The sequence below is a fragment of the Lipophrys pholis genome, assembly GCF_963383615.2.
Source record: "Lipophrys pholis genome assembly, chromosome: 17".
Classification (NCBI taxonomy): Eukaryota; Metazoa; Chordata; class Actinopteri; order Blenniiformes; family Blenniidae; genus Lipophrys; species Lipophrys pholis.
This window is the reverse complement of record NC_137643.1, coordinates 22,576,856-22,648,944: the sequence shown is the minus strand read 5'-3', so window position 1 is coordinate 22,648,944 and position 72,089 is coordinate 22,576,856. Positions and strand designations below refer to the sequence as shown.

Genomic DNA, 72,089 nt, shown 5'->3' with positions numbered 1-72,089 from the left:
ACATCATGGAGGAAAGTGACATCATGGAGGAGAGTGACATCATAGAGGAGAGTGACATCATAAAGGAGAGTGACATAATAGAGAAGAATGACATCATGGAGGAAAGTGACATCATGGAGGAGAGTGACATCATGGAGAAGAGTGACATCATGGGGAAAGTGACATCATGGTGGAGAGTGACATCATAGAGGAGAGTGACATCATGGAGAACAATGACATCATGGAGGAGAGTGACATCATGGAGGGGAGTGACATCATGGAGGAGAGTGACATCATGGAGGAGAGTGACATCATGGAGAAGAGTGACATCATAGAGGAGAGTGACATTGTGTGGAGAGTGACATCATGTGGAGAGTGACATCATAGGAGAGTGACATCATGGTAGAGAGTGACATCATGGAGGAAAGTGACATCATGGTGGAGAGCGACATCATAGAGGAGAGTGACATCATGGAGGAGAGTGACATCATGGAGGGGAGTGACATCATGGAGGAGAGTGACATCATGAAGAAGAGTGACATCATGGAGAAAAGTGACATCATAGAGAAAAGTGACATCATGGGGAAAGTGACATCATGGTGGAGAGTGACATCATAGAGGAGAGTGACATCATGAAGGAAAGTGACATCATGGAGGAGAGTGACATTGTGTGGAGAGTGACATCATGTGGAGAGTGACATCATGGAGGAGAGTGACATCATGGTGGAGAGTGACATCATTGTGGAGAGTGACATAATAGAGAAGAATGACATCATGGAGGAAAGTGACATCATGGAGAAGAGTGACATCATAGAGGAGAGTGACATCATGGTGGCGAGTGACATCATGGAGGAGAGTGACATCATGGAGGAAAGTGACATCATGGAGGAGAGTGACATCATGGTGGAGAGTGACATCATGGTGGAGAGTGACATCATGGAGGAGAGTGACATCATGGAGAAGAGTGACATCATGGAGAGTGACATCATGGTGGAGAGTGACATCATGGTTGAGAGTGACATCATGGTTGAGAGTGACATCACAAAGGAGAGTGACATCATAGAGGAGAGTGACATCACGGTGGAGAGTGAGATCATGGAGGAGAGTGACATCATGGTGTACAACCACTAACTTGCATACATCTTAGCTCCCTCGTCTCGCTACACCTGGTTTGGGTGGCAGGTGATTTAAAAATGGCAAATGACTTCAAGGACTTCTATCAATCTGCTGTTTGTTATGACTAGACCGCGGCAGCATTGATACCGCCAGTGTTTGATGCCGCCTCGCATGAATCTTATGAAACTGTTTGTTCTGTACACTCACATCGTCGCTCGTCTGTGAACAGACGCTGTGTCACTGCCGGCAGACGGAGTGATTGCCCTCCGCGGTCAATTTGTTTCGAGAAGAAGGCTCAGCGCATTTCCTCGACCCTTTTAACAAGTCGTGGAAATCCTTTGTTCAGTGAGCGGTTTCACGGTTGTTTTAACTGAACTGCAGGTGACATCGGACTAAACGATCCTGCCACTCGGTGGATTTAACAGAATTAACAGGCACCGATGCCGAGCCGTGAGCCTCAAACTGTTATCCTACAGAACAAAAGAGGAGGATTAACACTTCCTTGAGAATTTCATCATGAGTGATTTGTATCTGATAGATTATAACAGCCCTCAAGCTCATACACATAAGGTTTTCAGTTGTCCTGTCACATCTGAGATCTTCCTCATGCTGATCTCACTGCTGTTGAACTCCTTCTGTCGGTGAATCTATTGCACTCACATCTTTCATCCTGCAGACAGCATGTGCTCAGGTTGTCCTTCACGCTGTGATAAAGTCAAATTCATGTGCTTATTCCACCAAGGATGCAGCCTGAGCTGCAGACGACATGGCTTGTTTGTATTTGTCTGTTAAAACTGGAGTGAAAAGATGTTTTTAAGTATTCCTGGTATTTTAGTACATGAGTATTTACAGAAACAAAATACTTTGTTTAGATACAGCATTTTTCGTTTAACCTGAAGCATATAGAAAGAAAAGCTCCATTCCTGAAATGAGATATTGGGATTTTAAACAGAAAACAGAACGACAGAGAAACGAAACAACTACAAAGATACACAAACAGCAACGTCAAATAGTTGCAAAAAAAACAAACAAACTACAATTGACTTAAAATAACTACAAGGAGATGTAAACAGAACTACTGAGATATACGTACATTTTGTAAATAATTACTAATAGTGACAAAAAAAGCAAACCAAATGATACTTCAAGTAGAAGTAAATGCAACACTTTACAAAAAAGGGAAACTTTGTTCAGTTATGCGAAATGAGTTTGTCATAAAAAATAAAGTACATAAAAAAACTTCACCTTTTTTCATTCTTTTTTTTAAACAGCATAAAAATCCATATATTCTAAATGTAAATTACTAAGATACATTAAGCTTTTTTTGTTCTTGTTGCTTTTGTAGACATCTTAGGCTTATAAGTCAAGACATGTGAAGATAATGTAAAAAAAAAAAAAACCTCTACACTACAGTTTTTAAAATTAAGAAAATATTTTATATTTGATCAAATTTATTTGTATTGCATTCCATTATAAAATGTATCATATAACACCTTCCAAATTCTTAACTGGAGTCCATAATTATCTTACGTAATATGTAAGAGAAGAGAGGTTGAATAAAGGTGTGTGTGTGTGTGTGTGTGTATACAGTATATATCTATATACACACACTATATTTAAAATCAAAGACTATTTTATGTCCTTTTAGCTTTGCGTGAAACTGTTACTCTCCAAGATTAGCAAAATAATTAAAATAGAATTTACTTAATAAATGTGTAACATAAGTCTGGGTTTTGTTAGAGTGCAGGTCCACCACTTTGAGAATTTTAATATTTCTAGAAACAAAGTGGTAATAATATACTGTAATATCCAGACACAGAGAGAGAGAGAGAGAGAGAGAGAGAGAGAGACACGGCATGCACACACACACACACACACACACACACACACACACACACACACACACACACACACACACACACACACACAGTATACAGGAGAGCCAGGGAAAGAGAAAAAGAGGAGAAATTAATATTTTAGCAGTTTTTCCTCCAGCTTTAGCGGTTTGGTGGCTGCTGGTCAGCCAACATGGCAACCTGCTGTTTTACTGCAGAATTACTTCTGTGGTCTTTAAATTTGGCTTTTCAAAGTAAAGCTACTGACTTTCACTTTCCCAAACAGCCTTCAGGGAACTTTTTAAAGTGAAACTTTCTGCCTAATATTATTCCACTCGGTACTATGCTGCTCTGTTGTGACAGTGATGCGCTGCACATGCTGTTGCTCTGGTAAGGGAGTTAAAAAAAACAAAAAACGGAAGTAAACAAAACCGCCTTAATTCCATAAAAAAATTTGAACGAGTTAAACGTTTCAAATCAATTAACAAAATTAACGTGTTATTTTTGACAGCACTAATATATATATATATATATATATATATATATATATATATATATATATATATATATATCAGATTGTATGAATAACTGAAAACAATGGATAATTGAATGTGGGAAGCAATGATTGTGCAGGTTGAGCATAAGGAGACTGTTAGACTGTTGATGTACTGGTAATGTAACTTCGGCCTTGTTTACACGACAGCATCTTCAAGTGAAATCGGAAAACTTTCATTGGGTGTCCGTTTTACACGACAACTGTAAAATTGCAAGTTTTTTACTACACTCAGTCGCTAGAGAAAAAGGGGAAAACGTAACTTTTCTGAAACGCCGCTATCCTGCATGCTCACCCACAGAAGTAAAGTGGTGCTCTGCACATGCTCAGTAGACGGACAAGAAGAACAATGGCGCCCTCCGGAGTGTCGTGACTCCCAGTCCATATTCTCCTGGGACTTTGGTAGTTTTATCAGTGACAGTCACTGCAATAAAAATCCAACTTCATTGTATCTGCATGTGAATGTTTGTATACTCACCATTGTTAATGTTTATAGTGTATTGTTGTCTGCTCAGGTGTGTGTGCCTTCATCACAAAAACAACCAACTATTAATAACCCAGAGTAATAACGTGACAGCTAAAACATTGTGACGGGAACTTGAATGAATTTGACTATTTTTTTTATTTTTTTTTATATACATCTGTCCTTGAAATTGACTCGTCCCCTCATTGTTTTTTTAAGTATTTGACCTCCCATCCTGTTCAGGCCGCACTCTGAGCATCATATCGAGCCCCAATTTGCTCCGAAGTAATAAACTCATTCGTTTCTGCCTCTGTGGGATAACGGCACCGTTGGTTTCAAGTGCCTGAGTGCTGATTGAACCTAATGAACCTGCATGGTGATTGCAGTGTCACTTCATGGGGGGGCGCCATGTTTTCATGCATGTCTTTAAAGGTCAGTAATGAGGACGATAGTCGTGAGTCACCCTTTAATCTGTTTTGCAGGATTGCTGCAGCGTATCTGGTGATGGAGTGAGATGGTGATACGCTGTAATCAGCCTCCGCGTCCGTGCTGATGAGCTTATTGTTTTCCTGTCTGCTTCCTGCAGGGCGACACAGGGAAAGCGTGGGCCGCGCTATTATCTGGCCTGGTGTCTCCCCTCCCTGCACTCTAAAATAGCCCACGTTTCTGCGGTGCTTTTTCAAAACTTTTTTTTTCCATTCTTAAAGCACGTTGGGGAGTGGTGAGTTGTCATTCTGAAGAGAGGATTTAATCTGAATTATGAGGTTCTCAAGTCTCTGTTACACACTAATCAGAGGGAGGCGTTCACAATTTAGCTGCTACCTGAATGAAAATCCTGAATCCCTTCCTTCTAAAGTAATAACGATGCACGTGTGACCTTAACAAAGCACGGTGACATTTCAGGTGAAAACTTGTGAAGGCAGAGAAGGATGAGATGGACGAAGGAGTCGAGTCGGCTTTTCTTTATTGCTTCCAGCAGCATGACACTTCAGATGTCAAACATTTCCTCCACGCATCACCACACTTCCTCTTTTAACACCTCCCGTCACCAACACACCCCCACAAGTCACTGGCACGCCCACTCCGTTCTGGTTGCGAGAACCTCCCTCCAGGTGCACACCACGATCTATAAATCTATAAAGGGACGACACAAAAGCTGCAACACAATCCGGCGCATGAATAATAGAACAGAAGCAAATAATCAAACAGCTTGGTGTTGTGCAGGTTCTATACAGCATATAAAAAGGCCAGATTATCAGGGATATTTATTATAGTTTGACTTTTCCGAGTGCAGAGATTTTCCTTTGTTCGCTGCTTCAATTCATCCTCCGTAAGAACAAGAAGAAAGTTCGGCAGTGTGGGGGTCCTGCTGAACAAAAGGACTCCATTTCTTCAGCCAGCTCCCTCTGGCCAAAGAAATTAGTTTCGGCTGTGCCGACCGTCCTGGCCGAACTGTTTTCAAACTGTTCTTATGGGTTCAAACAGGGAGTATGCAGGGGCCTTTCGTTTAATATGAGGGAGGGCTTGTGCGAGATCACAGTGCTGATTTCAGGAGGAAATGCACCAAAGATGGGACATTCCGCATGGGTCAAGTAAATCTGCTAAAACAAAGTTTGACACTTTTTCTTAATATGAATCACCAGTACTCAGAGATGTAATACTATTGATGGTCCACGTTTGCCCAGAATGTGCTTCCAATCGAGGGGTTGTTCTAGTTGGAACACTCTACCAGTGACCGTTAGAGGAAGCGCCGCATGTCTCATTCAAGAGACAACATAAAAACATTTCTTCTCAGTCAGCAAAATTGTGAACACGAGGAGGTGTTTTTAGTACACAGGGACATGTATCTTTTTATTTTCATCTTTTTATCACGAGTGTGAGGGGAAGGGAGGAATGTATGGGTAACTCGCTAACTTGAGTACTTTAGGGATAGATGTAGTAAGGTTTTTTTTTAATCTGTACTGTCTGTTTGGTAATGTGGTATGTTTCCCCGTGCGTTATGTCATATATGTATTTTAATGTGATGTGTTTTTCAGTGTGTGCTATGTTTTACATGTATTTATTGTAACTATGTGTGTTTGTGTTTGGTGGGATGGTTTTACCCCCCATGGGGACTACAGATGGAAATTAGCGCTGAGGTAAATCTGGCATATCTACAGTCCACTGGATGTCTGTTCATTAATATCCCATTCAAATAAACTAATAAGTAAATAAAAAAATAAATATAAACATATGCAGAGAATTTAATGCAAAAGTCTGCATGAAAGCCGTGAAATCCTTTATCATAATGGCTCTGTTGGTACAGTGGGTTGTCTCTTCATGGGAATATTCTATAGCAGGTTTAATCCTCCGTAAATACCAGCGGCCTCATTTGTAAAAACATTGCGTAGGATTCCAACTAAAAATGTTCGTGCGACCCCAAAAATTTGGGATCGATAAAACCGTGCGTACGCACATCTGCACACATGTTCCATTTATAGATCACAGTCTCCCTGGAAGGTTGGGCAGTTCATATACCGCCCTACAGGTTTCCGAAAATGGACGACAAAAAGCGCATTTGTACCACTTTCCCCTGTGCCTCTAACCGCTGATATAAACTAAAATATCTGAAGGTTTGAATGTAACTCAAAGGAAAAGAGGCTGCCACAAAACAACGGCTGCCAGGTGAATAAATAACGAACACAAAATGAGAATAGGCACAAAAAGTTACTTTACAACATCCATAACATTCATATTTGGGATCTTGGTTTTAGATGATTTCAAGTTGTTTTGATCATGATCTGCTCCCTTTTTCCGACATCGAGTTTACCTGAACACTCGGATGAGCAGGTCCCTTTAAATGTTGTCGCCGCAAGGAATTGTGGGGCAGCATGAGCTCGCCTGCTTCAATAAAGGAAGCATCAGTGGTTCCTAGGCTAAAGGAGGTTCTAAAGGAAGCAATGAGCCTCCTTTCCTTTGCTTATTGAGAATTCAGACAGTCCTTATCATGGCCGCCACACAAAACACTTCCGGGGTTTAGGAAAAGTCGATAGTTAAGGAGTTCGGAGGGACAATTCGGACGTACCCCAGGAGTCAGCCGTCATGATCCTCCCCCATTAACCCTCCACTGCTTCAGACACATGTGGGTTTTTCAACATCACATGTTTCTTCATATAAGATCTCCGTGCAGGAACAGCTGATCTCCAGAGGAAACATCCCTGTGATCTACAGCAGTGATTCCCAACCAGGGACCCCTGATTTGTATTTAAGGTAGGGGTATTAAAGATAAGGCCCGTGGACCAGAATTGGGCTGCAAGAGGCTCCAATCCGGCCAAACCACCAATTAAAATGTAAAAATCTCAAAGAAAACACAGATTTTTTTTTTTGAAACACATAAATAGAAGCAATGAACAGAATTAGAGCTGAATCAATCTTCCCGGGTAAAAAAACTGATAAACCACAGATTGAATCTTCACACTGAACTAGTCCTCCAAACACCCTGAGACGGACTGTAAACCCAAAGAGTTCATCCTCAGCGAAAAAGAAGTCATTTCTACAGAAAATAATAAATAAACTATTTCACATATAGGCTATTATGAAGTGCCTTCAATCTTTTAGTAATTGTATTGCTGGTTGAGGTTGGCCAGGTTTAAAATGGTAAAAATGTGGGACCCACAATTAAAAGGTTGGAATCATTGCTTTAGAGGAAATTGGACAATCCAGAGGATTCATGAAGGAGAACAGTTCAGCCAGTTCACTTCTGAATCTTGTAAGAGGAAGGAGAAATCCGTCTGCTTCCACACATCGACACTGAGACTGTATTTGACGCTATCTTTTACCTCTGCCAGTGGGGGGGTGCTCATTCTCAAAACCTGGACTTTTGAAACTTAAACTGAGACCCACAATGGGCCAAAAGACACTGAATCACCTCTCTGGTGGGTCACCGAGAGTAAGACTCTCAGCCAAGAAAAGAAGGAAGAGCCCCGTGAAGGTAGAGTGTTTTTATTCAGCTGCTGTGCTGTTCATTGCTGCCGATATGATCCTGATATTTGCTGCTGCTGCTTCTGTGTTACTGTTTATTGTTGATTTTAGTTTTTTGCTCATCTGCTTGATTTGCTTTAGGAAAACCAGGCTGGTCTGAGCTGCTGCTGCAGACTATTGAAAACTGTTAGATTTGATGGGAAAATTTGGTCATCACAGCAACTCCACATTGCAAAATTATGGTGGCATACACAACATAGATTATGAATGTATAAGCAGATAATTAGATAAATATATATGTATGTTATAGTTTCTTTTTTACCTCCACCTTGTTGGTAAAAACAAAACTATAACATACATTTAAGGCGACAAAATGAACATAATTCAGCAACTATATATGTATAGATGTAGATGGCAGCGCAGGAGGCCCAGGAGCAATATTTATAATATTGTTGCTACTATGTATGTTTTTCCACAATCTGACATTCAGGCCACGTTTATACATACCTTGGTATTTGGTCCTTGTATTTACACATAAACGCAGGTACGAGTCACCACAAACGATGATTTTTGAAAACTCCGGCCACAGTGGAGATCTGGAAAAATTAGGTGTCTCTGTTTGCCTCTAAAGGCGGGTAGGTGGATATTTACGTCACAATTAGTGACGTGTTTTTTTCCAGGATTCTGATTGGCTATCATGGCTTCATGCCTCTCGTTACACTGCCCCCTACAGGTTTGGCTGCTCATAGGAACTCTGAACGAGCTGTATGAGCAGGCCCGTGTCAATGAAGATATTTTTTTGTAAAAGTAGAGGGGGAAATGTCAGTTTTAGTAAAAACCCAGCAATGAATACGAGTGTATCCGCAAAACTTTCTTCACTTTTTGGGGGGGGGGGTCCGTTTACATGACACCGGTCTGCGTATCCATGTGTCCGCGAAGTTTTTAAGCCTGCTCCCAAGGTGGAAAGATTCTTTCACAGTCGCGATTTCCTCCTGCAGCGACTGCTGGTGGCGACGGAGCGCTCTTACTGCGCATGCTCATCCCCCCTCCCCTCGAATTGAAAATAGTTCCTTCCTTCCGCTTATAGACAATTGTACTATAACTATGGCTTTGTCGCCAACTGACTCAGCTTTAACTGGAATCATACAAATCGGCTATAATTAAATACAATAAGTGGGTGGGAAACCTCGTCTGGGTGTCTGGGGCCCGACTGGGTTCATGTAAAAGGTTGCAGACGTTAATGCTTTTGTCTGATTTCTTCATAACCTCCTCAATCGAGTACAGCGACTCAGCAGAAAAAAAACAAGTTGAGACCCTCAGACTGGGAATGTGTCGGCCTGCTATTCTCACTGCAGGCAGCAGGGCCGGACCACGTGTTTACTTCCTAACAGCAGCAAAACAAAGGGCACATAAATTTTATCATGAACTGAACAGCTTCATTATCAGGTCTGGCATCTTGTGCCTTGTTCATGGAAAACTAAAAACAAAAAAGTCAAAGAATTTGTCTGTGTTCCCTTCCTGTTTTTCCTATTAGATCTGAATCTAAATGGTTGAAAACCTCTCGTGCATTGGAAAGTTTACAACTGTGTTGAGTGACTTTACGACAGATCCAGTATGTTGTAGCAGTGGATGCAGTGTGTTTACCAGTCCAGCAGGGGGCAGACTAACCCAATGCCTCCAGGTTCTGTAGTTCAACCAAGCAATTAAGAGAGACCGCAGTGTTCAAACTTCTGCTGATTCGTCTGTAAATGATAGATAAAATAAAAAAAATAAAGCAAATAATACAGCTGGAGTATATGTGAAAGAAATAACAAAGAGAGATGATATCATCATGGAGCTCCCACATGGTCTTGTGTAGGGGTCGGCAACCTTCAACACTCAAAGAGCCATTTGGACTTGTTTCCCACTGAACAGAACACACTGGGACCCCCCCCCCCCCCCCCCCCCCAATTCAGGTGTGTAGTTAAGGGTTAATTAGCATTAAGTGAATAATTGCCGCTCTCTGTGGCTGTGAGCATGAAGCATCGTTCCTCCACATTCTTGACTGGATTTATTGAAATGTCGGCGCTCCACAGCACCGCGGTCTACTGAAGAGGTTCAGACGCTCCTCTCAGTAACAGGAGAGGAGGAGATCCAGCTTGAGAAGGTTTCCCGCCGTGTGACAGAAAAAGGAAGCTCACAGCTTCTGATGGTGTTGAGCTGCGGGGAGCTGGTGGAGCTGGTGGAGCTGGCGGAAGCGCAGCTACAGCTGCCGTGAGCTGTGACCGCAACTACTGCGCTCTTCACGCCACTATTGTTGCGTAATGATGACGTTACATCCCCGTGACGTTCACAACCCCGCCTACATTTTACCGCACTCTCTATAGTGGGACCAGATGCGCATCGCCTCACCAGCCGGCCTGGGTTCTACTCCGTATGGGAACGTTTCTTTTCGACGTCACATTGTTGTAAATTATAAAATATTGGGCATCTCACACATTGCACATCCTGTGAGATACTTTCTCCTGCTGCAATTTGCACTGTGTAAATGTTTGCCTGTTTGTGTTTTTCTTTTGCAGTCTACATTTTTACCTGTTTTGAAATTTGTTCTTGTTCGTAGAGCCTGGTGGTCACTAGTCGCTGCATTTCACTGCGATACTTGTATGTGCCAAAAAAACAAAACAAAAACGTATCTAATAAAAAAAAAAAAAAAGGATTTCCATACAAGAATCTCCTGTTTCTTGATACAGTGGATCTGCACACCAGTGTCGTGTAAACGGACCCTTAATTAAAATATAACATGGCAACAATTATTTTCTACATGCAAGTAAAGACATAACTGAACTGTCTTGAATATGCAGACTGAGGCCCCGTTTACACGACAACAAATATGAGTGTATTCGCAAAAGTATCTTAATTTTTGGGGGGGACCTTTTACACACACCGATGTGCGGATTTACTGTATCCGTGAGGTTTTTATACCGGCTCCCAAGATGGAAAGATTCTTTCATTGTCACTATTCCCTCCTGCAGAGACTGCTGGAGGCTATAGAGCCTGTTACTGCACTTCCCTCCCCCTTCCTCTCCTTCCTCCTGCTCATCCACTTGTAAACAAACATGGCGGACCCGTAGTGGTATGACTCACGGTCCGTATTGTAGTTCTATCATATGAGTAGTTTGAGCAAAGGATTATGGGAAGTGCTCCTTACAGTTTGTGTATTTCTGTGTCTTTTTTTACATGGGAATTATGTGCATTGTGTCTAACACCCTGAGCTGAGGTGAGGTGGCGGATGAGCATACCCCTCTGAAACTTTGAGTGTTTGGCAAGGCCCAGACCACATCGCTTCACCCCCAGAGTGACGGGGTGGTGCGCCGCACCCTGGCCACCCAGCAGGCCATCCTGACCAGCCAACACCAGCGGGACTGGGACCGCCATCTTCCCCTGGTTCTGTGGTCGTACCGCACTGCTGTGCAGGAGTCCGGGTGTGTTCCAGGCCCCGCCAGAACTGGAGATCGCTTGGGGACTGGAAATGGACTATTGTCGCGGACTGAAGGACCGTCTGCACGCCGTCTACAACTTCACTCGCCAAGTGCAGGCTGGCGCTGGGGTGAGACAGAAACGGGCTTATGACACACGGTGTCGGGGACAGGTGTTTAAGCCTGGGGACAAGGAGTGGATTTACTGTCCAGTTCGGAGAAAGGGTATTTGCCCTCGCACCCAGCACTGGTGCTGGACAAAATCTCAGATGTGGTGTACCGGGTGCACACGCCTGGACGCCGTCGAGCAGTGGTGCTGCACCGGGACCGGCTGGCACCATGTCACCACCTCGTCTTGCAGGCTGCGGACAGTGAACCCACCGCCGAGCACGGGGGCCAGTCACAACTCGCTGCAGAGGGTCACGGGTCGCGCCGACGTCCGGCACACTTGGATGATTTTGTTATGACTGTGGGTGTCGCCAGGACGGCTGACTCCTCAGGAGGGGGCTGTGTAGCGGCCGCTGTGGAGTTAAGGGGGGGGTGGCGCAAAGGATTATGGGAAGTGCTACTAGTAACTTTATGCGTTGAGGAATACAATCTCTGTTGCTGATTAATTTTGCCTAACTGACCACTACAGGGCTCCGGTCAGAGAGCACACGAGACATCAGATGAATTTCAGTCCTTTAGTGAGGAAATCATATGAACGGTGGAGCATTCTGCACACAACGCAGAGAACGGAGCACACAGTTTGAGCATGAAGATTTAACTAACAAGAGTTTGCCATGGTGAGTTTACTACGGTTTAGCAGTTTCTGAAAAGACGCGAGAAATAAAGAACTAAATTACCATGATGCACACTGTAAATCAAATGCAGCAAACAAGCATTCACTATAACATCAGATCATGTCCATAAACACGTAATGTCTATAAACATTGTGTAACTTCACATTGCCATACATTGAAACGTAAACTGAGCGCAACCGGAGTCATCAAGTCAACCTGGTTAGCTCAATGCTAATCGCGACAATGCTAATCGCGACATGCTAACGCACAAAATGAACATTCTATAGAACACTAATCACTGCAGGAACTCAACAACACATATACACATTCTTTGTGTTTGCCAGTCAGAGCCAACCCACTTGTAAGCCCACAATGCCCAAGCCTCAACCTGGTAATTACAATTGAGTCCCTCCTTTTACAGATAAAATGATGTTTTCCTTTTTCCACTAATTTCTGAATGTCAAAATATGACCTCCACCCTTTTTTCTTTTTCACATGCGTTCTGCCACACTTCATTTAATAACTTATTAATTATTGTGGTGGTGTCTGGCAGTCCGAACTGCAGGGCAATTTCTACTTTCTCTTCCTGGGTAGCTTTCTTTGCCAGGTAATCTGCCTCCTCATTTCCTTCAACACCCATGTGCGCTGGAACCAAAATAAAACCCTACCTCACATCGTGCTCTGTGAATTCTGTACTGTGTTTGGAATATTTCGGTCAGTATATCAGGTCTGGACTTGGATTTGATTTCACTTATTATAATTAAAGCTGCTGCTGAATCACTGCATGTAACTGAGCTGTCCGGTTTATTTTTGATTTGATCCTTGACTTCTTTCAACATAACCCCGGAGCTCTTTTCCTCATTATTGAGAATGCATATCAACCCTGGATTCTGGGATAAGTCATGATGGTACAACTGACAAGCAGATTGAAAAGCACATTTAATTTCTACTAATGCCAATCTCCTCCGCCTTGCATTTGAGCTTATTTCCAAAGTTTGTTTTTAGTCTTCTTTCACTTCCCAGGTATTCCCATCGGTGATCTGGCAGGCATTTTGTTGGGAATGTTCCATCATATCCTTTTATTTTCATTATGTAATCCTTGCTTGTACCTTCTAAGTTCAAAGGGCATCTCTCCTATTTCTATCACGGGAGCAGGTATTGGAGTCGTGCAAAATGCCCCACTACATATCCACAAGACTTTAGCTTGTAGAACATCCAGTTTTTTTTAATTACTGCAGGAGCTGCTGATCCATAAGCCATGCTTCCATAATCAATAACAGACCTAATCTGTATATCGTCATCACTGACTCTCTATCAGCCCCCCAGTCAGATCCTGCCACACACCTAAGAACATTTATTATTTTTTTCACATTTTACTAAAATCTTTTCAATATGTAGCTACCTTCCATGTCATCCTTTCATCCAACCACATTCAGAGAAACTTCTTCTTTTTTTTTTTTTTTACCTTTTCTAAATTCTTACCATATATTTGTATATTCTCATTCGGAAGCTTCTTTTTTGTATCTAAATATCATATATTTTGTTTTGTCTATGGATAACTTGAAACTCCAAACATTGGCCCACTCAACCACCTTATCCAGAGCTCTCTGGAATGTCAGTTCTCTCCACTTTCTTCACGTTTATAGTTTATTGGTCTCTGCACGTCTGTGTGGTTTCATTACAAAATCAAGCAACAGCGCCCCCGCGTGGCCCGGGCATACTATCTACATCGTTGTCGGTGTGTCCGCTGCTGCAGTGTAAACACACTCTTTTTTTTTTTTTAACGGATTAAGTGTTGTCACGTGAAACTTTGTCTTGTACATGGGGCCTTAAAATGTAGACATCAGACACATTTGACTAATGTCCACAGTAGCCATGTGAAGTTCATCTTATTTATCTTTTTTGTTTAAGAATGTATTTATTTATTTAATTCAATTTTTTAAATTCATTCCTTTTTGAGATGTATAAACAATTGCAGGGGTGGATATGTGGGTCAGTATCACTCTGTGTTTGTTCTGTTTTTACCTTAATTAAATGTGCTATACAAACTATATATGTATGTATGTATGTATGTATGTATGTATGTATGTATGTATGTATGTATGTATGTATGTATGTATGTATGTATGTATGTATGTATGTATGTATCTATCTATCTATCTATCATCATAAGATTTTACCTTTTTCATTACCTCTATCGTAATAAAGTCTTTAATTATTCAGATTTTTTATTATTTTCTTATTTGCCTTGTATTAATGTATTCCCTTGTAAGGCACTGTGAATTGATTTGTGTCTCAATGCTGCTATAGGAATAAATTGCCTTGCCTTTTTAAATGTTTTTTTTTTTTAATTCAGTAAAGATAAATCTACATGTGAACCACTGGCCTGCTGCTGAAAAGCACAAACCGGAACATTTAAACCGTCTTCAGGCTGTTTCGAAACTCAGAATCAACTTCAATTTGGAGGTATGCATGCATTTCTCTGCACAGGTCCCATGTTGGGCCGCGGGTTTGAGCCCCCTGATTTAACCCCTTCACCCCCAAACCGCAGCAACCCCACAACACTGCGGTCACGTGGTTTCGGAGGTGTGCGCAATGCGCATGCGCAAGAACTCTAATCCTCCTTCCAGCCAAGTTACCGTGCGACACCTTTGGACCCGCAAAGACCGAGGAAAAACAAAAAAAGCTGCTTTTTACGTGTTTCCCGTCACTTGGGGCGGCGTTTGGTACGATGTGGTCGTGCCGTGGCCTTTCGTGGACGTTTTTAAAAGTTCTGTTCGAGGGTTAAGTTTCAGTGCGGGGTTAGTTCCGCCTTGTCTGATGATGGACAGCAGCTGCGGCAAGTGTCAAAACTAATCGGACGGAAACGAGAAGAAAACCTCCATCCGCCGCCTCCCCGCACAGGTGAACCTCATAACTGGAAAAGGAGGTGAGAAAACTTTTGTTTATCATCTGAGTTTGCGTTAGCAGGCAAGAGCTAAAGCTACAGTAGCCACCTGTTGCTCCCTGCTGCTTTAACTTCAGCTAGCGGATTAGCATCTCGCGCACACACACACACACACACACACGTCGCTGTGAGGAATCGATTTCACACACAAATCCAGCTTTGTTTTGGATAAAACGTGAAGGGAGGCGATAAAACTGTACGATCGAGTGTGTTGAAGCTGTTCGTCAGGTTCCAGAGTTAGCCGCTGTACTTAGCTACCTGTACCTGTCTGCTAGCTCCTGGTGAACATCCGGCACTGAAACCTTTTAAAAGAACTTTCACATCGTTCAGAAGCAGGTTTTCATACACGTGTTCAGCTACTGACACATTAAGAGGCTTTATTATCGGGTTTGTTCGTGTTTTGTTTCATAGTTGTGCTCTTAAAGTGTCGCAGGTGTCATATTATATGATGATACCAGCAGGACCCGGATGAAGCTTCAGGTGTTTCTCTCGCTCTCTCTCTCCCTCTCGCTCTCTCTCTCTCTCGCTCTCTCTCTCTCTGCATTCCTTTCACAGGCCTGTCTACTTGTTCTGACAGGCAGCTGGGCTGAAAGCAGCGATCTACACCCTGTAGGACTGAACAGGCTCTGAGAGCAGACAAAAGGAAGCTGAGCTTTATTGTATTTCTTCAAGATCGGCTGCATTGTGATCAGGTAAGTCATGATCTCTCTCTGTCTCTCTGTCTCTGTCTCTGTCTCTCTCTCTCTCTGTCTCTGTCTCTCTCTCTCTCTATGTCTCTCTCTCTCCAGGTGTGGAAAGGTGATCTAACCTTGTTTGCCACAGAGAGGGTTGATGTTTAACTTAAAACCAAGGAGGCTGTTGGAGAATTTTTTTAAATCTAGGCCTTTGGAGTGAAATCTCATTTTTTTGTTGAAAACACCTTAGATATGCCGTGCAGATGTTGGCTGCTGCCGTCTAGGGAAGGTGTCACAAGTTGCAATGGCTTTCTGTGGCGAACGCAGCGAAAGTGAGCAGCACAACTTTCTCTAAACACGACCACGTCTCATAATTGCTCTCTATCGGACCAAAGTCTGATTCCAGCTTCCGAAAAGCACAGTTTGTGGCTCTTGTTGTCCTGATCAGTGTTTGTCTTTGGTGTTGGACTGTTTTAACACACGAATTTCTCATGCTGTGTTTTAGGAATTGTGAGGTTTTTCTGCAGAAACTAGTCATGAAACGCAGCCAAAAGCTTGTAAGCACATATTTGCAATGATTGATCGTGCCCAAGTTAAGTTTAAAACTTAATTTTCCACTGATTTCATCCTTCGGTTTTAAACAAGACGCACTAAAAACCTAACATTTTTATCAACATTGCATATTTAAAAAATTTTTTTTTTTTACTTTTGTGGTCCATATTAGTCAAATGGACATAATTTGTGCTTTCTGTTGTCTTTTAGAGGAATAAATCATTATATCGTTTGGTGATTCTTTCATAACATTACTATCTTTTATTATTTTTTAGACTTTTTAAGGACCGAGCAACTTATTGGTTCATCCAGGAAATAATTGAGACCTTGATAAGGTCAATGGACAGATGGCAGTGTATTTCAAAAACATAAAAATAAAGTTTGACAAGGAACTTGTTTCTCATGCAAATATGAGAAAGAGATTTCAATATTTCTTTACTTATTATTTTTTAAGCTGCACAGAAATAAGATTTTATTAGTAAAAGAATGCAAAGTGAATTTTTGTTGTTTGTTCCAGATTGGGCAATTTTGACCCAATCTGCATTAAATTGAATGTTTTGTGATCCTTGGCAGTTCTTTACTATCTCCCCCCCCCCCCCCCCCTCTGTAGATAAACTAAATCAAGACAATTTCATGAATGATTGAAGGAAATGTTAATTCTTGACAAATACTCAACATTTGCCAACATTCACAAGTTGGTAATACAGGAATTATTCCAGATTTTAAGATTATTATCTTTCATTTGTGGCATTTTCTGTTTGAGAACTAAACTTAAATGAGACGAAAATCTGTTATAGATGATGTGAGTCTGGTTCAAGAGAAACTATTTGAAGGTCGTCGTCTTTTAGGTCTATGGGAAATTTTGTGCAGCCGTCGGCTACTTCTTCTCTGCTCAAGTTTTGAGAATATTTGTACCGATATTGAGGAAAAGCAGAACTCTTTTCAATGTTTCCAGTGAGATCTCCTGAGTTTGCTTTCTCTGGGGCAAACTGCATTAATGTCCTTGGTTTCAGGCGCCGCAGAATGAGCTTGGCACAATGGGTGATTGTGCTCCTCGGGGCTCCACACAGCTCTTTATACGATGAATTGGGAGTCCTTAATGAGCTAATTGGGGCTTACAATGAACAAACGGGGCTGTGTTGAAGTTTCTGAACTCCCAGCTGATTCTAAACTGACTTTTTAAAGGAATAGCACGTCCCTGGTCATAACCTGAGACCTACTTTCTGATATCTAAAGTGTAAACTGTATATCAGCAGAATTTCTTTAGTATGGATTGTTTTATGTTCATGTGATTAATCACTTTGTACTGAGCGGCTGTGCTGAGCTGTTCCAAGTCTAGAGGTGCAGCATTTTTCCACATTTACATACATTTGCATTTATTCATTCGGTGGCAGACACTTTTGTCACAGATTAGATGCACAGTGAGCTTCAGGAGATAAAGAGCCTAAACACTTCATCCTCCACGGTTAGCTGCAAGGAAGTCGACTGGTGCTAATCCACCAGAAGATGTAATCACATGATGGCTGCTGAAAATACATTTCATCAACTGTTGATTTTAATAGGTTATAAGCAGTGTTAGAGTCTGGACCAAGACCAAGTATTGAAGGAACGTTTGACGTGGCTGATACACTGTTTAGTCCTTCTGCTTCGCTGAAACCACTCCGTTCGCTGTGTAAAGCACAACAATGGCGACATGTCGGTTGTTCTTGCAGCAAACAACCACGACTGGCCTCCCCAGGGAGTCAATAAATGTATTCAAACACCTCAGCTAAGGCGGCGGTCAAAAATCCTATTTGCCCTTCAGGGTCAACATACCCCTTCACCATGACGGTAAACCTCCCATTAAATAAGCACAGTGCCACCCCGTGGTCATAGACTCTAGGACAACTCGTCCACGGAGGAGATTTTAGAATTTTTGGGAGAAAATAAATCCTGTACAGTGTAGTTTTACATATTATTTCTAATTGATATTTTATATATGTATGTATATGTCTATATATATTTAGTTTAGTATCATATGGCTTTGTTTCTCACGAAGGATGGTCTTTGGTCTTTCCGTGTGCTGCACGTTCCACCTCGCTAATGACTATCAGTCATATTTTATTCATGTTTATCATCTAATGTCGCTACTGTATGAGCCCCGCAGCTCATTAACATGTCGGAAGGCGCACTTACGTGATGCACCTGAACACATCACTCATAGAGGTCAGCTATGAACCGGCGTTACCCCGTTCCGACATCGGGGCACTACAATGACTTTACACCGTTATAAAGATACTTTGAAATCCAATCCTTCAAATCAATAATGCTGAAAGAGGACGTGACGTTGCTACTGTATGAGCCCCGCAGCTCATTAACGTGTTGGAAGGCCGGTTTCCGACACGTTAACGAGCACCTGAACGCATCACTTAAAGCCGTCATCTATGAAGCGGCGTTTTTAACTTTATGGCTTATTTGTTTTCAGAAATACATTTCTGAAAACCGTATTTCTGAGGACCGCATCTGAGCCGGTGCATGGTGTCCCTGTTAAGTTTGGCTCTGGACAGCTGCTGTTTATGTTTTTCTGTCAGATACACTTAATAGTCCTTCCAAATGTGTCAAATACTGAAAAAAATTGTCGTGGACGAGTTGTCCAGGGTTGCAGTTTTGTGGATGAGTTGTCCTTTCACCGTGGTCATTTTAACACACCCAGCCAAGACTTCAAGTCTGACTCAAAACCAGAACAAGACTTTAACCGGCAGAGACCTCAGAGTCCTTGAGAATGTGTTCAGGACTACTACATCACTAGTAGATGGATATTTCCTGTGTGTTTTGTGAGGCCCAGTTGTAAATTAAATGCAGTGGTACAGGAGGGTTGAAGACTGACCCCATTACTTAGAGAACATGGAATTTGCCCCTCCCCCAGTGATCATAAGTCTGCATTTTTGTGCAGCTTAATGATTCCTGAAAGCACAGAATACCCATTTAAGTTTCTGAAAGATTCGCCCTCTCTAAGTTGTGATACATTTTCTGAATCGTTTACCGTTTTGTGCTCATGCCCAGTTTATTAGATTACAGTGATAACCTGTCACTGGTGACTGACCTTCCCCATTGCTTCAGTTCTTAAATTTCAGACATTTTTATTAGGACTGCAGGATGAATTGCTAATTTAAATTGTTGATATGCATCACAAAAGCTGGTCAATGTATTTTCCCCATCAGATGGAGCCTGTATTTGCAATGGATTATACTTCACCTCCACTATTTCAATGTTACCTGGTGTGAACAACAGCTGGTAACACAAAGAAGTGAATAAGTCACAACAAAGGGAAGGAAAGTTCCTCTTCTGGTGGGAACAGCATGTGATAAAAGACAAAATGTGACAGCGTGGTTATAAGTGGCTCCAAGAAGTGACGGAGCACTGTTACAGATTCCCAAACATCAATATAACTGACTCAAGTGTTTGCTTATTAAGTTTCTTTACAGTGGAAATACCTTATCGTCGTTATGCATGTTTAACTAATATCGTCTCTCTCTCGCTTTCTCGCTCTCTCTCGCTCTCTCTCTCGTTGCATAATGAACCCCATTAGGAACAGCATAGGGAATTTGCTTTTGTTTATTGACCCCCAAAGAATAAAAAGAAAAGCAGCAGTGTATTATTCCGACAGGAGCGCCAATAAGTCTGTAAACATGTTTGAACATTTGACTTTTTAGCCAGATGGATTCTGGCTGTTCGGTCGTCACACACATTGTGCTCAGTATTGTTTCTTTCTTTAAGGTATTGTAGCTTTTATTGTGTGAAGCAGGCGTGATCGCCCACTTCTTTTAAAAAAAAAAAAAAAAAAATACCAAAGTTGACAATAGTCATGTGAAAGTGCTGAAGTACCGCAATCTAGATCCGATTACAGAACCTGAAAATCTGGCTTCTGTTGTGCTTTAAACCGCACCGGGTGTTTTTCTCCCGAGATCGTCCATGTGGGCTGAATCGGAGGCGAGGGCTTGTCCCTGTCAACCTTTGGAAGGCTGTGAATTCATGATGGGACGATTGGGTGTGTTTGGACACGTCCATGTGGAGGCCTGTGGCGCTCCGCTGTGCATGTCAACTCACCTGTCACTCGAGATAACTGAGGCCACATCCACACGAGCCAAAATGATCTTTTTTTTTCTCCCAGAGGTTCTCAAACTAATTTCTATCCACAGCCCACTATGAACACGGCTCAACACGAGGCTTCAGGGCATGTAGTGCATATGCCAGGCCTTTAGGGGCGCTGTGACTCACCAAACATAGCAAAAACGGAGAAGAAGAGACGGAGCACATAGAAATTTAGTAGACTCCTGCTCATAAACGTCGAAAACAGCTCGTTTACGTGAACCGGCGTTCTCGTGTGGCCGGCCCCTGACGGTGCTGCAGGACTTCATCTCATGAATTATTTGTGCGTATCAGCTTCTCTCCACAAGCCGGTTGGATATGCTGCATAATGCAGGATTAAGCTGGGGGTTTTTTTTCCCCTCCCTCCAGAAGCAAGCAGACTAAGGCCCCGTTTACACGATAACAACGATGAGTGTATCCGCAAAACATTCTTCACTACTGGGGGGTCTGTGTACACGATACCAGTGTGCGGCTCTTCTGTGTTCTTAACGTTTTTATTCCGGCTCCCAAGGTGGAAAGATTCTTTCACTGCAGCTATTCCCTCCTGCAGAGACTGCCGGAGGCTATGGAGCGCTCTTACAGTGTATCTGTCCCCCTTCCTTCTGCTCATCCACTTTAAAAAAAAACCCTAGTGGTTTGACTCGCAGTCCGTATTCTAGTTTTATCGTCCGTATCAGTAGTTTTATAGTTGAGACTCGCCACTGATAGCATCCGATGTGTCATCAGTCCACACCGATGTCGGGTTCTCGCCATTTCCTTCACGTTTATAGTGTATTGTTCTCTGTATGTCTGTGTGGTTTCATCACAAAATCAAGCAACAGCGCCCTCCTGTGGCCCGGCATACTAACTACATCGTTGTCAGTGTGTCCGCTGCTGCAGTGTGAACACTCCTTTTTTTTTAATAGACTAGTTGTTGTCACATGAAACGTTGTGTAAACGCGGCCTAACTCAAGTTCTGATCGCTTTAATTAGCTGTGATTTAATAGATTGTGTAATCGGTGGCACTCGTCAAATCTGATGTGCCTTGGTTGTGCAATAGATTATCTTTGCTCCTGTTGGGATTTATGGTTGGTTATAAGCATTAAGTTAATGTGAGTAATAGATTACCTAAAGTAATAAATCACTGGAAGTAATTTTATGAACTTTTTTTATTATTAATGGCAGTAAACTGTCATTTACTCATTAACAACTCCTAAGTAATTGATTAACTACTTAAAGTTAATGAATTATCAAAAATAATTTATTAATGAAAAATTATTAATTTGAATAAACTTGTTATTTATTCATTAATAATAAAGGGGGCACTACCAGAGAATCTGGAAATAGCTAATACCAAAGTCACAGAGCCAAAATGGAGGTCATATTTCACCGACGTAGAGCGGTTGCTGTAGCAATGGAAAGACGCTCTAGTTTTAACTGGATGTCTAGAACTAGTAGTTAAACTCTGGTGACCATACGGAGGTACGACGGCAAAATGCAGCAGTTTGGTTGCTACCTGTCTGCGTGTGTGAGCGTTTATCTAATCATGAGCGGCGACGGGACGCGTGCGCAGAGTCTGCGTCAATGAACGAGAGAGAAAAGGAGGGTTCCGACGAGAAAGTTCGGTTCTGATTCCCGGTTCCTCCACACAGAGATCTGAGTGGCTTTTGGAGCTCACCTGGACCTCCGGGGTCTGGGGTGAGGAAGCCGAGGGGGGTGAAGAGGCCCTGAGCGAGAGTTGAAATGGGGTTTCATCCAAGTTTTCAAAAACTTGTTTTCTTTACATAATAAATAAATAAATAATAAAAATACCGTAGGAAAACTGTACAAGGCTTTACGGCCAATGGACAATGAGACACATCTTCATCAAGTATCAACAGGATAGAGATTTGACAGTTGAAATACCAGAGGAGCTTCGGCTGGAGGGACGGAAAACTGCAAGTTCGCTCACCCGGAGAGATTTCTGTTTGAAGAGCCCCGTCTGTTTTTTTTTATTACTCAAGTATGTAAATCAAAGATTTTGGCTATTTATGCAAAGGATAATGCTGCACTGCAGTCTGTGTAATAAGTCGGTGACTTACTACGCTATTGTTGTTTAAACAAACGGCGAAAATGCAACGAAACCCTGCAGTCTTCACCTGTAATCGTTGCGTAAACAGGAATGTGAGTCTGAGTCATTACAAAGTTTACACATCAAAGTATAACAGCTGTGTTTTTGTGTACGGTTGTAGTAAAAATGTCAATGATGCGATGAGCGTATGCAAAATGACCAGACACTCATGGCTGCTGGAGGAGCTGATTGATTGACGAGAACTTTTAACAATCACGGAACGATGAAAGTAAAATTATATTTACATTTCTGTGCGTGTTGATAACCGTACACACTCAGAACAAATTGGACCAGCGAAGATGATGTGTTTATAACTGTCACCAGCCTCAATTATGTTTATTCATGAGAAGAACTCATTCACTCGTTCCACTCAAGCTCTTGCTTGACATCAAAATTATGAAAACAATAAATAACTGTAGCTCTGCACTTCAGATTGACGTTCGCTCTACGCTCCTGTTTTGTTTTGATCCTCTGTGAACTTTGTTGTGGGTGTGACTTTTTTTTTTTATTATTATAAGTCGTCGCCACTCACAGCCGATTCTGTTAGAGTAAAGTGGAGCACAATATTTTATTGCATAGTGTAGACCAGGGGTCGGCGACCTCCGACACTCAAAGAGCCATTTGGACTCGATACCCACTGAACAAAACACACTGGGAGCCTCAAGCACCCCCCCCCCCCCCCCCCCCCCCCCATCGTCGCTAGAATATTAATCAGTTGGCGCATATATGCGGGAGATCAGGCTTTTTAGAACCAGCAGTGTGGACGGTGTGCAGGGCTTGACATTAAGGAGTTTGAGCACTTGCCCTTCGGGAAAATGACGGCTGTGTAACTGTGGCTCCCGCCTCCTTCGTGCCACTCTTGTGGCGTAATGACGTTACATCCCCGCGTCGTTCACAGCCCCGCCTACAGTTTTACCGCACTCTCCGGAGTGGGACCGCGAAACACAGCTGGTTTTGCCTCACCGTACCGTCCGGCATGTAATGATCTTGACTTTATTGGAGATAAATGTAAAAAAAAAAAAAAAGAAAAGTCCTGTGAAGACCCCAGGATGACGGGTATCTGATCCGTCTGTGAAAGAAGTAAAACATTAGAAGCGACCGACACTGCAGGCGTGACTGTGCTTCGACTGCACAGCGTTACGTCTCGTGTGTACATTACAGCCGCCGACCCGTCGGACCAGTCGGACTGAACCAGATTGCACTGGGAAGGGTTCAGCCTCCTGCCGGCTCCTGCTCCACTTTAAAGCTCAAGTCGTTTGTTTTTAAAGGGTAAAACACTCATTTTCTCCATGTATTTGTGGGGATTGTTGAAGGATCGACTGCTTGTCCTAGCAGACGGTGCAAACCAACCACAAGCTCACTCGGCAGGCGCGAAAAGGAAGTTGACGGTGTGTCATCGTCATTCATGTGCTTGCATGTTTGTGTTTTTCACAGGAGCAATCACTCTGCTGCGAAGGAATCCTGCTGGAACCAGAGGAAGGCGTCGGCCTACAGTCTCCATTCGTGATCAATGGTTTTCAGTCAAGGTAAGCCGGCAGGAAATGAAGTGGAGCCTCATGAGTCGGGTCGTACCAGCTCGCTCTCTCGCTTTCAAGAGAGACTTTTGACATTCCAAAGTTCAGCTCTGATATCGCAGCGAGGGCGTCCCCTCCTTACCGCACCCGCCCACTCCAACCAATCGAAAAACAGAGCTGCGGTTTGAAGGAAACACCGCCTCAGTCCGCTTCGTCACCCCCTCTTCCCCCTTCACCTTCACCTGCAGGACGTTGACGTTTGTGAGTTAGCAGCTAAACCCTGCTCGCGCTGTTGAAAGCCGTTTAATTCAACTCCTTTTTAAATGAGACACAATAGGTTTATATGCGGAGAGCGTTTCAGTCTGGACTTTGGCTTGGTAAACACGCCTCATTTGGAGATAACATCTACCTGCCTGCCTTTTGGTATTTCATAGACCAGCTGCGAGGAGGGAAAGCCGATTCTGCCGATTCACGGAATGAAATTGGAGCCGACGAGGCTGGTAAAGAAATCCCTCTTGTCTTCATGAAACCAGCACGATATACGGTTTATTAAAAGTCAGAAAACAAAATCACCAGCCCTACATCAGGAGAGTATAAATTCGCCTCTGTATTTTGTAACTACAGCCATTATTGCAGCTGCAGTGAGTATTATTGAGATGACTGCACGCAGAGCTTCATTTTGCTGCTGTTGTCATCAACTTTTATCGTTGAATTTAAACAAATTTGAAGCCCGTACTTCTTAATCTTAATGATAAAATGATAAACAAGATGGCTATCTCAATCCAAGTTTTTCTTTTTAGTTTGAAGGCTGATTTGAGAGAAGTACAAAGAACTTCGACATGTAATTTACTTTAGACTCTTTGTGTTGGCAAACACTCGGTGCTACTGTGCGGCGTCTTTCTCGTCAAATACCAAAATAAAATACTGTCATGGCGTTATTGAAATGATATTGTAGCGATGACTTTTAGTGCTTTTTAAAAGTATTTAAACCTGGGGTGTCCAACACCAGGTCTGTGGGCCAAAACCGACAGCAACCACCAAGCAAATTGTGAAAATGTAAAAATCATTGATTTGCAACTGGTCTTTAAAGGTGAGGTTCTGAAAAATATGGGACATTTCTCTGCTTTGTAGCATTTTTTTTAAAAATGTGTTTAAACATTTTAATTGTGTTATTGATGGTCTGATGCGTTCGCATGAAAACGATGTCTGCAGTGAACGGAGAGGAATCAAAAGGTCAAAGAACACGATGTTGGAGGAAGAGGTGGATTAACATGTGGCAGGTTAATGCACTGTGGATTTTCAGCATCGGGTCAATTTATTTTTTTCCCGTATTGGGCGCGCTCTGCTTCCTGGACTTTTCAAAAAATTTGTCCGACACATCCGAACACGTCCCGTGAAAAACTCGACAGCTGCTGGAGCTGCGTGAAACCTCCACAGAATGTGGTGGCGTCTCGGCACACGGAAAGAAAAAGCCCTCAACTCATCCACACATGGGCAAAAAAAACAGTTTTCTAATCACATTCTGCTCTTTTTGGCTTTATCTTTAGTCTCTGTTAAGGACATCGAAGGATCTTTGCTTGTGCTCTTGTCGTTGTGGTTAAGTTGCGGTGATGTGAAGTTTAAATATTACTTTATTGTCCTGCCCTTGTCATAATTTATGGGTTGACAGGCTCGGGGCTGTCTGCGTGACTCAAACCGAAATGAGTTTGACTTTGAGCTTTGACTGTTTGGAAGGAGATTTGTGTTATTGACAAAAAAGAAGAAGAAAAAACCGTCTAAAATGTGTTGAATTAAGTCGGTGGGATATCGGTTTCTATTGCTACTTGGCACGTTTCTCAATCTCATCGCTGCAGCTTTCCCAGTCGAATCCACTAAACTGTTCAGACCTTTTACACCATTTGCAGCACAAACAATTGGAACGATCTCTTCTGTGTGTATTTCCCATCACAATTTGATTTTCCCAATCCCTTATACTTACTAACGCGCCACATCTGAGGACATAACGCTCACTGACAGTGACGTGTTCCGCCTTCTATGAGGTGCCATGATAAGAGATGATTCGTGGTCATAATGTTGTGGCTTATCACTTCTGAGTGAAAGACTTTGACAGTAACCGTCATAAATAAAACAACTGCAGTGAAATACTTAAGAAGCACAACGGCTCTTGAAGCGAGGCAACTCTACCAAGATGTTTACTCTTAAAATCATCAGCCAATTACCAATACAAACATCTTTTTATTCATAACAGTGAGATCTGTAATATTTCATTCGACACTTCGAAAGCTAATCCCTAAAATCATTTTTTGACCTAAAGGATTTTCCATTATAGCCTCTGGTCAAACAGTCTTTACTGCAGATCATCTATCTCCTGTTTCTGTTTCCAGATCAGGGTCATGAGGCCCTGGAGCAGATCCGAGCTCCCTATGAAGGCAGGCCTGTTTCACCCGGCGGTACAAAGTTTTATGGCAGCAGTGGGATTTAGGCCACTTATATGACAATACAATATTATACAAACGTTCTTTACCCAAGAGAGATGACTGATTAATTCTGAAAGGCCTGTTTTTCCAGTATCTTTCAAATTGTCAACATACATACACAACAAACATACGATTGCTTATATATAAATATATATATATATATATATATATATATATATATTTTTTTTTTTCTATACCACATTTACACAACAACGTTTCAAAAGAATTGGCATCGTTTTTGCATTTTTGTTTCTCAGGTTTAGGGTTTACGCAGCAACATTGTGAAAACATTGTCCATTTACATGGGAACGTCAGAAACGATGTGGTTCGCCCGCCAAGCCCGGAGTCAGCGGTGTCGGTTAGAAATGCACGCAAAGAACAATGCGCTCTATGCTTTGACAATGGCGGGGAGACAGAGATTTGGATGGACAGACAACGGTGTTCCGTTGCTACTCCGGGTGAGTCTCGAGCGACTCTCGAAAGTGTGCTTCTCCCCACGTTTCCGTTTGAAAAGTGTCACCTTGGCAGCCATTTTCAAAAATGATCATTTTCAGTGGCTCCGAGCAGCGCCTCAGTGTAACCGGACAACCAAAACACTACGCAGGTGTTGTGTTCTCTCTTGAAGACATTGTGTGGCCGGGGCCTTCGCAGGGATGTTGATGTCCAGGTTTTAGGCGCGTGTCGCCGTCGTCTATATCGTTTTGGTTAATTTGAGGAACGCGTCAGGAACACACCAGTGGTGCTTGTGCACCATGTTTCTGTCGTCCTTCAGCAGGACGAGACGACGCAGGATTGTTGACGTGACGTCTAAATACCAGTAATAAAGGAAGTTCCCAGAGCTTTGGAGGTTATCGTATTTGTTTTTTCACGCGAGTCTCTTCTACACATAACAGCTGATTGTTTGACAGGGTAATTTGAAAATGACCTTGTAAGTCATGAAAGTCTGCACACTCCCTTCGAATCAACAGACCTCTGTTTGGCTCCTCAAGGACTTTTGCTCCGCAGTCCATTGTCTCCTCCTGTCACACAGTAGCAGTTGTCACGAGCTACTTATTGCCAGATGTGGTCACGAAGCTGTGTGTGTGTGTGTGTGTGTGTGCGCTCTGTTATGCAAAGCAGAGGCAGTCGGAACCAAAAGGTTTTCATTCGTCAGAGCGCACGGTTCTCTTCTCTCTGTTCCCCTGCCTTTGTCGCCGGGTTCTTCTGCAACAAACGAGACGAGTTGATTGGCTTTATTTTGTCTCAAATGGATTTTTTGTTAGCGGTTCAGTTAATCAAAGCACGATTAAGTTCATTTGTGGAAAAAGAAAAAGAAAAAAAAAAAGTATTTTTATTTAAATGCCAATCTGCTCCTCATTAGCTGCAGAGAACATTTAATCTGCTGAAGTGCCCTGAGAGTCTTTCATTGATTTAGTAGTTAATAACAGAAAATGAAGCCGATTCGCTGTCTGGAGAAACTTATTTGACGTCTCCTTATGTATTTATTTATTTAATTTTTTTTAATTGTATATTCTATAATTTAAAAAGCTAGACTTTTTTATTAGGAGCAGCAAGATCTCTAATAAGCTCCTCTAATGCAATTATTGGATGCTCTGTGTATACAGATTATTTCTTTGTGTTTGTTTCAGGAGTTGCTGAGTGCTGAGTTTTGGACACGATGATGGAAAATCCTGGTAAGAAAATGTTTTTTTTTTTTTTTTAAATCGTCTATGAAGGTTTATGGGGGCTGGAATTGCCCTCGCCCCTAATATTGAAGTACACATCTTACAATATAGTCATAATGCTGCAAATGAAAGAGTGCTTTTTGCAGAAAATCTAATCAGGAGGCTGCAAGAGTTACAAAACGATGCAAAAAAGCACTTTTAATAAGGAAAAGCAACTTTATTTTTTCAGCAATGAGGCAATTTAAAGTGCTTTTCGTGAGTATCGACAAATAAAATTGAAAAACTTTTTGAAGAAAATAAAAGGGATATAACGAAATATATCCAATAAAAAATAGTTTTAAAAGAAAGACAATATCCTTCGAGTTCATAATGACTCTAATTTCACATTAAATGAATAATCTACTGAACATAACAATGGACGATTGTTTTCAGTGTTATTTTCAAAAAACTAATAACGAGATCTTGCTGAAAGCATCACAGACGATCAATATACAATTATACACATTCAGTTTGTGTACATGTGTCAAATCCCATCCTGCTTATGGTAAAACATGGTGGAGCGACCGTCATCCTGTGGGGCTGCAGTTACTGTGTTATTCATGCATACATAGAGAAATCGGTTTCTGTTGTCAAATAACTGGGGTTTGAGGTTAAAGCTGTCGGGGTGAGTTTGTAAAAACGTTCTTAATGCAACAGCGACAGGAGAAGTCTTTTTTTGATGGTTCACTCTATTTTGCACCAGAAGGTCTTATTAAATTTGGCTTTATGTTGAGATTGCCGTCATTTTCTGTCGCAACTGTTTGGTTTTGTGTAAATATAGACATTTTCATGATGTATACTCTGCGACACAACAACTGTGAAGTGGTTATTGTGGCACTATTTTACTGGTCCGGCCCACTCAGGATGACATTGGCTGTATGTGGAGCCTGAACTAAAATGTGTTTGACGTCTCTGTCTTGAGTCTTGAGATTGAACCAAGGAGCACAGAGTCATTGTTGGGAAAGAAAACCGTGCTCTCAATCAGTCAAGATCTTATCTTTCTTCGCAAATCTTTGTCTTATAGTGGAGATTCAAAGGGCTTTTCTCTTTTTTTGTGCATTCTAATAGAAAGTGGCTTCATTAGCCAATGAATCTGCTCTGTTGTGTCTATATGTCTTCTTATAAAAAGGTAGTAAAGATACCATTAGGGAAGTAGTGACTTGACTCGGTGTCCTGGAGACGTTTGTTTAGGGGGTTGGCCGTGTGACGCGTCACACCGTTTGCCATTGCTGCCATGCAATTGGCCCTGAACTCCCAGGACACACCCTCAGGTTAGCAGAGCAGCCAGTTTCTCTCACATGGCTTTGTCTGAGTATCGCCACTGACCCCGATCACTTGAATTTCACCTGTGCACTCCCGTGGGCCCTCGGCAGCATCGGTTTCCAGTCACGGTAGCGTAGTTGAGACACACCTGGGATGGCCGTGCAGTCTGACCATATCCGTGAGTAAATGTGTTTTCTTTGTTGTTGGATACAAGATGAATATTCGTGGACAGGGCAGGGCGCTGGTCCACAGGGGCTTACCGATAACTGAGCCGTCGCAGGGACAGATTAGAGAGGCTTGATCTCCTCATCCCTGCCCGTCCCGGTGTGGCCAGGCCAGTAAAAATAAACTGGACTTCCTCCAAAGCTCCGTTCTCAAACCAAAGCGTCTACGAGATGTTGCTGCTATTGAGCAACACTCACATAATCTATTTATGTATGCGGCTGTCTCAATGACGTATTGGGGTGAAACGTCCCTGAGTCATCAGGTAGCCGTCTTTATGGTCTCATGTCAAGGGTGACGAAATGCCTTTGTCTCCACCTGCTGCCACTCTTTGGAAACGAGCTGGACGGATCTCAGTGCTGCGGGTGACTCAGAAGGTGTCAGAGGGTTGTCATGTGTTTATTTCACAGGGAGGTTTAGGAGTGTTTGTCCTGATTATCAGAAAGCTGTGGTTTTACATTCCTGAGATTCCTGTGAGCTGTGCGGCCCTGCTGTAGCTCTGGTCGTACTGTAGAGGGAGCAACTTCTCTTCCAGTCGGCCTCTTGTGTTCACAGGAATAGTTTGTCCATACACAATTGTACTGGGAAAGGAGGCAAATATCTATCTGTTCACTTGCTGAGAGGGGCTCCCCCACGCTGATTACGCACAACCAATTTACTCTTTCCTGTTAAGGATGCTCTAGCCACTCCGCTCGGTTCTGTCCTGCAGATGGTTGTATATGAATGTAAGGCGAAGCTTAGTTTTGAGCTCCTTTGGTGGTCATTAGTGACTGTAGAGTGAGAGATCAGGTAAGAACCAAAGTGCATCTTACCAGCATGATTTAAATGTCAAGAAGATATGCTGAAATGAAATAATTGAAGTGTAAAACTTTTATTAAATGCACATTGTCAGAACGGAATTGATTGCAACGATAATGGGGAACATTTAAAGTGGGACAGAGCGTTTTTCAGTATCTGTTAGGCGAGCTTTCAAATTTACGATCAACTATCGCTGCATCTTATGCCACTAATTTATCATTATTTCAATATGAGAACTACATTAATGAGACATCAATCTATAATTCACTACAATTTTAATCTTCAAATTCAGTTTGACAGAATTTTAGTTTTTGAAAGAAAATTGTGATTAATCTGGATTTATCCCCCCAAAATTAATAAAGTTAATACAAAGACACAAAAATCAAGAAAAAAAAATCACAAAAATATTTAACAAAACGGCTTCATCTGTAACACCTGTGACAAGTTAAGTGTACATATGTTATACATACAGAAACCCTTATTGATATGTTAATGATATGATGATTAATATACGTTTTCGAGGTTGCATAAAAGAAAAGTGTGTTCAATATGTGTCGAGATCTCTTGAACACGTGACAATTGTCTCATTAAAATACCTTGGACTCAGATGTGCAGTTAAAGTGGATTCAGCCAGGAAGGTGAATAGGAGCAGTGAATACAGATAAGGTGCCCTTTGATGAAAATTCAAACCAGCGGCTCACGGCCCAGTTCAGATCCACCCTGATTTAACCACTCAACTCGTAGGTCACTGCAGCCGTTTGATTTCCATTCACCTTAGCGAGCTCAGTAATAGTGGCTTTCTCGTAGACGTGAAATGAGATCAGACAGCATAATTTAAAGATGAAATAATGCCTTGAGGTCATGTGAAAATGCTCAGTTGTTACAAATAGTTAATCGCTTTCATCACACTGCTCCGTTTTGAGGTTTGGATTTCTGTGTTCTACTCATTCATTCAAAGATTCAGTTTGATCTGTCAACGCACCAAAAATGTCTCAAAAATGACTGTTTGCTTTGAAGGTACTGCTGCTTTCTTTACATACATCAACTTACATCTGTCAACACTCTCTGAAGTGTTCAGGTGTGATTTAGGCCCTGTTTACACGACAACGTTTCACGTGACGACACCTAATCCACTGAAAAGGAGTGCGTTTACACTGCAGCAGCGGACACAGAGACGACGATGTAGTTAGTATGCCGGGCTACTGGAGGGCGCTGTTGCTTGATTTTGTAATGAAACTACACAGACGTGTGTGCAGAGAACAAGACACTATAAACGTGAAGAAAATGGAGAGAACCCGACATCCGCATGGACTGATGACACATCGGATGCTATCAGGGAGAGTCTCAACTATTAAACTACTGATCTGGAGGATAAAACTAGAATATGGACCGCGGGTCGTACCACTACGGGTCGTACCACTACGGGACGGCCATGTTTTGTTTACACCTGAATGAGCAGGAGGGAGGGGGAGAGATGTGCATGCGCAGTAACAGGCTCTGTAGCCTCCATCAGTCTCCGCAAGAGGGATTAGCTCGGTGGATGAATCTTTCCACCTTGGGAGCCGGATTAAAAACTTTGTGGATACGGTGCATCCGCAAACTGGTGCCGTGTAAAAAAGTTTTGCGGATACACTCGAATTCGTTGCCGTGTAAACGGGGCCGAAGCTTCAACATCATGCAATATGTGACACACACGCTAATTTCCTATTGTATTGTCCATTATTCTCCTCATCTTGTTTGCTACTGCTAGTTTCTGAGATTCACCAGTATGTTGTGTCGTTGTGTTGTATTTATTTCCCGAGTTGACAAGTCTTTATTTATGACTTCTGAGTTTCTCGTTACTTCTTAGGTTAGAAAATGTCCAAACAGGATCTAATGATGACACAAATATTAAGCATTTCAATTTGAATTACTTGTTTTTTACATTTATTATCCAGACGTACATCCTTCACCAATTGGTGTGGAGCCGATGAGAACCTTTGAATGCAATGAACTCTGTGCATGCAGTACAACTGATTTGCTTTTATTTCAAATGTCAAACATTTTCTTATTCAAGACAGGTAAATCTACAATAAACACCAGAGATGCCGATAACGCGTTAACTAGTAACGCGTTACTCTCGTATGACCAATGTTTTCAGTAATGAGTAATCTCAACGCGTTACTATTTCCAAACCAGTAATCAGATTAAAGTTACTTAGTCAGTGTGCGTTACTATTGTAGCCTCACGCAAGACGAGTTTCTTGTCTGCAAAGCCGCTTTGTTATTAAACAGAACTGGGTGCTCCTCAGTTCTCCGCCAAACGGACACAGACACACACAGCGCATTCAGACACTGCACGCTCACCTGACCCCGCCCCCTTCTACACTCTCAGCCAATCACAGGCCAACCCGCCCTAACGGTGCGTTCAGGTGACACAAAATAATTGGAACCAACCATCGTCATCAATAAACCCTAACATTGCAATCAGCCCCCCCTTTTTTAAATTAATCAATCAATCAATGAAAGACTTTATTTGTTCGTTGTCCATAACATACACCAGCATGCCAATTGCACTCTCCTTCAAAACATGTGGCCCATGGTGGTGGTGTGGTTATGATATGGGCAGGCGTATGTTATGGACAACAAACACAGGTGCATTTCATTGATGGCATTTTGAATGCACAGAGATACCGTGGCGAGATCCTGAGGCTCATTGTTGTGCCATTCATCCACGACCATCACCTCATGTTGCAGCATGATACAGCAGAGCCCCATGTTGATCTGTACACAATTCCTGGAAGCTGCAAACATCCCAGTTCCTCCATGGCCAGCATACTCACCGGACATGTCACTCATTGAGCATGTTTGGGATGCTCTGGATCTGCGTATATGACAGCGTGTTCCACTTCCTACCAATATCCAGCAACTTCACACAGCCATTGTAGAGGAGTGGACCAACATTCCACAGGCCACAATCAACAACCTGATCAACTCTATGCGAAGGAGATGTGCTGCGCTGCGTGAGGCAAATGGTGGTGGCAAAACTGCCCATTTCAGAGTGACCTTTTATTGTGGCCACCCTAAGGTTCACCTGTGCAGTATTCATGCTGTCTAATCAGCATCTTGATGTGCCGAACCCGTGAGGTGGGAGGGATTATCTCGGCAAAGGAGAAGCGCTCACTAACACAGATTTAGACAGATTTGTCAACAATATTTTAGAGAAATAGAAAAAGTGTTCCATCTTTTAGTTCAGCTCATGAAAAATAGGAGCCCAAACAAAAGTGTTGTGGTTATATTTGTGTTCAGTGTTTGTATCAGCAGGAGGCCAGGCAGTGATCAGCTCAGAGTTTTTGGCAAAACTGGTCGTCATTATTATGTCGAGACGATGAGGGGTGTTGTCGGCAGGTGCTGAAAGTAGCTAAAAAGTTACTTGTAATCTAACTTAATTACTTTAAAAAGTAACTGTTACTTCACTGATTAGTTCATTTTTAAAGGACTTACTTGTAATCAGTAATCTGATTACTTTTTCAAGGTGGCAACACTGATAAACAGACTGTACACTGTATTAACCCCATAAATAGATTAACTTTGAAAGTTAACTGTCATTAACTAGAAAAGAAGTTTTTCGTCAGCTTTAAATACAGCGTTTTCAAAAATGTAATATTAGAGGTTAAAAGCTATGAAATAAAATATGAATACAAAAAAAATAGAAATATATCAGACAATAAAATGAACATTCTGTCCCACAGCCAGGCGAGCAAGCGGAATATTGCGCCGTCCTTCCTTTAAAGGGCTCAGTTCTAGCCGGGGAGTCTTTGAAGTGCAAAATAATGTTGTGTGCTTCGTTCGTGGAGGACAAAGCTTTTGGCGGCCTTCGCTTTGAATGACCATTATCAGACAAAACAAACACAAGAACTTCACTGGTGGAGAGCAATTTATCAAAAAATCGTGCAATCTGCTGCTTCTTAGTTGAAGATGAGTTCAACCTGACAATCGGTCCTCAGCGATAGTTGTCCTTCATAACAGTATGCATAAAAGTATGGTAAATTGTTGCTTTATACATGGAGGCAAATATCTCTGGGATCGTCTGTAGTTTGTGGTTTAAAAGGACAATCCACCCCGAAAGTCACCAGACACCTGTAGCGTGTCATTTCCTCCTCTCTGCCGCCGAGCTCCACCTCAGCTCGGCTCACCTTCCACTTCTCCAGTTACCTCGGCCCTCAGATCCCGCCCCCTCGCCCTCCAGGGACTAGTGTTGTGTCAGTCTGTAAAATGGTGCTAGCAGGAGGTGGGGGGGGGGGGGGGCAACATCCCCCTCCCACCATTTGCATCGCAAATCCCTCAAGGCTTGACGGCCCGGCCTGCCAAACTTCAAAGCTCTCCCGCTGTGAACTTTGCCCCTGAAAAATCTGCTCTGGGGAATGAAAGGCATCCGCAGCAGACTGTTGGATTACCTTATTGGCGTACCTTATTTATGAAGTCAGAGCTCAGAGAAGGGAGGGACCTAAGAAGTCAGTGAGCGAGCGTGTTTGTGTTTTAAAGAAGAAGAAGAAGGAGGGAGCAAGACAGGGGCGGGGGTAGAGAGGCCAACACTGTAGTGACAAGAAAGAGTGAACGGTGCAAGTCGGCAGTCAAGACCGTCTTGAGTTACCGAAGCCGTGTTTTGTTTAGAAGAGAGAGACGCGAGGTGGCGCGGGCCTCCGGGGAGGTGGCGGCCGGCAAGCCAGCAGGGACAGGAGCCATAGCATGGGACACAGCGCTAGCAGCGAGACTGTGGCCCAGCAACCGGCCCAGCACAACACGGGTGAGTCCAAAGCCCTGTCGCAAGGTGTGAAGACTTAACGAAGCAGGCGCCTCACCTTCCCCCGACGAGCAGAAAGTCAATGTAGGTGTGTGTACATGGCAGGTGTTCTCAAAGCGGAGGGACGCTGCAAAGCAGCAGGCACAGACAGGTGTAGAAGAATGCATGCAGATGGAATGTGGCGATTGTGAAATTCACAAACCACACAAACCTCCCTCTGTCTACCCTCGGCTCTCCGGCTATCTGTGGAGGTTGTGAAGGGGCGCAAGGCACCAACTGACAACAGCTCCACACATGCTTTAGATTTCTTCTGTCGTCCACGTGTCTACGGGAAACCGCAGGGCAGTCTCTGTCTGTCTGTCTGTCTGTCTGCCTGAAATGATTACAAACGGTCTGAACTAGATTTTGGACCATTTGTATTTGCATACATACAGTTAAGAGTCCAGTTTGTCACGTTGTGATGATCCCCTTTGCTCGGTGGTCGTATCAGTTTTCGCTTTTCTGTTTTGTTCAGACTGCATGATGCCGCCACGCTGCAGAAATGCTCCTCGCAGCAGTGCGACCCAGGGGGCACCACCTGCTGTAAACAAACGTGACAAACCGGGTGTGTCGCCTTACATTCACACATCCACTCTCCGATGCCATCTCTGGGAACAGAATTGGAGTCACGTATTGTGGCAATGGGGAAAAATAACAAGTGGATTTTGCCACATTAGGCGTCTGAGTGAATTGACTATATGGAGCTCTGCTGGTGTGTTCCGCTGTGCTCGGACAGAGCCTGTTTAGCTGAGCAGCAGGGGAGGAATCCGAAGGAAATGGTGGAATTCACAACAATGTGGCCTTTTTCCTGTGACTGTCGGTATTTATCCAGTGGGAAAATAAACAAGAAAATTCTTTGATGGCAATCTGTACTTTGTTTTGCTCGGTTGGCCAGTTTCGTGTGAGAATTCTGTTCAGGAGATTAGTAACAGGGGAGGAATTGAAGGAGTGTTGGTCACTCACGTTGTAGAAGCTCTGTGATTACGTTCATTAGACATTAGTCAGTGAGTGAAAAGGGCTTTTTTTTGCTGAATGATCAGAATAATCTTCCGTTAGAGCCTTTTATATGTCAAATGCGGTAAAATAGTGAGTTGAGCAAATGCTAAATTGCGTAAATATTGATTTATATCACTAACACTGGGGAATTTGATGATTTTGTTAAAAGTAGGAGGTTTTAATGTCCACGGGTAGCTTTATTTACAGGCAAATCAGAGAAAGGAGTTGTAGACCTGCTGATAGTATGGGTGGTAATTTGTGTAAAAGGGGGAAAAAAGAATGATATTCCTAAAAAAAAAAAAAACATTCTCAAAGTTGTTTTTTAAGCCCATCAGCATTTAAGGAATTCTAATTTATAGCAGAGCAGCATCATGACTGCTATGAACCTTGAAATCTTCTCTTTACTTGGAAATTAGACTTTAATATTGTTGGGATTTTATGCATCCATCATAAGGTTAAACAAACTGTGATGAGAAAAAATATGCTTGAAAGGCAACAACTTGGAAATGACGACTTCATAGAGGTCTGTGCCGTCCGCATCTGAAGCAAGTCGCCTTCTCAGGTGACAAAAATGGAAAAGCTTTACTCTGCAGGGACAAAATAAATGCAACTAAGCTTTGACTTGTGAATGCTGCTGTGTAAAGCATCGAGTCCCAGCCTGCGGGGAAACACTTTTCAGACACTTTTCAGACACTTTTCAGACACTTCTCAGAATACCAGGCAGACCTAGAAAAGTGTCCACTGCTATTATTTGTTTAGAGCGCCTGCTTTTGTATGCCACAAAGTGTTGTAAACCAGAGGTGTAAAATGTGTGTTGGATTTCTTCACACACATTGTTGGACAGACTCTTCAGACATAAAGCCAGTGAGAGGAGTCCGTACACTTAGTTAGATTTCGGCTCACAATGCCGTCTGGGTTTTCTCCTCTTGTGTGGCGTCATTGGACGTGTGACCTGTGACAAAGCCCAAGGAGCTGATGGTGGAACAGCCTGAACACGGGCAGGATTTCTGCTGCTAGAGCCAGGTTAAGTAGCAGCAGCTCCGTTTCACTGCACAGTTTATAATGCAGCGAGACGTCCAGGCGTCATTTGGACGGTCAATCTTCTAAAAAAGATGGCCGGAAAAATAGCGCACACCTTGCTGAAAGCCGTCTAACTTATGTGTACAGTAGAACCTCGGACTATGGACCCGGTAAGAGCAGACAAATACTCGAGCACGAAGGTTTTAACTGTTAACGCAGTGAGTGGACAGCCTCCCACACCTCTGTGCCGCTGTGAAGTTTACTTCAAGTCCAACATAAGGCCCGTGGACCAAAACTGGTTCGCAAAAAAGCTCCAATCCAGTCCCAGAAACCACCAGATATTATCTTCATGTATAAATATTGTATAGATCTTTATATTGGTTCAGTTATGTGCATTTAAATAAGTATAGTTCTTCCATAACGTATTATTTGGTTTGTTCAATATCAACTGCATTTTAACTCTGAGGACAATTACGGCAATAAAGTTGCACTTTTGACAACATATATATCTGCAGTAATTTTGGAGTGCTTTGAGTAAAAAAAAATGTAGAATCGAAACTCAAATTTAAAAAATAAATCAGATTTTTTTTTTGTAGGCCAAATCGCCCGGCCCTATTCCCTGTAAATAGTGTTGTTGTGTTTTCCATGCATATACTAGTCACCATTAAGCCTTGTACATATTATTAAATATTTACTATTTAATTTCTCTTCTGACTTTAAAATTCTATTCTATGGTCTGGAGCAACGCTGCAAAAGGAATTTTCCTCTGGGATCCATTCCTCTTCTATTGCAGCATGAGTCATGTGGCCAGCTTGACCAGAGGTCCTCAGGGTGTTGCATTAGCAGCAGCTGGCTCTCCGGCTGTTAATAGTCTTCAAAGTTCAATTGGCTCTGCGCTCACAGAGACTGATAATCTTTCCTGCAATCAGTGGACGTATTACTCGCAAGCTTGACTTCGTCGAGTGGTTGCACAGATGGGTTTTCCTCTTAATTGTCCAAGTCACCTGCGAGTGGTCGGTCTCTTCCGTTCTCCACAGTCGTCGCTCTTCCATCGCTGTTATTGCAAGGTCGCTCAGCCACCCCCCTCCCCTCAGTTCGACACCCGCTGGTGCCCGAGCCACAGCATGCGTCAGAAATAGCACGGAGGGCCCGCGATCGGCGCAGAGTTCACCGACTTCTCTACACCCACATTTCATGCATGAGATTTCACACATGCGTCCGAATGAACGCCTCAGTTCACGCGCTTGTGGAGATGACGCGTTTCAAACATTTGGACCAGAAGGATGTTTTTCATTTGTTGGTCATTAGCAAGCCATTAAAATTAAATCTGCATCCAGGAGGATTTTTTTTTTATTGCAAATAAACCTTTGATTACAGCGATACCTGCTTTTTTTTTTTTTTTTTTTTTTAACGTTTTTTACGATTTATTGAAATTAATTTGATCGTATATAACATGAAAAGGTAACTGCTGTGGAGCCCTAACCCTTCAGGATTTCTGCTCAGTATTACTAAACCTCCTCACAAACAGGTAGTTCAAAACTATTTAATTCATTATGAATTGACATTATAGTGCGCAAGCTAGAACACTTTTTTTTTTAACACGAGTCCCAGAGTGGGGAGATTCTAACCCCCCCCAAAAATAAATAAATAAATAAAACACAAGTACTGGCACATGTGCACTCTGGTTGTGGATGATAGTTGTTCAGATTCCAGAATGCTGTTTGTGCTGCTATTTGGAATCACGCAGTATTCTGGGATATTTTGAGTATGATGTGCAGTATCGTAACCACAAAGACATTGCAGGTTAGGGTTAACGGATGGAAGAAATTAGACTGAAGTGAGTTACCACAAGGAGAGACAATGGATTCTTCCCTAACTCGTCTCATGAGTTACATTCTCACATTAGTTTTCTCTTCAAAACATCAATTTAAAATTTACTTGTACTTCTCTATTGGGCAAGTTCATTCTAATTGACTAAAACTCGCCTTTCAACACCGAGCTGGAATGGATAGAGAAATGAGTGGGAACCTTTCCTCCTTTCCAGAAAACCGATATGAACTAGGAATGCATAGTTTCACTTGGAGTTGGAAAATAATAAGCTTTCTGCTCTGGTATGTGGTTCATGACTCAGTGTGCATTAGTTTGTAGTATCAGATAGGAAAAGCTGACTGAACAGACTGAAAACAGAGTATTCACATGCAACAGCTTTACTGACAGCAAGACAAAGACAAAGTAGGAGGGATTGTCCTGATCTGAAGTGGACAAATAGATTTTCGTGGAACAGATTCTTCCACTTTGTTGGGACTTTGTTTTTCTTTTCAACACAAAGGAACCAAACTACAGCCATGCAGACTATCTTACTTAATAATATCTTCACAATCGTGCTCCCCTGATGGACCTTCTTTCTGAGTGGATTTCCAAATCCCAGAACGAAAACACCAGAGCTACATTCAGCAGGCCGACAATGTTCTGTGCAGCTCCTGGCCGGTCGGTATCCTTCTTCCATGTCCCTGTTCAGCACGTTGGATTGGAATGAATGTGGTGTTATTGAGCTTCTGCAGCGCTTCATGATGAACTCAAGGACAATCGGCAGCGCTTGAAGCTGAGCTGAACTAAAGTTTATATAAGAATGGCTTTGGATATGTAGGAAACCAAGAATGTCCCTCTCCGACTCTCACACCCATTTCACAAATGGAAAACTACCGTCCGCCGCATTGGTTGAGATTGTTTGACACAGAGTAACCATGTTACGCTTTCAGACGAGAGCAGCGTTTTCCTCAGGATTGAACAAAATGTTTCAGCCTTGTTGGTACAGGTCAATCTGTGCCGTCCTTATAAAGAAGCTACCCAGTCCAATGTTTAGAAATGGGATGCCTGCCACTAATAAATGCTAATTCACATTTGCTGTCAGTTGTTTTACACTTGACGGAGAAAATTCTCGTAGATGATTAATACATCATGCATTAATCATTAACCTCCATTCAGTACAGTCCCCCCCCCCCCCTCATGTTTTAAGCGTCCCTCCCTGTCTTTCTGATCTAAGTCTTGACAGCCCGGCAGCCTGGGGTTTTGAGCCGCGGCTCAGCCGTCCTCTTGTCAGATACAGCCGGGCTGAAATCACTCCAGTGTGGTGCTGATGGAATTTGTTTTCCGTCCTGGTAACGGCTTATGTTTTTTATGTTTGTTACTGCCTGTCTTAGCCCTCAGGTTTAAAACACCACAGAGAAGCTGAGTGTTGTTGGAATGACAGCAAATATAGGTTTAAGCTTAGACAACAAAAAAAAAAATTGAAAATAATTCACCTTTCTAAACAGGTGTTGGATTTGTGTCCTGAAGACGATTAACATTTTTCAAGCGGTGGTCAAAGACCGATTCGGCTCGTTTTCTCAGTTTGGATTACCAAACGGCAACAATTAATTGGTCAATTGATTTTGCTTGTATATTGCTTTTTCACTACTTCAGCAGCCCTCAAAGTGCTTCACACTGTTAATCTCATTCCCCCAATCACACGACGCCAATGGAGTGCATGCAAGGCGCTCAAGTCATCCAATTCTAGGATCTGTGTCTTGCTCAAGAACACTTTGATAGCTGCACAGGGAGCGATGGGGAATTGAGCTTGGAACATTCTGATCGGGAGATGGCCACTCGCTAGTAACTGGACTCCAAAGCAAAAACACTAGTTTGATCCCCATGAGAGGTTTATCGGGTAAGCAGCAAAACACATTAAATATTCTTATATTGTCTTTTGTGAATCTTTTAGTCATTTCTCTCCCTAAAATACTGTTTGGATTTCCATTGGCGGTGGATTTACCACTTGCTTTAGCACTTTGGGCAAAGCTTGGCTCAACTGCCTGACTTCTTTTCTAGAAGAAAGGTGTGAGCATAGATTCCAACACTGCCAACTATATTCACAGGCTGAAGCATTTTAGATTAAAGTCAGTAGGATTTCTCTGGTCTTATTGTATGTGCAAATCAGAAAAATATATTTTAAATGAACTGTAATATCTTCCCGTACTGCATTATATAATGATATATGGAATTACAAAACCTTATTTTTAATTTGCTAATGGCTCTTTCTCTATGACAGCGTTTTCATCGATCAATGTTATTCTAGAATTTGGACTTTTCTTTCTAAGCACCGTTCAAATGACCGACAAAATAAATCACACCGTTAAACAAGCTGTTTTGGACCTACTTCATCTATTTAATGCGTCAAAAGCAATCAAGGCTTCTCACTAAATGTCCTCTGATGTGTAGTGGAGACAGACAACGCCGTCAAGTAAAAATGCTGATATACATCACAACTGTACAGAACAAGAGTACGTGCAGTTCAGAGCTCTTCACTGATGTTTGGTTCACAACAAAAGTGCATGCTTTCAAAAGGAAAGACAATGGAGTTACAATCAGAAAGATTTTAGTGAAAAAGATAAGTGCATGTACTAATGGACACTCATCTGTGAGCATGCGCCACTAAAATCTCACATTGTTCCTTTCCTCTTAACTCCAGAAACATAATTTTCACCCTTAACTGTTTTTATCAACCAACCTGGAAGTTTCTTTTATTGTGGAGGAGCCTGAGACCGCTTACACAGCAAGGGGAAAACTCATTGTTTTTGCGTTTTTATTTCAGAAAGGTTTTGCATTTACACGGCAACATTTAGTAAATGATGTCTTTGAAAAGGCAGAAATGCTAAAAACAATGTAATTCTCATGCCAGGCCAGGAGTTGGCGCTGTTGGTTTTTGTAATGAAGCCAAACTCGCATGTGTGCAGAGAACAACACACTATAAACATTTACAATGGAGAGTTCACGGACATTCGCATGGACAGAGGACCAAGTCCCGGGAGAAGAAGTTTTGATGCTCTTTGGTCGCTTTGGGATTGGGTCTTTTGTTGATATCCTCGAGTGAAAATTAATGGTTGCTTACTACTTATAGAATCAATTAAAGTTCTAAATGAAGGCTGATTATCAAAAGTATCAGTTTAGTTTTTTCATTTTCATACTTTTGACTTCTACAATTGTCGAGTAAATTTTTTGATATATTTGAAAATGTAAACGGACAGTAACAGCCTCCATGCACCTGCTGCCTTTTAGGTAAACTGAAAATGACTGACTGGATCGACAGTCACGATTGAATTTATGTTGAAATACTGTACATGAATTATAACCCTTAGCCCTAGCTGTGATGTTTGGCTTTATTGATATTACTTCCGGCGCACACGCCGTGAAAGGGCAAGTTATATACCCCAGCAGCGGTGGACTTTCAAAATCAAATGACAATAACAAAAACAACACACAACACTCGCTTTGCTTATAGCACAGTGGAACCAAAAACAATAAAATAGACCTTTTTACCCCTTCCTCATTACAAAGTTTAGTTGTTCAGTTTCAGGTGATAATGTCGACTGTGTTTAGTGGAGAGTGGAACGTCAGTGGATGCTGCAGTAAGCTGACAGTATTGAGCTGTAATAGTGCGGTGGATGGGTCAGGGAGGAGGGTGGGAGAGGTACGGAGAGTCTGAACTGCTGGTGCAAACCACGCGTGTAATGAAACAAGTCGTTGCACTCTAGTTTGGGTCATGTGTTTGAAACCCTGTTTCCAGTAGACCAGTGCTCAGTGTCTGAGGAAGCGCTTGTAGTTGTGAAGCAGCCACTTGAGGTTACCACTTAACATTCAGCTCATATTTAATAGGCACTCTTCTTGTTTCTGGCTGATGAAGTAACAGAAATTGACTGTAGGTTGTCTTTTTCTTTACTTGTGCTCATAAATCATGTCTGCGGCCCACAGTCTATTTTTTTTAGAGGCGATTATGAATGAAATACACACTGACTTCTATTTGCACTAAATTCTAATGCTGTGTGTTTTTAGGTGATTTCTATCTCTTTGAAATGCGAGACTACAAAGTATTTCGTTGCGATTGGGATCCGGAGTTACAGGTCCCGCCACCCCTGCGCCATGACACATGGAGTAATTCTGAGTATAATGGCTAACCAGTCGGTAATGAGCTCACCCGTCCTCCGACGGATTACCTCTGTAAAACACGTTTTTCATAATGCTGCCCTGCTCTGCACTATTGTGTAACCAACTACTGCCTTCCTGCTCGTCACCTAGGAATTATAATGCCTGCGTCCACCCAGTGATTGCTGTCTTTTGGTTCTCGGTCACATTAGACCAGCTCTGGAATTTCTTGAGTCATGGTTTCTGTCACAGATGGACACATTCCCTTCTGTTACTTTTGTTTTTGTCACTTATGTTTCAACAAAGACTATAAATTCTTTTTTCATCGGTGAGGTTCGGAAGGGTGTGCATCACCACTGTGCTAGAAGTCCCATTAATTCACAGTAACCCGTGAAAAGAGTCTCCATTTCTCACTGTCAAAGCCCCGCACCCGTTTATGGAATCTAACCTTGTGACTGCCGCAGCCACAAGACACACAGTTTTGTTTTTGGTCTCGAGAGCAATTGGCAGTAGTATCCTGTCTTGACAGGATGTTTTTACAGCGTTGCCTCATAGCATATTAATCTGTTCCTCTTTCTGTTTTTGGTGCCAAATCTCTGGCTAAACAACTTGCACACTCACGTTGTGACCAACCCCCAATATGATTTGATTACCTTTTGATGGCAACAGGTCAAAGTCATTGTGACCCCATATTTGTTTCAAAGCTTCCATTTGATATCTTTATATAAGCTGTAAACCCACTGAAATTCAAACATATGTTTAGGATATACTGTGGAAGCTCTAATTATTCTACTTTATGTGGTAAATGGTTTAACTAGGGTCAGTAGTTGCCATTTCTGGGTTTACTGTTATGTCTACTAGTGTTGGCATCTGCTGCTTTTGTTTACTTTTGCTACATTACGTCACAAAGACGCTTGTTTGATGGGTTCAGTAGATATCTCCACAACAATAAACAGAGGAATGCCTCATATATGTTGCATTCTTACAGCAATTCCAGGTTAAGTCTTTCACCGATCTTAATCTGACGTTACTGCTTATCTTGTAGTCATTTTGTGTTCACTGCTGGATATGTAAAAACATAAATATAATGACCATCCGGCAAATCCGCCATGAAAGTCATTTTTCTTTATCAGTTCATGTGTGTTATCTTTGCCGTAATTGTCTTTGGTTGCCTGTGGCTTCATGTGTCTCATCAACTGGATTCTGCAAAGTGATTTTTCTTCGTCGCCGACAGCACAGATTATTAGCTCCATGTGTCAAACTGTGAATTCCACTGTGTCCGTGCAGAGGATGAGGTGGACCTGCAGCAGAGCACGACAGGAGGCGACGAGGGGAACTCCGCTGGGGGATCACCGCCGAGTAAACGCAAAGGGAAGTTTTCCAAAATGGGACGAATCTTCAAGCCCTGGAAGTGGAGGAAGAAGAAACCAAGTGAGAAGATTGCAGAGGCGTCTATAGGTATGTTTGTTTGTTTTCTGGTTTAGTGCTTATTTATGTGTGGATCTTTCCTCATTCCTGATTTACATTGGGGGTTTTTTTTTTCCTCCCCCTCAGCCTTGGAACGAAAGATTTCTGTTCGGAAGACTCGACAAGAGCTGATTGATAGAGGAGTTCTCAAGGAAATGCCAGAGAACGGTAGGCAGTGATACAAAGTTGTATGCATGTATAAGCTTTACCCAAAATGTCAGAACGTTGTGTCGATTAACACCGTGTTTATTAAGTTTTTGTGTTTTAATTTAACAAGAAATCTTACACGGAAATGGCAGAAACGATGAAAACAATGTGAAAATGCAAAAGCTTTGCATTTACCCTTGAAAACATTGTGTAAACAGAGCCTGAGTCGATCTGTTTTTGTTCTTTGTTTCCTTTACACTTATTGTGTTTCTGTATGTTTCCTGTGTTGGACAGAGAGCTATGACGTGAACCAAATTAAAGGTCCGCCAGTTAAAAATGGGCACCTGGTGCCGATGGACGTAGACAAGCTGCTTGAAAGCTCGGAGCGAGCATCTCGAGGGGACTCTGACATTAAGGGAAACGCCCTCAAGGTGCCTCAGCCCGACGAACGAGGTCGAGGCAGAGCGTCATCTGACGCGTCCCGGAACAATCGGGCGCCTCTGGACGTGGACTCTCATGCGCGGCTCGCCGTGGACGCAGACAGGCGAATTCGTCTGCCGTCAGATGTGGAAAAGAGAGCAGGATCTTTACCTCGGGGGCCTCAACAAGACGACAGGTACCGCAGAGATGAGAGGAGGGATGGAAAAGAGGACAGGAGGGAGAGGGAAGACGTGGAACGGAGGGATTGGCGGGACGAAAGAGAACGGGATAGAGGCGGCGACCGGAAAGAAGACAGAGATTTTAGAGAGAGGCGGGAATGGAGAGATGACCGAGATAGAAGAGATGAAAGAGTGGACAGAGAAAGAGACAATAGAGAATGGAAAGATCGTGAGGAGAGGGAAAGGAGGGATCGGGATGAACGAGAAAGAAAAGATCGGGACGAGAGGGAGCGTCGAGATCGGGACGAGAGGGAGCGTCGAGATCGGGACGAGAGGGAGCGTAGAGATCGGGATGAAAGAGAACGGGAGGAGAGGGAGAGGAAGGAGCGCGACGATAGAGAAAGGAGGGACGACAGAGACAAGAGGGATGATAGAGATCGGCGTCCCGACAGAGACAACCGCGACGACCGAGAACGAGATGACAGGGAGAGGAAAGACGCTCGAGCAGAAAGAGAGGACAGGGAGAGGAAAGACGCTCGAGCAGAAAGAGAGGACAGGGAGAGGAGAGAGGACAGGGAGAAGTGGGACGACTGGAACAAGAGAAACGAAAGAGATCGCCGTGAGGAGAAGAGAGAGAGACTGGGGCCTCAGCAGTCTGTAGAAGAGCTGCGGCGAGGCATCAGGCCTCAGTCCGAGGTGGACCTGAGGCCCCCTCTGCAGAAGAGCTCCTCGGAGGACGCCAAGAAGACTCGGCCCGCCTCGGAGTCGGACAAGAGGACCACCCTGCCCAGATACGCCCCACCAGCTGAGTTCAGAGAGCGGGCAGGTAAGATCGTGCTTTAACCTGAATCAAACCAATCAAACCAATCACCTAACCTCCACCTAACTCAATCAGCTATGGTGTTACTCACCAGAGGTAGAAAGACTCAGGTATATATTAACTGTATCGGCTTTACTGTCCTATGTTTGGTACAGTCATACTGAATAGTGTCAGACACAATATGCTTCCTTGTGGGACAACATTAGAAGTATTTCATGGTTCAGAGAGTCGAAAGCCTTTTCCAGATCAACAAAAGCAGCTACACAGTTCTCTTTCTTATCAATGGCACATATAATGTCATTGAGGACTGTAAGTGTCCCCGGCTCGTTGTGACACAGACTGACTGCGCTACTGCAGCCCAGACTTCCCTTTACTTGGTTTCATGTAGCATCTCTTTGAGTTTTTGAGTTCAGTTCAATGTACTTGAACAGGTTTCTAATAAAAGTAGCGAGCTGCTTTAGCCTTGATTATGAAATTCTGCGCTTTTCACTGTCGTCAGTTTGACATGTGACCGACGACAAAGTGTCCTGTCAGCACCTTTCAGACTTTTCCTCAGTAAACAGTCTGTGAATGTTTTGCTATGTTGAAATGGTCTCCTGATGGTGCTGGGTGAGTGATTTCACAACCATTCCAACAGGGTTATGGAGCTGAAAGAGTAAACCTTGGCCTCCGATACTTGAATTCAAGTGACACTTAAGTCATTTCAAGCCTTGTGTCTTTGTCCTTTCTCAATGTCTGCTGTGTGTTGAATGTGCAGTCTGGGTCAGTTTCCCTCCTCAGGGTTAACCATCAAAAGTCAGCTCGACTACCACCACAACTTGTCCTGAACCAAGTCTGTCTCCTCCGTTTGTGTGTCTTTGTGTAACCCGTCTGTAGAGTCCGCCGGCGTCCGCTTTGATACCGACCCTCGTCCACCGCAGGACTCCCAGCAGGACCCGTCCCCGCCTCAACCCAAACAAGCTCTGCTCCCTCCTAAATTCCTCACCAGCCTATCAAGCGACAGGGCTCCGACCCCACCCTCCTCTTCATCCTCCTCGTCCTCGTCCTCGTCCTCCTCGTCCTCCTCATCCTCTGCCGCACCGGCGGTCGCCAAGCCGCCGAGGACTGTGTCCCTGATAGTAGACGACCAGTCTCGGCCCACACTGGTGCCCGACTCTGACACGCCGCCCCCCGTCCCTCCCCACGCCAAGCAGCCTCCCGTGCCCCCGCCCAAACCCACCAACCGCAACAGCAACCCGGCTCTGCTCGGTGAGTTTGTCGTCCTCCATGCAGCGTGTCAGTGGGTGCATGTGACAGACTTTATTTTATGATTTTAGTCCCTCAGACTACATCGAAATACTTGTTTAGGTAAGGCAGACGGTTTTAAAAAGTTTATTTTCCATGTTTGTAATGCCAAGCTTCTAGAAAACCACATACCACAGAGGTTTAACGGGCACCCGGTGACACTACAGCACAACATTAGGAAAGGGTCGGCTTTATGCAAATGTCCTCTTACACAGTGTCGGTGGGAATGCTTACAGGAGCCAGCCTTATTCCCTTTGGGGTCGCAGTGCCAATTAGTCTTGACGGTAAGAGTATTACTGTTGTGCTAGAACAGTTTAAATAGCATGTATTGTTTCCTTCAAAATAAAAAAAGAGAGACAACAAGCAGGTCGGTCACTGATTTGCTGTGTGTGAAAGCATTCTTTGTGTTGGTCATGCAGCAGTGGCCTGTTTATGTTTGCTTTGTTTTAAGCAGGTTGCTTTGTTTTTTTTGTTTTTTTTTTCGTTTTATTCTAGTTGCCGTCGAAAGTTGTGAGATTTTGTTAAATATTTTATTAGTTTAGTTTGTTTGTTGTGACAGGTTTATTGTATGTAAATCAAGAAACAAAGCAGCTAAATTCTGATGCGGCCTCCGGCGTGTTTTATCGGTATGACATTTTATTTTATTTTTTTTTAATTGTGAAGTTGCTGATATGTTGAGGGATTTTTCTTAAAAGATGTACGAAGTCAATCTTTGTAGCCCTCGGCTGTTTTCAGAATCAATTGTAAGCTCTTACCCAAAGGTAGGTGGTTCACACCCGCAGCGGCTGCTATAAGCAGCAAGATGCTTTTACCCAAACCCCCCAATTCTCCTGCAGGTTACTTGAACCCTTCGTTTCACGTGGCATTAGTGGAGCGCTTTCCACACCATGTCCAATATTGAACTCGTGCACCTCGAGTGCCTCCGAGCTCTGACCCGGGTGTTACTGCTGCGTTGGTGTTTTCCACTTTGCTGCTCCTCTCTGGAGAGCCGACACGCAGCGGCTTGTCCGTGCAGCTTCCTGCAGCACATCTCTGCAGGGCAGATATAGAAAGCGGTCGGCCTGCAGGAGTTCGTCTCCATTGGCCCAGCATGCCACAGCGGTTCTTACTGGTGCGGTTTGTTTTGGAAGTCACACACCCGGTGTGACGCATTCCACCGTCGTTCATTAGGCCGCTGCATAGTGCCGTTTGACTTATTGATTGATGACATTTTATACAAGTGGTCATGCGCACTTTCTGATAAGCGTTATCATTTCCATGTCAAAAGTTGCATTTAAAAGAGAGAAATTGATTCTTCGACCCCCCCCCCCCCCCCCCCCCCCAAAAATGAATTATTCACAAGAAGGACCTTTCCTATTTACATTCACGCCCAGCACAGCTCTATGTAATAAAACATGCAGTGTTTGAGTCCAGTGAGATTTTGTCTGGCGAGAGCTGCTATCTGCTTTCCAAACCAATATTAATAAATTCTTTTCTGATTGATTGGTTTCACAGTTTAGTCTACAAAGCCTCACAATCCTCCATTTTTAATTGTCTCAACGCACCATAAAGTAGCCCAAGCAAAACAACAGCCGGTTGTTTTTGAGTGTTTGTTCCGTCGTGTGCGAGGCCTGGTTTGTTTACCTACATAGCGTCTCAATTTGGTGTGAAGATGAGATGAATTGTCCATAGAGCATCTGCTTCTGCTGGAAAGTGTTGGAAAGCATCGGCACAAAGCACCATCGCTGCGAGTACGCAGCTGCAATATCCGTTTAGCAGGATAATACTGTGAGAAACGTTACAGAATAAGCCACACTGGCATTAAAAGCAGTTTAGTCGTCACAGCCTGAACTGTTTTTAGTCTTACAGGATTATTGGTTGCTACACCGGGTGGCGTGGATTTCATGAACCTAAGTTTGACTGCCCAATGAATCAGATGTCACAACCACCACTACACAGTACTTCAAATACGTCACAATAATGTCATTCTGCATGGATGGAGCCACAATTATTGATCTTTTACACGTACTTGCTTTGTTTCCACAGCACAAAACACACAGACACCCCTGCAGAGATCAACCCTCATTAATAAATAAACATATACAATATGACTGGGCACAATCGGATCTCGTACAACCGTGATCAAATATGATGCCACAGTTGCTCATCGATGGTCGTAAGCTGCTAAGATCACATATTTTTAAGCTGCTTTAATACTCGGCACCAAACCTTTCTTATTAACCCCCCCAACAGCTGTCTGCAGCTGGTCCAGGTTGGGGTGATTCTTCAGCATTTCTTGTTTACGCATTCATCGAAATTAAGGTCACCAAAAGTGAAAACCTGCTCCATCCCTTTATATTGTAAACAAGCAAAAACATGCTACAGCATCTTGAGGTGCACAGTGGCTTTATGAGACAGTATGTCACATAACACAGACATCCTGATTGTTTGTTTAATGTGGTCGGTTACTTTTAGGCTCCTTCACACAACTTTACAGTGAAAACTGACCGATTTTACATTTCTGTTTTGCTGTTACACAACCTTTTGAAAACAATGTTGGTTTATAAGAAACGGGCAGGAACACTTGAAAGGCACTTGTATAGACATTACACTTAGTATTTTATATAGTCTAGCTTTAATTTTGAGTAAGGTAGATACTTATCTCATATTGAAGCCTCTAAATATCAGCTAATGGACTACTGAGAGGGGATTTTTACAGCTGAAAAGTCCTCATGTCTGAACTCAAATTTCTTTGGAATACCTCAGACCTCCGTTTCCATTTCTTGGCTGCAGCTTCTTGTAATGCGTGGGCCAAGAGTCACACCCAGTACAAAACTAGAAGAATAAATAAAACTCTGTGCACTTCTGACAACTCCTAATGAGTTTTAGTTCCAAGTCGCTGTTTGCTGATGGATTCGTTCACCTTGAGCAGAATTGTTAAACTCCTTGAATGATTTGGGGAAACAAACCCAGCCAGACTTTGGCTGCAGCAGTCCCTTTATATAACCAGCAGAAAGGCGTCTTATCTGTTGCTCAGCTTCTTTTTGCAGCGAAGTTGTTTATCGTCCAATGATTGATGTTCACTCTTGCTTCTGGACAGTGTAAAGCCAAGGCAAACACTTATCTGTGATGCACCCTCTCGCAGTCATCTCCCAGCGTGGAATGTAAACCCCAGCCCCATCCCTGACATCTCCACTCATTTTTGCCAGCTTCCTTGCTGTACAGGGGCTCTCAGGTCAGGCAGCCTTGTCACTGGACCGGCTGGAAGCAGCAGAGTGAACTCGACCGCTACCGTTCTCTGCCCGTCTACCTTCACCACAGGGGTTGCCAGACCTACTCAGGTACCCAGTATGGGCGCCAAATGTCATTCCACCTTAACAAAGCCTGCGGACCAGCGGTGCACGTCCACAGCCCACAGACTACATCACCTCCACTTTAACACCAGACCTGCATTGCATGAGTTTTGTGGCCGATGGAGCCGATTGTAGCTGAACTAACTTATTCCAAATTCTGGCAAGAACGCGCTGCATGCACTTTGAATGGAGTTCAATTGATGGTTTTGAAATGAAAAGGTTTACTAAATGTGTGTAATTAGCCGTGTAACATCTGGAACATCATGCTTCTTGACTTAATCGATCCATATGCTGCTGTTTTCTGTTCGTTTGTCCTTGTTAATAAGACTAACTTCACTCTTCTAAAGATGGAATGTGAATCATCTGACTTTAGGTTTTGTTTGTAATCCTCCTGCTGTGGCCTCACAACACTGTGATTTCGAAATATGATGTCATGCGTGTTTAAAAAAAAAAAATAAAAATTAAATTGCGTGATACCACAGAAAAAAAACATGGTTAAAAAACCATTATTACTTTGGGCAAAAGTTCAGTCAAAAGCTGTCCTATATGAAAATTTGTCGTAATTCATGAAACTGACTACTATCATAAAAGTACTTTTGATATTATCAAAAAGTAAAATGAGTAAATGAAGTATCAAGGAGTTACAAAATGAATAGTTTGGTTCATTTGATGTCAAAGACTCAAGAGCAGTCCGATACTTGTTATGGACATTCATCAAAAAGTCCCATCAAGGACTATTTTGTACCTTTTGATACTATCAAAACGTACTACCAAGAACTCATTGATCTATTTTATACCATCAAAAAGTACTACCGTGAAATCCTCTGTACTTTTTGATGGAATCAAAAAGTACTTCCAATAACTTCTTGGTTCCTTTCGAAACAACCAACAAAAAAATCAAGAACTTTTTTGGAATCAGTACTAAAACGTCTGTGGTACTGCGATCGTCCTTACAATCAATAAGTTGTATTAGTATTGTGGTATCAGATACGTATCAATGTATTAATTAAAGTTCTGTTTTCGCCTGTATTCAACAGCGGAGCTTTCACAGGCCGGCAGTAATGTCATTGTGGTCCCAGCACCTGCTAAACGCTCTCCTCCAACCCCACCAAAGAGGATGACCCCGGTCACCAAGAGGCACTCTATGGATACTTCTCCACCCAGACAGGCCCCAGAGATATCGACTGCCACCGAGCCGTCCTCAGCCCCCACGCCTGCACCTCCCGCTGCCTCTAAAGGGGACAACAGTGAAGAACGGATGACCTTAGTTCTTCAGACCACCACCGAGCTTCTGCCTCCACCGCCCTCGCACATACCCCCATCCCCTCCCAGGATTGACTCGCTCCAGCCCCCCAACTCCACCACTGCCAGCGGCCCGTCCTCCACCGGCCCAGTACCCACAGTGCAAGCCGATCCCCCGAGCCCCACCACGGAGCCACCCAGCCAGCCTCCAACCATCCCCCTGCACATCCTCATCCAGAGAGCTCTGGCCAGCCCGGGTCCGGCTCAGCCCCACCCTGACAGCTCCCAGAGAGCTCACTCACTGCTGTTCGAATCTCCACCAGATTTCCTCACAGAGGCGGGGCCCAACTCTCGGCACTCTCTCCCCATCACCATTGAACCCCTCAGGCTGTAAGTACCCCGCATCGGGCAATATCAGAACTTCACTGTCTTGACTGTGAGATTTGTAATTATGATTTCAATTGACTTCTCTGTTGATTTCTCAGTTAACTAAAACTGCAAATCCAAGTTTTGTAGGCCGTCCAATAACCGAAGGGTTGGCGGTTCGAATCTTTACACTCTATCCAAGTCAGTGTCGTTGTGTCCTTGGGCAAGGCACTTTACCCACATTGCCTCGTATATGAATTGGTTTGAATGGTGCATGAATGTTGGTTGTGGTCGGAGGGGCCGGAGGCGGGAAATGGCAGCCACGCCTCCGTCAGCAGCCCCAGGGCAGCGCAGCTTCCCACCACTGGTGTGAATGAATGACGGTTTCTATATTTGCTTTGAGTCGCCTCGAAAAAAAGCACAATCGAAATCCAAGCCATTTTTCTTATTTAGTTGAATTAGAGTACCATCTGAAACATTGAAGACCTCCCCTGGGTACAGTGATCGTTTGTCAGGCTTCATGATGACAAAAGTAGACTATAATCAGCTTGGCTTTCTGTTTTTATTTTAAAGGTTTTGGTCCACTGGTCAATCTTTGTGCCACTGATCCATACCTAGACAAACCTCAGAATAATTAATGTTAAAGGGACTTTAGTCTGTAGTTCGTTGTTGTGCACTCTGTGTTCCCACGTTCCCTTGGATTACAACGAAGCACGAAAAGTAAGTGAATTACAGCCCAGTTGGTTCCAGAGTGAAAATAGGTATTTAAAAGTTTAAACAAACGATGGAAACGGGTATTAGATGACGCTTATGACTAATCTTTAAAAAATTCTCCTCACATTTAAAACATATTCATACTTCATATAACGTTTTATTTAATGAACTTAATGAATGTTTTCACAATCTGGAAAGATCAAGCTAGAAGAGTTTTGAATGTTGTATAAGAGCATAGAGGTCATCGTCCAATATCAATCAAAGATCTTTTATTTTGCGCTCTTTTAGTTGCAGTTGTACACCATTGATTTTTCTCTCCTTGTTGAAGCAAGCAGTTTATTTCATGGAGACCCAATTAGTTACGCTGTCAGCTTCATTCAAATTGTAATTTCTCGTTATCCTTCTAATCAACTTATTGGTTGTTTGATAAATCAGTGTGACTTTTACATTACAGGATACTGAGAACTCTTACCTGGAGTTGTGGTTCTCGTCTGTATTAGTTAATCCCCCATCATCCTGCTCGTCCACAGGCCTGAAGATGATGACTTCGACCTGGAGGAGGAGATGAGGAAGCTGCAGCCTCCAAGGCCTCCCCGCCAGATGGAGCCACGCAGCAGGAGGGCTCTGGTCGGGGACCCCAGGGTCAGCGTGATCCCCGAGGGGGGGGGCCCCGGTGACAGCGAGGAGGACTCCGACTCTGACGGCCCCATCCTGTACAGAGACGAAGACGAAGACGAGGAGGATGAGGAAGATCTTCCGAGTAAGTTCTGCTGAAGACTGATGCTTCCTGGACAATGGCCAACATCAAATCTGGATTGTTTGTTGAGATTGATTGGATTTATTGAGATTTTATGGCTTGAAAGTTACTTTACCAGAATCCACACGGGAAAAATGAAAACGTTTAGGACCCAGTCGTAGCTGTCTGTCTCCCCTTGGAGACGGTAGAAAACACAACTTTTCTCAAATGCTGCTCCTGCTCATGCACACCATAGCTTTACGAAATAGTTCTTGTGCACGTGCAAAAGTCATGCGAAAGTCTATGGACAATAACAACTGGTCCTGTTATAATTCAGTTTAATATCATTAAAAATGTGATGGCAAATAGAGCAACAAAATACGAGCTGATGTCAGACACAAACTTTACCATTGAGGAAATATAGGCTAAAAATGTAATAAAATTGCTCGTAACTACAATATTACATGTGTTTTTAATGGGGCTGCTAAAATTAACGCGGATTAATCCATCATTTGTAATCTGATTTAAAAATTTTATCCAACTAACCCATGTGTAGTGCAGAATGACTCCGTGTCTCTGGCAAAGCATTTCGTCCAAGGAGACTTACCGCTGCGCATGCACAAATGGGGAGTTGTTCCAGTAGTGACGGATCAAACTTTATGTAAAAGTCGCGAATCGGCATTTTGACCCTCTCGAGAGGAGACTGGAGTACAAAAAAACCCCGAGACACAAAAGTGCATGAACATAAAGGACTATGCGCACCTTGCAGAAAGGCGTTTTCTTTTCACCGAAGCATTTCCAGCATAAACTACCACGTCAACAGGAAGAATACGTCCACCTGGCTGTTCTCAGTTGCATCAACGATGTAAATAGGAAGCTGTCACCTTTCCTCTCGGACAACGTCAACAAATTAGTTTGTCTTAGTAGCTGCTGGAAAAGGAACACGTTAATAACATTTGAACTGTTAACAGTTTAATAAAATGCATTATATTCATTTCTTGAGTCTTATTTGCACATGCAAAATGAGTGATTAATATAGATTAAAAATTTAATCGTAATTAATTTAAATTAATCCACCTAAACCCTGTGATTAACTATTCTTTTTAGTATGCTGGTAAAAGTTTGGTCCATTAAAACCCTTCATGTTCGTAAAGCCGTGGCCTCCTTTATAGAAATGTAAAAGCGGCCCCCTGTTTGCTGTTCTTTAAGTCTTTTCTTTTATTGGGAGACTCTGAAAAGGAGAAAACTTCCCTTTTGTGTTGTTCACATCACTCACTGTTTGATGTTTGCATCATGTTCCACAAAGGACAGCGACAGATAAGTGCTTTCACTTCGGCATCAAGGTCATGAAGAAGCCCTCTCTCCCTCTGTGTGTCCGCGTGGTCGCCAAGTTTGACCTTGTTTTGACCTTTTATGTGGCAGGCGGCCTGGCGAGCCGGGTGAAGAGGAAGGACACGCTGGCCCTGAAGCTGGAGAGACAGGAGAGGGAGGAGCAGGAGAACCACGACACCATGAGCTGGCAGAACCGCGAGCAGTGGGTGGCCGTGAGGAACAAGATCGGCACCGCGCTGACACGGTAAGCGTCAGCGTTCATGTTCACGGCTGTATTCAAGAGGAAATGGCTTGACTTGGAGTCCTGAACGATGGTCTGTTCTCAGGCGGCTGAGTCAGAGGCCGACCGCCGATGAGCTGGAGCAGAGGAACATCCTGCAGGGTGAGTCTCTCCTCCTCTCACGCTTTGCAAACTGTAGCTTCAATGTTTCAAAGCCGCAAACGCACGTGTCTGAAATCAATAGCCTGATCATTTTACTCTCCTGCTACGGTGGACCCCTCCTTCAACGACTTCACCATTTCACACATTCAGCTGAGCATCACTTTCGCAAAATGTATGCGACTAAATACTTAACTGCCTCATGTCACTTCATCACCTTTTGCACTACTCACCACTGCACTGCTGTCTATTATCTTATTTAGTCCTGCACTCGGTTGAACAGACTGAACACAGGCAATATTGTGTTGTTGTTATTATTATACATGTTTAGGGCATTTTAGAATAAGACAAAAACTTTTCAAAATGGTTATGCTGTGCAAACGTAATAATCTGAAGTACATATGTAACGACAAAATAATATAATTTTGGCCACTCTGAATTTAATAAAGTCAATAATATAATAACGTCCCAATAATTTAATAAAGTCATAAAAGATGTTTCCTGTTTAACGAATACAGTGACTATCCCATCCAACATACCTATTTTAAATAAGCAAAATCCACACAAAAAATTACTTCAAGAAATGCCGTTTTATATATGTATTATTACATTATTTTTAAGATCAGTTCAATCATGAAATAAGCTATTACATTGCTTCTTACAATAATAGATCAAAAATGCGGTTCTACTATTGGCACGTTATTATTTTGTGGACTTAATTACTTTGGAAAAGGTAAAAAATTCGTCCATTGACTTTATTTACTGTTTTTAATGCACTGTTTGAACCGATTGTACAGTGTGCTTGAGTGCCAAGAAAGGCGTCTTGAAATAAAATGTGTTATTATTATTATTTATTACATTGGAAAAGGTAAACACTCTTACATTATTGGATGTTACAAGATGAGATTTTGTGAACACTTCACGGAGCCGCTACAGACGAGCAAAAGGGGCCACTTGTGGATCCAGAGCTGCAAGTCGATGACCTCTGGTCTGTGTAAATACATTTCTTTATACGGTCTCAGGCTCTGTTCACACCGCAGGTCTTGATGCTCAATTCAGATTTTTTTTTCCTGGGATACGATTTTTTATGTTATTTACACATGACACGCCGATCAGCACCGAGGGTTGCCAGCTGTGACTCACTGTTTCCAGCCCAAATAACGTAAAACCCACACACCTCAATAAAAACCAGCCCAAATCTCAGCCTGTCTCGGAATCGGGTTCAAACCCTAAAACTACTATGTGTGATAAAGAACACAGCATAAACACACAAATACCCACATAAACAAAGTTAAGAAGTAAGAGAGTTTGGCTCCCCAATTGGCCATATTTGGCAACCCTGGTCAGAGTGTTTAGTCATTTTCAAGTGGTTTTTAAATACGAGCGACAGAATCTAGACATGAGAAGGAAAGAATGAGGATCAAATAGAGCACAGCTTTTATTCTGGCGGAGCCGCTTCCTCCGGAGCTCATCAGTGACGTCAGTAACACGCCAATGACGGAGCAGTCACATTTAGAGAAATATCGGTATTGGTACCACATAAGAACGAGTCTGGAGGGAAAACATCGGACTTTGAGCGTTAACACTGAAACAAAAGAGGCCGCATGTGAGTCAGTAGTGAGTAAAAAAATCTGAATTTAGTCGCTTTTCCTTGCCGTGTGAACGAGGCCTTCTTTCACGAGGCACATCTATCAGGTTGAAGAGGCAGGTGTCAAATTACAAATGTCAGCATTCTGATTTATGACAAAGAATGAACCAACATGAATAAAATATATTTTTTCCTGCAATTTAAAAAGAGTTCAAAGTGAACCCAATAGGTGAGAATGTGGAGTTTATCTGAAGAATTCCACAGTGTTCGCCTCTGCTGGGAAACACTGCGCCGTTTCTTTAGCTCTTATTTTTCTCATTGTTTATTTATTTTTTTTTCTCTTTTTGCCGGAACACAGCTTTCAAACTGACAATCTCTTATAAGTGAACATGTGACAATTATTGCTAATTAACAACAATTTAATGATTTCAACCAGCCAAGACATTAATGTGCTGTGGAGAAGGCGCTCTCTTTAAAAAAAGAAAAAAGAAAAGGAGCATTTAATGAGTACACACAGGATTTGTCTCCCTGTGGCACACTGAGGTTTTCCATTCTCATCAAACATTGTCCCATTTTATATTCTGAAGACGTCTCATACAAATATTACTTACACAGGATTGTGAACATATCTCCGTTTGTAGTTAAGAATGAATGTGCCAAACACTTTGAGGGATTACTGCTTCAAACGAATATAAACAAGGGCGGGGGGGGGATCACAAATCTTTTAAATTACACACACAAAAATCTTCTGTCAGTCTTAATCAGACTTGTAATGACAAAATTAATCAAGAGCACAATTAACCGACGAAAATTACAACAAAAAGCAAAAACACACAAAAGGGTGGAAAAGTAAATCACGCAGTCCAATCCACGTAAAAAAAAAAAACTGACGCAAAATCACCATTTAGTAATAGAAAAAGACTTAAAGAAAAAAACTGTTGCAAAAATTTGAAACTACCAACAAAATGACTCCAGAAAATACATGAAAAGATTCAGTTTGATTGATCAGAAATACACAACAGAACCACAAAGACTCAAAAAAAAACAACAAATATGAAGTAAGTCAACTAGAAAGATCCACAATGTGACGCAGAGCGACAGTGAGGAGACGTAAACAGTCAGAAAGAACTCTGTAGCTTTTCCAAACATTTAAAACAGCCAAAGAAATCACAATAAAAATCACTAGTGGGCATGAAAAAGTAGTTCAAATGATTAGAAATACACAACACAACCACAAAGACCTAAAAAAAAACAACCCAAAACAACAACAAAGTAACACAAGTCAACTGCAAAAACGGACAGTGTGACAACTGACAACACATATTAGGACCCCCCCCCCCCCCCCGTCGTAGAGATTCTGATCCAGGATTCCGTCTCTCATTGTCTCCAAAAACACCCCGACGCCCCTCCACCACTCTGAACACAAAGCTGGGCCTTGTGCTCATTAAAGATGGCTGTCGGGGCGGGGTGCCGAAAGCAGCTCAGGTGAAATCTACCTGACTGGCTGCAGTGTTTGCCCCTCCCCTCCCCTGCCCTCCCCTCCCCACTCATGGAATACCTTCTCCCTCCTCTGCAGCCAAGAATGAAGCGGATCGCCGGCTGGAGCGCCACGAGATCAAACGGAGGCTCACCAGAAAGGTCAGCGCGCAGGATGGGACTAGTTGGGGGGAAGAAAAGAAGCATTTCTTAAGATTTGTTATTTATTTGTGCCGCCAGCTGTCCCAGAGGCCCACCGTGGCCGAGCTGCAGGAGCGCAAGATCCTGCGCTTCCACGAGTACGTGGAGTCCACCCACGCTCACGACTACGACCGGCGGGCCGACAAGCCCTGGACAAAGCTGACTCCTGCCGACAAGGTGACACACACACACACACACACACACACACACACACACACACACACACACACACCTCTGCCTCTTTCTATACCTGCAGCAACTCTGCCAGGGTGAGCTTAACCCCCCCGAGGGGATTTGCATTCCAAGCAGATGGAGTTATGGAGGAACAATCCCTGGAATGCCACGCGGGAGCGGGGTTGAGTTTTATCAGAGGGATTACTCGGTCCAGTGGAGCTCATAAGGAAGACGTCTCGTTTTCTACTGAAGGATTCCATTACTGTTTGACATAACCTGTCAATTGTTATGTTTTGGAAGAAACAAAAACTAAGATTTGAAGTACGTCTGCATTATGCTAAGCACAAAGTCATTAAAAGAGAGTGTAGTACCACACACACACACACCGTCTTTTGAATGGGTTAATGTAGACTCCAGTATGAAAGATTACTGACGCTGTAAATGTCACGCCAGCAGAGACGAGCAGATTACTGTAGATGTGAGTTGAGCTTTTAGAAAAAAAAACTCATCTGTTTGAAGCCTGCAGGTCCAGATCATCTCTCAGCACCAAATATCTGCAGTATAAATTCAGTAGGAACAAGTTCTCCCTCTGTCCTCTAACGTAATAATCCTTTATAGTATTCGCTGCCTCCTACTCAGACTATTCAGTGTCTATTTGGTACCATTGAGACTATTCCATGTCTATTTGGTACCTTTAGCCCTGTTTCCACAGTGCCCCTTGGTGCCGATACGGGTCAGGTCGGAACCGGTTGTTGTGCGTTTCCACTGACTCAGAACCGTTACCAACCGGTACCATTGGTAACCATGTCTCGCTACCCCTCCACTTGGGGTACCAGGCACAATGTGCCGGATATGAGGGGGAGGAGCTTCAACACTGCCGTCTGCTCATTGGTCCGTGACAACCGCTGTTCTCCCAGCAAGCAGCCATTTCCAATCAGTTCTTCTGCAGCAATCAGGAAACTTTTTTGAAAATGTCCTCCCGTTATGGCGTCACATCCTGCGTGATTACACAACCGTTCATAACCCCGCCTACATTTCGGGGCTTTTGAGACTATTCAGTGTCTGTTTGGTACCATTGAGACTATTCAGTGTCTATTTGGTACCGTGGTCTCCCATTTTCCCGGACTTTACCACCAAACCAGCCAAAGCTCGCGCTGCTTTCAATGACATTCGACGCCAGTTAATAGAAATACCAGGCGTAAGGTTTGGTATACTACAGTACATCCAGCCCAGAGGAGGCGTCACAAGAGACTTCACGTCTCCCGGAGAAGCCAACATGTTTCTGAAAACTCAAGTAATCCTGGTTTGTCTTCATGACATTTACGTGTTAAGATCTCTATTCTACTTTGTTAAAGGCAGTTCTGTGACTTTATTATTATTTTACACACGATGCGATTCTGTTAGAAACCTTTCAAACTATCTTTTGCACACGTAAATAATATTTGTGTTCGTATTAATGTGGATAGTTACAACTTACTTTAGTTAAAATATAATTCTGTGTATTTCAAAATATATCTGCCCTCCAGTTTTATGCCTTAGTTTTTCAGCGAGAGCTTCTCAGAGTCTAGAGCCGTATGAAGAAGGTCCATAGTCTTCAGTCTGTCCTTTAGGGGCTGGACTCCTTGTGGAGTTTGGACTGGTGTCCTATCGTTTGGGGATGGGGTAGTGGGGTAGTGGTAAGTGCTTTGGGGGGAGTGTTCTCTCTCTCTTTCCCTTGGGGTTGGGGGTTTGGAAGCAGGTAGTCCTCTCTGTTCTAATCTTTAATACATATGACTGACACTACAAGCTGAAATATCAGATTTATTAGCTGGAACATTAAAGGTTTGGGGAGATCCAGGATCCTCTCTCGTTTAAAACGTTTAAAATCTGGTATTATCTTTCTGCAGCAGACCCACATGAGAACTAAGGACCATGTCAGACTGCGTGGTCCCCGGGTTGCCGAAATATTCCATTCTAGCTCCAGTTCTGTATTGATTGATTGATCTGTTCTATTTACTCACACCTGAACCATCTCAGACAGGGATGGCAGGTACTTGATTATCTCCGGTTTTATATCTCCTGTTCCGGTCTTACCAGTTGATGTATACGTCGCAAACTTCATGAATAAGTTATTTGGAAAATTGCCCTCTTTAAATGATATTTTATAGATTTCTGGCGGGGATATGAACGGTACAATGAACCCTCAGTGAGACCGTTCTAACCCTGGATCTGTTCACTCCCTAATGGTCCCTCAGCTCCTTTATGTCCCGTGGAGGGGCGATGGAGAGACTTTCCTCTCGCATGTGCACCAGTATAGATTATTTCTTTGTAGATGCTAAACTTCTGCCCGAAGTCACAGATGTTGGGTACCACCCTGTTACTATTTGGGAATCCTGCGCCTTTGTCTTTGGATATACAGATATTGCCTCGACCGCGTTTCCCTTCACACTGGAGGTTTACCACCTCTCTGCGATCGGATGGAAGATTTTGTGAACTGATTTCTAACGCAGTAGATGAATTTATCAACCTTAACCAATGTGACTCACAGCCCATCTCAACGGCGTTACTATGGGAATCTTTAAAGGCCTGTTTGCGAGGCCAGATCATCTTATAATCTGAAAAGAATAAGGAAGTCGAAAATTCCAAAATTGGTTGGTTTAATCTAGAAAATCATGTTACTGTCTAGATAGAGCTGCTCAGGCTGGTTTAATCTAATAACAGTTGTAAAGTATTTGGATCAGTGTGATAACTGCAAATAATATATGTAGCACAACAGGGGTGTTATATGTTATCCCCTCCCCCTTCCCCCTCAACCTCTCTTCTCTCTCTCTTTGAGCGTTCCCCCCCCCGGTCGTGTACGGCAGCCATGCCAACTTCTGACGGAGGAGGCAACCGGAGGAGACTCCAGGTCTCTCCCTGTTGCAAGACCAAAAAACTGTTCTCACTCCGGAGGCTCTCAATCACATCAGATTGTTTGGCCAAGCTGCCGAACAGGACAAGGGCGAAAAAGAAGAAAAAAAAGAAAAGAAAATTCCAAAATGATCCACTGATCTTAAATCCTCAGACTAACAGTTTGCAATCGTCCAATCTCTTGATTTGTTAAAGCGCCGACTTGCCGTACAGACAGTTGGACCTTATTACCACCAACGAGGCGGAGCGTCTATTATTTCTCACGTTGTAGAAATGACCAACATGGAGATAAATCCACTACTTGCTCATCAGTTGCGCTGTCAAGCGTCACCCTGATTAATACCTCGTATTAAAAAAGCTTCTGGAGCCTTGGTGGAGGACCCTGCCCTCATTAGTTCAGTTTGTTCCCTCTTTCTATGAGTCTACAGTTCTGAATTCTCCTCTGACTCGACAGACATACAAGCTTTTTTTTAGATGGCCTTATATTCCCTCCCGTAAATTCAGATGCAGTTAATCAATTAGACTCGGAACTGACAGTTGCAGAACTTCATTTGGCTTTACAAAATATCCAAAATGACACAGCGCCGGGCCGGACGGACTCCCGCTGGAATTCTTTATAACATTTCATACTAAACTCATTTCCTCGTTTTCCTATTAAATTTCTTGGGCCACAAAGAGCTGGACGAAGAAAATGATGTCGTTTTGTTTGACCCCAGAGTGCCAAACTTTATTCTTGTTCTTATGGATTATTAATCAGACTTTAGTCTTACATAGTTATCTCACAGATTTCATTTGATTTTGTACCGGGACTAATGTATGGAGCTAGTTTATTTTTTTTTTCCCCCACTGTGCCAGCTAAACTAACGTCTGGTCAACGCCTAATTTTCCTTAATCTGGGTTGTTAGTTTTTTTAAAGTAACATTAAAACCCTAATCATTAATTCTATTGATAGTCTCATTAACGACCAGGAAACGGTAAAGAGAATCAATCACACACACACACACACACACACACACACACACACACACACACACACACACACACACACACACACACACACACACACACACACACACACACACACACACACACACACACACACACACACACAGAGTGGTCTCACTGTGCGTGATTACAGTTTTTAAGCGCTTGTGTTTTTTGGCACTAAATTGACGCCATGAAATGGACTGGATGAATAAAAAAAGAGGTTCTATTAATCTCCATGTGACTGTTCAGCAGACTGCAAGTTTATTTTCATTAGTTGGATTTATTCCAGCTCTCATCACGTTCTTATAAACAATATGAATAAAAGAGCTTCAAAACTTTCAGCTGAACTCATTTATTTTCCGGCGTATGATTTCCAGCTCCTTTCAACATCTTTTATCCAAGAGATTCCTGGTCTTTCTTTATCCCCTGATGGGAATCGTCTTCTGCTAAATGTTGGAAAACAAAGATGTTCTGAGGTCATTGATGTGAAGCTTTGATCCTCACTAATGATTGTTTCCCCTCGTCAGGCCGCCATCCGCAAGGAGCTCAACGAGTTCAAGAGCTCCGAGATGGAGGTTCACCAGGAGAGTCGCATCTACACCCGGTGAGCCGCCACACCCAGAACCAGACCTCCATACCTCACCACACCCAGAACCAGACCTCCATACCTCACCACACCCAGAACCAGACCTCCATACCTCACCACACCCAGAACCAGACCTCCATACCTCATCACACCCAGAACCAGACCTCCATACCTCATCACACCCAGAACCAGACCTCCATACCTCATCACACCCAGAACCAGACCTCCATACCTCACCACACCCAGAACCCACCACCACACCCAGAACCATACCTCCATACCTCATCACAGCCAGAACCATACCTCACCACACCCAGAACCATACCTCACCACACCCAGAACCAGACCTCCATACCTCACCACAGCCAGAACCAGACCTCCATACCTCACCACACCCAGAACCATACCTCCAAACCTCATCACACCCAGAACCCACCTCCATACTTCATCACACCCAGAACCATACCTCCATACCTCATCTCCATACCTCATCAGACTGAGGACCCACCTCCATTCTTCATCACACCCAGAACCATACCTCATCACACCCAGAACCCACCTCCATACCTCATCACACCCAGAACCCACCTCCATACTTCATCACACCCAGAACCATACCTCCATACCTCACCTCCATACCTCATCACAGCCAGAACCATACCTCACCACACCCAGAACCATACCTCACCACACCCAGAACACACCTCCTTACCTCATCACCGAGGTTTTTTTTTAATTGACCGACACTCTAACACTCTCTTCTCCGTCCCCTGCAGCTTCCACCGGCCCTGAGCTGCCCGGTTCCCCCCGACCAGGAGGAAGAAGGAGGCCACTCGCTCCCGGGACGAAGCCCAGAGCTGGAAGCAGCTCGTCTGGTGCCAAGAGAAGCGTCACGCTGGACTGCACTTCCCTAAAAAGTCCCTTTTCATCCCTGCTGATGGTACAAACACTGCGCCGCCTTAACCCAACCCCATTCAACCAAATGTGAAAGAACCTATATAAAAATCAGCACTGACTCCCAAAATTAAAATTCCTTTAAACGAGTGCTTTTTACTGTATTTTGCTGCGATGGATTAGCACATATCACTGGACTAATGAGGCACCTTAAGTTCCCTGGAGAGAAAAAAAAAAATGACGTTTCTAATTATTAAAGTTGTTGAAGCAGGAGAATTGTCATATTTATATTTTCCTGTTTCTTTTATGGTACTTTATATGTCACTGGCTGCAGTTGTATTATAGATCAATTGTGTAGATTTGATTGACTTTATATTGTAAACTACTGACATGTTTTAATTGTAAAGTATTTCTGAAATGTTATTTTCCACTAGTGATGGTTAAGAATTTTTTTTTATTTTTATTTTTTGATACAGAGACTGTAACTGAAACAATCTAAGAATAAAATATGTGATTTTTCCATTTCAGGACGACTTGTTTTGTTGTTGATTTAACACCTGAGGGAGGGTTGGTGACCTGGTGAAGTGACCAGAAGGGGGCAGTGTTCCTTTAGTGGAGTCGCCATCTTCCACTTTGGTATAATGTTCCAGCTTTTTGAGCAGATTTCTACAGACCTGCTTCACTGAGATGTGACATTATGAACATGAACACATGATTAAGCTCAAATAACATCAATATATGACAAAACAGTTGTATGGTAGATACTTTTTGCCGGCTAAGGTACATAAATGTTTTTAAGTTTACTTCCTAGAGAACAGCAGAAAGCCTCACCTCAGAATCCGGTTCTGTAGAAAGTAGTTCATTTAATTTTTCTGTAAAAGTGCAATTATCACCACGACCCTTGACGATTTACCCTCAACCTCCTAAATGCCCCTCGAGCTTCACTGCAGAGGAGGAATCAAACTTCACACCTGACAAATAAAAGAATTTCTTCAGTTTTAAAGTCGAAGTCAAACAAATTCAGCTTCCAATTTTTCTTGTATCCACAAGAAAAAACCAAACCATGACGTGAAGCGTTAGAAGCTTTAGTTACAGGCCCAGTTAAAATGACAATGTGTATTTATTTTACTTTCTATTTGGATATTTATATTATAAGTACTTTTTTATTATGTATACTTTAGTACATTTTGTATTGACGCACATCTCATTTTCATTTATAAAGATTTTTACAAACGTCACACTTCTACTTATGATAAAAGATAATATCTAATACCAAACTATTTCTTTTGGACTTATGAGTAATTAAAGTTCAAATACGCAGCAGAACAGCCTCATATTAATCCCTAACGTAATAAACCGTAGCTACAAATTAAAACATTTGGACGAACAAGTTCTCGATCAATTAACTTTAACTATTATCAACCCTTTAGTGATTTGTTAGAAAATGACAATGGAACAGAACTGGTTGCCTAAAATGGCTCCCCAAGAAGACAAAGTCCAACAAGTCGGACATTTTATAAACCTGAACGTCTCAACATTCAATCCAGAAGATGAACAAGAGGCTCATTCATTCTGATGGTCTTCGTTAAGATTACTGTCAAACAAAGGGAGGCGTGGTTAATTCTCAGCATGCAAGTAAAGGCAAAGAAATAAAACAAATACGTTAAAACAAGCAATGAAGAATCTTAATCTTAAGCGATGGTGAGTATTCCACAGCTTAAAACCTCCCACATTCGCTCTCATACTCTCCTTTTGATCGATTGCTTTTCCTACATTGGAAATTTGGCGTCAAGAATCACCCACAGATATTCTGTCCGGTCACCGGAGATCCCCGCATGTCATGCTGTCAAATAAAACACAACTTCACAACTAAAACTAATGACAAATTAAAATCCGTATGAATGCAAACTAGTGATAAAATCTAGCATGTCTGATTACGGATGTTTGTATTTGTTACTTTTACTAGATTGTAAAATAAAAGTCTGGCGTTACATTACGCATGACTACTTTTTAACTGAGGTTCCTTTTACACGACATCGTTTTCAAGTGAAAATTGAAAGCTACGAGGCCACAAGGTGAAAGCCGTGTCGTTTCATCCCGTTCCGACATCGGGGCACGAAAATCTATTTACGTCGTTAAAGATATATTAGTCCTGAGCGAGATGTCAAAAGTTGTCAATTTTTTCCCGCAGTTTTTAAAAAAAATCAGTGTTTAAAGTCGGTACTACTTTCTTTACGAGCGTAATGATATTGTTGTAATGCGTGCTGTGTTTGAGTCGCATGTAGCCTGCTGGTCCAATAGGAGGCGTAAAACATCCAAGATGGCGGCGACCGGTATACGATCTTAAAGCAGCTCAGAGGAGGAAAACATGACAAAAACCCATAGAAATAAACACTAGATCCCTCACGGCTCCGCCTGTGGCGTGCCTACAGCGCCGCCATCTTGGGGAGGTCTTCTGCTTGTGCTAAACGTACAGATCCCAGGCTAGAAAATCCACAAAAACATTCGTAGCTCGCTTGCTCGTCCACGTATCAACACAAATAATACCTTATTTTAAAGGTGAGGAAAAGCTCTATCCCATGGAAGACTTCCCCCCTCACAATAAGAAGAAAACGCATAAACACAAAATGACCTTTATCACAGTCACCGAGCTGCAGCGTTTTACTTGAGTTTCATCAAACCCTCCAGTGATGGCAGCCTGTTCGTCCGGCCGCTGCACACTTCCTTTGTGAGTTCTTGGGGTTCGGATCCCAGCCAGGTGTGTGAGGTTTGCATGTTCTGCCTTGTGTGTGCATTTCTTTTCTGCAGGTACTCTTAAATTGGTGTGAATGTGACCGGTGTCTGTCTGGATGGACTGAGCGACCGGTCCGTGTCGTCTGCGCTGAAGTCTTTACGTACGGCATTAACTTGCGGTTTGAAGGCATCGCCCACTCGTGTACAGTCGTCCCTCACAATAACGCGGTTCACCTTTCGTGGCCACGCTGTTTCGCAGATTTTGCTTGCGTTTTGCAACTTTGCATGCTTTTTTTTTTTTCAGCGTATGAACGCGCCTTGTATCCTGCGTCCTGATTGGCTAAGGGACTGTAGACCATTGTCAATCAATCTCCTCCGTGCCGTGTCTCCTGTACAGAACAAAATGAGCTCGGCTTGCCAAATGATCTAACCTGAGAAACGAGCCGAGGGAACAAAGATCTGAGGTTCAACCCACTCAGACGGAACGGCAGGTTTTAATACTAGAAGTATAAGTTTTACAGTTCGTTGAATAAGACAGCTGAATCATTGTTGGTCTCAGCATCATGAATCACAGCAGTTGACTTGTTAAAAGTGGAGAATCTCTCCGAGAAGTTTGTGACCCGAGCCTCCACGGGAGAATTTATAAATGAGACCTGGGGTCTCATTTAGAAAGGTCGCTGACGCACAAAACGGGTCCTGACAGATGCGTACGCCACTTCCCACGCGGTTTGTGATCTAAACTTTGCAGGAGAATGTTCGTAACCGAACGCAAACTTTGGATCTTGAGCAGCACATTTTGGAGACGAGTGAACCTGGTGGTGCAGATGGCGAGGTGGAGAATTTGAAGCCAGATTCATCTCATACATTTAATATCTTCAAATATCAGACTTATTGATCCACGTAATCATAAACAGCCGAGCTGCAGTGTTCCAGATGTTTCTTTAGTGGAACGTTACTACTGAATCAGCAGCACCGTGTTCATGTGTCAAACTTTCATCTTCAAATGATCCAGAGCGCTGGATAGAACTGATTGATTATCAATTGTGATGTGGCGAGATCAATGTTATGTTGTACTTGCACTTCTGACAACGCCACCTGGGGATTTGCACCCCAGGAAATACTAGTTACTAGTGATGTCCCGATCACACTTTTTGGCCCCCGATACCGATCTGATTTTTCAGAATTGAGTATCGGCCGATACCGATACTTCCCGATCCGATACTCACATTACTATTGCAAATATACTCAACAGTCTATTTTTGGAGCGACTAAGATGTCTGAAGCTAAAAGCACTATTGGCAGAAGCTTTGTTTAGCTAGAAATTATTGTAAAACTCAGTTATTGAATCAAAATTCTTCTCTTTCTCTTTAGTTGTTGTTGTAAATGTAGATCTTTGTTCTCCCTGGCCTTCTCCCAAAAAACCTCCGTCCACACCTCACTATGGACACGGCTCAACACGAGGCTTCAGGCCATGTAGTACACATGCCAGGCCTTTAGGGGCGCTGTGACTCACCAAACACAATAAAAAAGCAGAAGAAGACAGACCACATAGAAATTTAGAAGTAGACTTCTGCACATAAACACATAAAGCACTATATATAACTCTAGTTTTATAGGTCTATGGCCCCGCTCCGCCTGCTTCTAGCTTCTGCAGCTCGACCGGAGCTTCTAGTCCCTGATTGTTCTGGTTATTAGGTGACGTTGCGGACCGCATTTTTTTATTTTTTTTTAGATCGGCGGGGTGATCGGCTGGATTTGCCGATCCCCGATCACTCACAAATCACTAATATCGGCCCCGATCCGATATCTACCGATCGGATCGGGACATCCCTACTAGTTACAGTTTATAATATTCGGGTCACACAGGTTCAATGATACCACTGGGGCGAGACGGTTCCAATTAAAACAAAGCTTTATTTCTCAATTAATGCCAAAAGAAAGAAAAGATCTACCCAGCGGTTAACCACAGGCTAAGACCAGATGGGCGAGGAAAAGGGGCCATAGGTCAGGGCTGGGGCTTACCATGCCGCAGGGCAACCAAAGAGACGGGGCTCCTCAACTGAAATCGCCGTGACACTGCAAAGAAATAATACTCACTCACACACAAAAATCAAAACAAGAGGGAGGGAACTGAAGACTGCACAGTTCTGCACAGTGACCAGGGAGTTACTGCCACATTCAGCCCACAGCTCCTGGGGACAAGGAAACACACCTTATTAAACCACGCCAAGGAGTATATAAAACTGGTGCGGACTAAAACAGAATTCATAAGGACATTCAAATAACACAAAAAAGGAAATGATTGGGAACAGACATTAACAAAAAACTAACCTGGTGAATTTAATAAAACACAAAAAAGAACCTATTACTAAATAACACAAGCTTAAAATGCTGAATCTGATTTTTTTTTAAATACAAGGGCGATTTCACGGCAAGGCCCTTGAATAAGCGTCACAGTAGAGTGAACCCAAGTAGCACTGTCCTGCGCCCAGACACAGTCCAGGTACTGGAAACAGGAAAGGAAAACAGAAAACCAAAAGAAGCAACAACAGAATCAATGAATCGATGGAAATAATCAAAAGAAGGGAAATCAAAATTGAACCAATGAATCAACCAAAATAATTAAATATTCCATGATATCCAGCAGCTCAGAAGAACCAAAACAGCAGCAGGTTTAACACCACCTGACCCTCTACTGAACACAAACATGAAGTTAAGTAAAAGAATAAACTCAATGACGGTAGGAAACTATATAAAGATAAACTCAATGACTGTACAAAACTATATAAAGATAAACTCAATGACAGTATAAAGATAAACTCACTGACAGTACAAAACTATATAAAGATAAACTCAATGACAGTATAAAGATAAACTCACTGACAGTACAAAACTATATAAAGATATACTCAATGACAGTATAAAGATATACTCAATGACAGTACAAAACTATATAAAAATAAATTCAATGACAGTATAACGATATACTCAATGACAGAACATAACTATATAAAGATAAACTCAATGACAGTACAAACTATATAAAGATAAACTTAATGACAGAACATAACTATATAAAGATATAAGCAGTGATCCCTCAGCTGGTGGAGGACGTGATCCTCAGTGTGCAGCTCAACCACACACCCAGAAGCAGAACTCACTCCAGCAGGAACTAGCAACTAGTAACTAGTAACTAGGGCAGAACAGTTACTCTGTGGAGGGGAGAGTGTGCGCCTTGACGGCGATCCAGTACCGGGCAGAAGCTGCTCGTTGTGCACGGCGGCTATCAGCGCATGAGAGGTGTAGCAGAGACGTGTGTGCCACTGGTGCACCGGGCACCACCACCCTCACTGCTGGAGCAGCGCCCAGAGTGGCCTGGAGGAACAGAACCTCCTGCTACAGTGACAAAGTGTGAAACAATCAGTCTAATTTCAGAGTAAACACATTAGTAGTGCGGTGACAGCCGTGAGTAAAGCTGCCGTGAGTAAAGCTGCAGCGTGGACGCGCCGGTGTTGGACACTGACTGTCTGTCTCCAGTCACTGGGGACGTCTGTTCTGTTCCAGCTACTTTTATCTGGATTTACAGCTGCAAGGTACAAATATACTAAACTGTATGTACACGGTAACAAAGTGAGTCTATGGGAAAGTCTCATGCAAAAGAAACTGCAATTGAGATGATTTACCAATGGGTTACATGTAAAATAAAGAAACTATAGACGCTTATTTTATTATCAGGTACGTGATACAGTTCAGTATATTGTTACGCCATGGCTGTAAATCCTGATAAAAGCCGCTCGCGTGGACGGGAATCAGTTTTTGGCAGGGATCAACACATCAATTCAAAAGACGTCCTCTCCCCGAAGGGGTGGTGGGGGGTGGGTGGGGGGGTGATGCTCCGTGCTTCACTCGGGGTGTGATTTCCTGTAAGGTGACTTCCTGTGAGGTCATGATAAAAGAATCCTCACTGGATCTGCAGAGTTTTCCTACCGCGAGGGAAACGTTATAAGCCCCGACCCCCCCCCCACCCAATAAAGTCTCAATCATAATTACTCCAGTTAGACGTTTTCCCGCGAGACGGGAGCCACAAACGCTTTGAGCTCGGCGGCGAATAGAGGAAATTATTGTTATCGGTTTCTGAAAGGTCGACCGGCTTCTCCTCAACAGAAATCAGGAAGAACACTTCAGAGGAAACGTCACCTCTTCTCTTGGGAATACACACACACACACACACACACACACACACACACACACACACACACACACACACACACACACACACACACACACACACACACACACACACACACACACACACACACACACACACACGTACGCACGCACGCACGCACACACGCACGCACCCTCCCGGTATATATCCTTGAGTATAAATCATGGTGACTCCCTTCAGTGTACGGCCTCTAACAATTTGCATTCTTGCTGTGGTGAAGACTTGAATCACTGCTGCACCAGTTCACTCACTACAAGCACTTCTTTTAAAGTCCCAAAGTCCATGTTGGGTCGTTTTCATTTGAAAGCAGCCGCCGGCTAACAGCTGCAGCTCTGCATGGGAAAAAAAATGTATTTGAATCATTTCTTTATTCTTCTTATCGAGGCTGCAACAGTCTCAACTTTCACTCCTGTGGAATGCAGCAAAGCTTTTTGTGAATCTTTCATCTTTACAATGAATTTGGTTCTATAAATCTATAACCCTCCAATTATTTTTCATCCTCATAGCCACAAATGTATTTGGGTTCTGTCTGGATGTAAATTGTTTCCTGTTCTTCTCGTCTGTCAGCAGCTCTTTTCAGGTTTTCAGTCGGTTGAAGTTTCTGGACTTT

At 42.9% G+C, this 72,089-nt stretch overlaps 1 protein-coding gene across 5 annotated transcripts; it reads left to right on the top strand.

Moving 5' to 3' along the window:
• Positions 1-14,719: 14,719 nt before the first annotated feature.
• Positions 14,720-65,045, top strand: phactr4a (phosphatase and actin regulator 4a). 5 transcript variants are annotated; one of them, XM_080485035.1, is made up of 17 exons: positions 14,720-15,072; positions 15,668-15,782; positions 23,968-24,059; positions 28,153-28,197; positions 44,593-44,763; positions 44,860-44,940; positions 45,214-46,344; positions 47,215-47,586; positions 50,811-50,942; positions 51,992-52,586; positions 53,807-54,036; positions 55,435-55,588; positions 55,671-55,726; positions 58,888-58,949; positions 59,028-59,165; positions 63,566-63,642; positions 64,401-65,045. In XM_080485035.1, exons 4-17 carry the CDS (start codon positions 28,182-28,184, stop codon positions 64,414-64,416), a joined length of 3,231 nt encoding a protein of 1,076 aa, XP_080341161.1. In that variant the 5' UTR covers positions 14,720-15,072; positions 15,668-15,782; positions 23,968-24,059; positions 28,153-28,181; the 3' UTR covers positions 64,417-65,045. The 5 variants fall into 5 exon arrangements, with proteins under 5 accessions (XP_080341161.1, XP_080341163.1, XP_080341160.1 ...); XM_080485034.1 differs by having other exon boundaries at positions 14,721-15,072; positions 15,646-15,782; XM_080485037.1 differs by lacking the exon at positions 15,668-15,782.
• The last annotated feature ends 7,044 nt before the right edge of the window (positions 65,046-72,089 follow it).

Excerpts from the sequence above, each read along its gene's own strand:
- phactr4a (XM_080485033.1), top strand. The coding sequence starts at position 35,238 with ATGGGACACAGCGCTAGCAGCGAGACTGTGGCCCAGCAACCGGCCCAG. Across the intron at positions 44,941-45,213 it reads CAAGGAAATGCCAGAGAACG|AGAGCTATGACGTGAACCAA; the intron begins GTAGGCAGTGAT and ends TGTGTTGGACAG. Across the intron at positions 55,727-58,887 it reads GCAGAGGAACATCCTGCAGG|CCAAGAATGAAGCGGATCGC; the intron begins GTGAGTCTCTCC and ends CCTCCTCTGCAG.